At 39.2% G+C, this 71,282-nt stretch overlaps 4 protein-coding genes across 5 annotated transcripts; 1 reads left to right on the forward strand and 3 right to left on the reverse strand.

Annotated features, from left to right (window-relative positions):
- Positions 1-1,650: 1,650 nt before the first annotated feature.
- Positions 1,651-7,866, reverse strand: BLOC1S6 (biogenesis of lysosomal organelles complex 1 subunit 6). The gene is made up of 5 exons (XM_074156214.1): positions 7,653-7,866; positions 6,664-6,808; positions 5,487-5,574; positions 4,780-4,866; positions 1,651-4,002 (listed from the first exon to the last, which is right to left on the reverse strand). Exons 1-5 carry the CDS (start codon positions 7,714-7,716, stop codon positions 3,883-3,885), a joined length of 504 nt encoding a protein of 167 aa, XP_074012315.1. The 5' UTR covers positions 7,717-7,866; the 3' UTR covers positions 1,651-3,882.
- A 4,176-nt stretch (positions 7,867-12,042) lies between these two features.
- On the forward strand, positions 12,043-28,414 carry SLC30A4 (solute carrier family 30 member 4). Its single transcript, XM_074155794.1, has 7 exons — positions 12,043-12,585; positions 17,531-17,677; positions 22,999-23,152; positions 23,411-23,624; positions 23,920-24,025; positions 25,202-25,336; positions 26,024-28,414. The coding sequence occupies exons 1-7, from the start codon at positions 12,204-12,206 to the stop codon at positions 26,176-26,178; spliced, it is 1,293 nt and encodes a 430-aa protein (XP_074011895.1). The 5' UTR covers positions 12,043-12,203; the 3' UTR covers positions 26,179-28,414.
- An 11,530-nt stretch (positions 28,415-39,944) lies between these two features.
- C11H15orf48 (chromosome 11 C15orf48 homolog) lies at positions 39,945-44,328 on the reverse strand. The gene is made up of 6 exons (XM_074156429.1): positions 44,258-44,328; positions 44,084-44,144; positions 43,719-43,807; positions 42,859-42,919; positions 42,121-42,212; positions 39,945-41,012 (listed from the first exon to the last, which is right to left on the reverse strand). Exons 2-5 carry the CDS (start codon positions 44,123-44,125, stop codon positions 42,144-42,146), a joined length of 261 nt encoding a protein of 86 aa, XP_074012530.1. The 5' UTR covers positions 44,126-44,144; positions 44,258-44,328; the 3' UTR covers positions 39,945-41,012; positions 42,121-42,143.
- Positions 44,329-46,168: 1,840 nt separating this feature from the next.
- Positions 46,169-54,316, reverse strand: AFG2B (AFG2 AAA ATPase homolog B). Of its 2 annotated transcripts, none has more exons than XM_074156148.1 (8): positions 53,093-54,316; positions 51,848-52,033; positions 50,337-50,495; positions 49,646-49,855; positions 49,004-49,231; positions 47,976-48,110; positions 47,193-47,318; positions 46,169-46,523 (listed from the first exon to the last, which is right to left on the reverse strand). In XM_074156148.1, the coding sequence occupies exons 1-8, from the start codon at positions 54,167-54,169 to the stop codon at positions 46,371-46,373; spliced, it is 2,274 nt and encodes a 757-aa protein (XP_074012249.1). In that variant the 5' UTR covers positions 54,170-54,316; the 3' UTR covers positions 46,169-46,370. The 2 variants fall into 2 exon arrangements, with proteins under 2 accessions (XP_074012249.1, XP_074012250.1); XM_074156149.1 differs by having other exon boundaries at positions 46,371-46,523; positions 47,976-48,106; positions 49,039-49,231.
- Between the last annotated feature and the right edge of the window lie 16,966 nt (positions 54,317-71,282).

Raw genomic sequence — 71,282 nt, forward strand, 5'->3', positions numbered from 1 at the left:
GACTTAGATTATGGGCTCGAGTTAGTCATAACCTCCCAGATCCGTGGCCACCAACAGCTACTGCCTGGAGGAAAACAGCAAAAATTCTCCACAGCAATGCTGTTGTGACACTGCCAGGTACCAACAACAGATCTACTCTTCTCAGCAGTACAGTTCCATCACCTACATCAAGAATATTGGAGAAAGCTAAATTTGTTGCATCATAAAGAGTTCTTGGCTGTGCTGGTATCGCAAAGGACTGATTTGAAGACATACAATGGTGGTGCGGGGGATATGACTGTCCAGTTTTGGTGCCTGTTTTTCTACAAATCACTTTGCCAAGGACTGAGAAAAGTAAAGTAGTACAAGTGTACTTCAAATTACTGGAAAGCAGTGATATTTGTGTGTTTCTTTCAACTTAAGTACACTTTGATTTAAAAAGAAATGAATAAATAAATAATCTTTGCTACCTTCATATACCGCTTTACTAGGAAACTTGATGCGTACTGTCCGTTTTGCCTAGCATGAATAGCCAAATTAATGTTTATGCTGCTATAATTTGTATTCTTACATATTTACATCACTAAATCCAAGTCCTGCAAAGTTTTTAGCAGTTATATGCACACAACTAATCCAACAAAGATCAAATAACCAATTAGATTTAATGAGGTTTTAAAAAAAGAGACTCCTGCAAGGTGAGGCAATAAAGTGTCAAGCTCGGAATTAAGCTAAAGAACAGCCAGCAGTGTTGCCAAGCAAGCAGCAGGTGGCAGAAAGTGTCTGCTGAAGCATAGCTTGGAATAAATCAGTGAATAAATCAGTCAGAGAACTCTCTCAGATGCTAGAATCCCAAAAGAATAGGTCCAGAAGCAACCTTTACATTATTATTTATGCTGTTATCACTTAGGTGACAGCACACCAAATAAAACATTCTGTAGCCATTTTCCAAGACAAAACAAAGCCATTTGTCTTATGAACATGGCAAAGCTACCACTATCGGTGAAAAAGCCAGATTTCACCAAATTAAAAATTGGCTCACATAAACCTGTACGGCTACGGGGGGGAACCCAAATTAAGCATCCAGGTTAACAACAGCAAAGACAAAAGCATGGGAAACTGAGATTCCCTACTTAGCAATGGTAATTCCTAAATTTGTAGAATATTACAAAATAAAAACTCCAAGAGCTACTGCACAGTTAAGTGTCTTCTGCTTCTATGACTTGGTAGTTTAAAAACAATTAAGTTCACTGAATATGAAACAGTACCAAAAAAAGACTTCTAAAGCTGTCATTTGATCCATTTCTAAAAAAGATGCAGCTGCTGCAGCTCCTCATGTGGATGCAATAAAACATCAGTAAGAAAGTGTATACCACTACCACATTTATCTACTTGGTAAGTAATTTTTTATGAAATCAAGCAAGACTAAATGCATACAGTAATAGAATTACTCACTCTAATTGTGCACACTAATGCAAGCATACAAGTTTAGATACCAATATCGTTTCATTAATCCAATGTGGCTTTTACTTTTTATGCATTAAGACACAAGAGGAGCATTCAGGAGAACGCTATCCTATGGAGTTAATGAATCTAGTTTTGACTGATATAATTTAAGAGCTCATTAATAATAAAAAAAAGTTATGTAAACTGACCAAACTTCCCCCATAAGTTAATGTAATCTTTCCCCTTTATTACAGAAAGGTAATCTATTAAAATTAGTTCCTTATTCACACAAGAACCAGATTTTACTACAATTTTATAGGAAAAGTTACCAATTACATTTTTACATATGTGTATGTGATTCCTCAGGCAAGCACTCAGGCTTTTATTCCTTTAATCAGAAATTATTCCAAAGAAACACTGAAATATGCAATTGCAAAAGCATTACTTCCTATGCTTGGAATTCTGTGTTTTCAGTAAAAGTAGCCATGATTCTTGAAATGAAACAAAACCACCCCATAGTTCTTTGGAAAAAACCCACAGGTCTTCAGAAAGGGACCACAACTTGAAACAGTAAACTGGATTCTAGATGAGGGAACACAAATCAAGAAATAACACAGGAATTCAATCCCAATTTGGATACTGAGGCATCTAGTATCATGTTATACTTTAATAAGAACAGTTTAAATTCCCAGAATCTAATTTTGAAGTTACATTACAAAATAAAATATTTAAACACTATTTAGTTATGTACAATTGCTCCAAAAATGGACTGTGGAAATTCTTGACATTTCTCTTAGAAATACATACAAACCACAGCACAGGTCAACAATCCACCAGCAGTTAATAGACACAAGTCAACTTAAAGGAAAAATACCTGTGGACATCTGTAACTGATTACTGCTTCAGTAACAGCATTTCAGTGTCTCTTTATACTGCTTCAAGCCGTTTGTTCTCCTGGCCCCAAAACATCATTCCAGTTTACCTTGCATGTTGGATAATTACTCGTTAGAGTACCTCTTTCACAGAAAAAAGATAACAAATATTAAGAACAGGGAATTAGAAGTTCAGAATATTGTAATACAGGAGAGTCCAGACAGGTGTACACACCCGTGAATCATCTAAAATGGAAGAAAAAGTAAAACTGACTGTGCCCCTCTGATACCTTACCATACATATTTTATGGAAAACTTCACATAGCTTACCCTTCATCTTACTTCAAAACACAGCACTTGCATTACTGCTTAAAAAGTAATACAGATATAAAGTAACTTGTTAGTTAAACTGTAGGAACAAATACTTTAAAGCTCTTTTACCAGTCTAGACAACATGTACATTCATTTAAATGGGAGTCCACACCAAGTGCTGCAAGTAAGCAATTACATTTAGAGAAATGGATATCAACCTCCACTCCACATGTAACATCAATATATACTATTAATCATCAATTTGGGCAAGGAAAGCGTAACAAAAATTCTCATACATAGCCCTGAAGTGCAAATGAATTACTTGTTAAGGAAAAAAATTAAATGCAATAGTTTCTCCTACAGGTAACTGAATTATACATGAAGTGGAAATTGTTTAGTTTTGATTGTGTTTTATTTTGTCACACAAAATGAAGAAACTACAACTTCTAATCCCCTAGAAATCTGCTTAGAGCACAGAGTCTTCCTCTGTTGAGCCACTACAGAGACAACAGTTCCCTGGTTTGACTCAAATGCTTGAGAAAGCAGAAGTTCATTAATCTTTGTATTGTGCACACATGAATTCTGATGATCTTTAGTGCTCTGCTTCCCCCTGCCCCAACCAGTTCAGCTGGGAAATTATTCAGAAGTTACTTTACAACTGTTCTTAAGTTACTTTATGACAAGAAAATAAGACTGCTGCAATAAAGTGAGCTTTCAGGCAAGTGCCTTGAAAGTTTCTTCAGTTAATTTGAGACTGACCAAACTAAGGCTGTATAGAAAGTCAGTATTTATGAACCAGGGCATCGAAAAAGATATCCCAACTGCCTGAATCAAAGCAGTTTCAGTGAAATAGGCAGCCACCGAAATGCAGGGATAAGAACAGAACTTTAACTAGTATTCTGTATTTTGTCTGAAAAACACATACACCAGTCACCAAATATCTCTCAGAATTCTAAACACCAGAAGAACAGATGAAAGAAATTTGATAGTTATTTAAATCCGTGATGCCCAAATTCTCCTATATACATACATGTAAAAAAAATTAACTTACATTATAACAATATCAAACTGCATAGCATTAAAAAAGAAGGCAACTTGAATGGCTGAAATGAAAACATTTGAATGTTACCAATCCTATCATTACCATTCTGGAATTTATAATATCATAGAGTAGACTGTTGCTAGTAACAGCTATAGCCCAGTTGAACCAAAATCTGCATTAATTCCAGAGAACGCAGAAACGATTAATTCGGACAAGTTGTTGCATGCTCTGCTTTCATGTTCTCCTGGCAGGTTTTGCTGTTAACTGCTTCTCCCTCTCAAGCTCTTTCTCACGTTGTTGCTCTCGTTCTAGTTCCTCCTTCTGCCTCTTCTGTTGCAGCTTAAGTGCTCTTTTCTAAACAGAAAAGACAAGAAAATAATTGTTTTACAGCTGTATTTAAGTTGGACCTACAAACAAAATCCCTCCCATTCTCTTAACATTCTCTTCTCCAATCCACGCTGCTTATGACTAAATGTTGCATAAACTCTTCATTTTTTCCCTCTTCCCTTCCACTTCATCTTACTTTTCAGAAACAGCCATTCTGTGATTTACACAGGGAAAATACAAACTGGATTCCTTTCAGTCTCACTAGAAGTCATTCTTCGTGTATACCAGACAAGGTGGCTACTATGCCATTTATTGCCTCCCAGAGAAAATCCCTTTGTTGAACATACCAAAAGAATAATCCTGCCAGAATGTAACCAGACTGCCTGTATAGCATGAAGTCAGTGAACTTACACTACTGGATATTACAATAAATAGAAGGAGAAATTCTTACATTTATGACAATCTAGTTTTCATTAAAAAGGCAAAGAAACAAACAGCAAAGAACTAGTTGGAATGGAGCGGATTACGTGACAGAATAAAGCATGATTCTTATACCACATGAGCACGATGACAACACTGAGATTTACTAGTAGTTCAGATGCACAAGTTGTCTGAGCATAGGCAGAGCAAGTGAAAGTTTAAAAACATACATGGTTTGGCGCTACTGACAATATCCATTTAAGAAAAGAACTGAAGATTCTATTTTAACCAGAACTTTCAGCATGCATCCAAAATAAAAGTTAGATATTTAATTATGTATTCTTGACTTCTATGTTGGAAAGTAAAAATACTTATCTCACTCACTTTTAACTTTGATGTCTTCTCATGGAGCATCATCATTTCATTTCTAATATTCACTAACTTGTTGTGATAGTGTTTAGCTTCTGAAAACTTAAAAAAAACCACCATAACAGCTAAGGCAGTGACTGTCAAGTTGGCATAGTTGTTTTAGAAAGCTGCACAGCTGCACATCAACAACATAGTGATTACCAGAACAGTTTGATAATGGATTAAGCATGTTCAAGTTTTTTTTACATAAACGTTTACATATTACATGTATTAATACAGAAAACTACCATACCTCAACAGGTACACCTAATAATCTACTGAATTAAGATTCATTAAACAGAATAAAAATACTACCACTTCATGCACCATCTAGCAGTGTTTCATGGACCCTTCCTGCTAGTCTGGAGAGGTGCACAGAGCTCATGTTGCAGTCTCAGTCCCACAGAAAAACGGCATACATGTGCTTCCGCTACTGGTTTGGAACAACTAGACTTACTACCCCTGGCTGACCGAGCCCGCTCTTCCTTCCCAGCGTCCTTCCTATTTAAGGGAAATACACTGGTTCTGCACCCTCTCCAGCAACAATTTGTCTGGAATATCTGAACTAGTTCGTTCTCTTCCTGTAAGTCATTAAAAACAAGGAAGATCTGCAAGTTGCTACTAATGTTTCAGCAAGAAAATCTACACTGGTAGAGATTTAAGAAAGCATTTATAGTACTTACCAAAGCATTGATATCAAGAATGGAGTTACACTCTTTGAATTTTGAAATTTCTTGTTCTAATGTTTCTAGTAATACTACTTGGTTCTGTCTGAAACAAAAAAATATAAAAATGCATAAAACCAAAGTAAACCAACACATATCCTTTTCAATCGGCCCTTTAAATAAATACTACTTTTGTTCATAACAATATAAATACATGCTTCCCAATATCAGATTCCTTTTATGCATTGCTAGGTGATTTCAACTAAGACACAAGTAAATGGTTTTAGAAAAAATCCCAGCTGAGTACACACAAATTCAGTTGGCACCATACAGTATGATAAGATATCCAGGATGAATATCCAAAAACCCTGAACAGGCACACTGCAGCTTGCAGAGAGTAAACACCCCCAGGTCGAATGAAGGGAAAAACAATTAGCTTTTGACTTTCCACTCAGTTGCCTCTGCGTCATGCTGCAGGACTAAGTTATTTCTGCACAGAAGTTGCGTGAATCCTTGGTGCTTATTAAGGATCTTCCATCCCACACAAATCAGCTAAAGTCTTTCCAGACACAGGCTGTCCTTAGCAGCAGCATAACCACATCATGCATTGTGAAACCCAAACCCTGCAAAACCCAAGACGGATCTGTATAAAGCCCTTTCCAGTATCTTCAGTTTATTTCAGACTGGATTTACCATATATATATTCTCAGTTATCAGCGAGATGTCAATGTACAAAGAATTCTTATCCGTTTAGCTCCTTAATTATATTTTCCAAGTGTATCTTTTGCAACACAGTTTAGAGAGTGGACAACAAACAACACACTGCACTACAGGCTGCCCTGAACATGAACTGCGTCTCTGCAGCAACATAAACCCAGCTTTCAGCAGACCTTCAACTACAAAAATGAACAAGTATTTAAGAAATCTACATGCCTTCTGCTATACCTGGCTTAGGGGATTTCAGTGTTCTAGCATTATACATTCTTCAGTCAAAGCTCTGACAGGCTGCCCTGCAGCTTATATGCCTCTGTGTACTCCTGCAAATCACTTAACTATTCAGGATGCTGCAGTCAGAACAAAGAAATGCTACAATCAGCTATATTCCAGTTAAGGGTAGCTAGAACATTCTACTGAAAAAAAAGAGTAGCAAACAAAGTATGCATATATAAAAAGTTGGTTTTAAAAATTTGCTTACGTAAGTTCCTGCAGCGCTGATTTTGATCGCTGAAGATCAGGCAGATAATGAGAAATCAATCCTTCAGTTAGCTGCTCCACAGCTTTCTCATCAATTAAAGGAAGATCTTCTACTACTCCTTCATCTGGAGATGCATCACTAGGACCTATGGCAAAGAACAGCAAGGCTGAATGCGACAGGTCAACATGCACTTCAAGTTTTACCTAGAGCAACTATATTTTCCTGTTTAAAAATGAAAAAGCATTTCAACACTGAAGTTTTAATTCTTTGCACTTTATCCACTAACCTGTGCTTCCTTTTTCCTCCCCCTCTTTATCCCTCCCTTATTCCCAGACCTATACCATGAGCTTCCTGGTGAACAGTTTTATCTGAACACTAGCAAAATAGAAATAAGGAAATAGAGTATTCCAAAGACATCTTATAAAAAAAAAAAAATTCAAGTACTTAAATCTACTGAGAAAAAAGAAGAGGCAGTATCAGCTGTTCTGGCTATGCATCAAGAATACCTGAACATTAACACACCCCCATCCTTTACTCTCAAAGTTAAGAGAATAAACCTAGGCCTTCCAAATAAAGGCCTGTCACTCAAAACACTGAAGGGTTCATTAAAACACCAGACGCTGAACTTGCAAACTCTTAAGTTTGCAAGAGTTAGTTACCAGTTACTGTCGATTTTGTCAGGGCACGCTGTGATTATTTATTGTGTGCAGAGCTCTTGGAAGACAAAACCCTTTAATTTGCAGGCCACGCCTCACGGGGGAAAGGACGACCGCGGCACGCATTTCCTTTCCGAGCGGAGCCCCCCGCAGGACCCTGCCCGGGCTCCCCGGGGGCGGGCGGTAGAGCCGAGGCCCGGGCTCCCGCCGGCCCGGGACACAGAGCGCTCCCCGCGGGCTCTCAGCTCTGACCGGGGAGGGAGGACAGAACTAGCTCCCTCCTCGGGCCTTCCCTCACCCGCCTCCCGCCCGGCCCGGCTACCCCTCACATACCCAGCGACCGCCCGGAGCTGGCCGCCGCCTCCTCCTTCTCCTCAAGCCGCTCCGCGACGCTCATGGCTGCCGCTCCCCGCGAGGCCCCTCGGGCAGCGCAGGGTCCGGCCGGGCGGCGGGGCTCTGGGCGCCCTCACCGAGCGGGGCGGCACGGCGCCACCGACCCCGGGCCCTGGGCTCTCACCATAGAGTCTCCTCAGAGCGCACCCGGCTAGAAGGGGCGCCGCGCCGGATGCGGAAATGACGTAGGAGTGATGTTCAGAGGCCCGGCGGGGCGGTGTCGCGGGGAAGCGGCAGCGGTGGCCGCCGTAAGACGGCAGGGGTGGGTAAGGGCTGTCGGGCCGGAGAAGGCAGAGCACGGTTGGGCGAGTTCCGCTTCCGAGGGAGAAACCCCGGTGGAGCGGAGCGGGGCGGGGCGGGGCGGGCGGGCTGTCCTGGGGACGTTTTATGCTCCAGAAATCGTGCAGAGCATCCACTGCCTCTAATGAGGGAACCCCTCAGAAGGTGTGGAAATGCGGCATTTCCATAAACCCCCAACCCTTCCAGAATGAATTAAATTCAGGGAGACCCACGAATGCTCTTCAGAAACACACCGGGGCAAAAAGTGGACTTTTGAGATGAGCTGTCACCCTTAAAATTGACATTTTTAACAAGATTGTTGCAAGTTCGTTTATATTTTTCTTCATGTGTATATTCTAATTATCACAATTATGTCACTATTCTGTCATCAGATTAAAAACTTACCTGCTTTTCTTCTTTTGCTTTAAAAAAGAAGCATCAAAAGCCTGTCTGAAGCCAGACTGTGACAACGGGAACTTGTCCATTAACTTAAGCAGACTGAAATCAAATTCTTAATTACAACTGGTGAGCAGTTTTACTTAAAGTTTCTTTCAGTGGGGAAACTTTCTGGGCAAGTTTCACTGGGAAAGACTTCTCAGCTTCCAGATGGAATTTCTCGTATAACAAGTGAGATAATCACTCTGAAATAGCCTCACTTGAGATGTGGGAGTTTCAAGATTTGTGCTCCTGCTTTGCCTGTTCCAGGCCCTCCCACGTCTTGCAGAAATAGACTAAGGATTGGAATATAAAATTGGTATCTGTTTTTCTAGGCAAGTTAAAATTTAACTATTTATCAACCCAAGCGCTCCAAAGAAAGATTGATAGAAAGCCTCTTGCTCCTTTTCCTCTGCAAAATGTTCCATTCCACAGTAACTATTTCCCAAGTGCATAAGCAGGTTCATGATCCTGTGAAGGTGAGGTTTTATTCCGAAACAAAAAGATGTTTGAAAAGGAAGTTAAGTGAACCCTGTAATAAGGAACATAAACATTTGGTTAAACTAATAAAAAGCACAATTACCTGCTGGTCTAAATATTTAATTTCAAAATCAGTACTAACATTACCATTGCTATCTAAAAATAGGATACCACACAACAAAAAAACTCCATAAATCATGGAGCCAGACAGCGAAACACCTTTAATTAATCAGAGAGAAAACCACGCTGAGGACATCTCTGTATAATTAGCTGAATCGGATTTATAGTCCCTACCCAGCCACAGAGCTACCCAAAGGAGACTGTGAAGAACCCTTTAGCTGATGGCTCTTCTACCCGTCTGCGGGCAGCAACGTTCGTGAATCTGTGTTTAATATCCTCCTATGCTTGCTTGCTTTCTCTCCTGTTCCCGTACAGTCCTCTGTGGTATTCATGTACTTATTTGGTACTCCCAGGCCTACAGCAATTCAACACTTTCTGTCTTCAGATGCTGGTCCAAAGTTTGTACACAACTTTCTAGCTTTGTCTTGCTGAGATCTTACGCTCCCAGCGAGACTGCAGGCTCATAAGCTGGAAATCTGTTAAATTTCAAACTACTGGCAAGACAAATGCCTGTGTATGTGACACTGACAGCAAATAATCACATTTCATTTTATGTTGTGGCAACTGTGTTCAGAAACCTGTAATGCAACACTGTCACCTAGACATACTGGATTTTATTGTAACTGATTTAAGCAGTGATATATATAGTACACACACACACACACACGAGTCAAAATGGAATAGGTTAGCTTGAATTGTATAGCAAATAGCATGTTTTAAACCATCAACTTTGAAAGTGCTGTATGACTTCAGGGATGACAGTATGAAAAGGAAATTTTTCAGATTAATAGGTAACTTCTTAAAGACTCTGTCCTTATTAAGTAAGCTACAGAAAGTACAGCCTTGGCCGTCATAATAAAGAAATGGGGTGCAACGGGCTGTTACAAAAGGCTCTGCTCAACAGAGGTTCACCTTGACAACGTACGACTTGGTTCTCGACAACGCTTCAGAAAAATCTGGTCTTAGTTATTCAGTAAAAGGCAAAATGGCAAACCTTGGTGCTCTGGTTCAGGGTGTCAAGTTGCCCCAGCTTACTACCCTTCCTCAGTGCTGGAAGTTTCTGTCCCAGCAGGAGGGACAGTGCAATGGAGATGAGCCTATTACTCCACCCCCCAGTGCTAGGCCCGACATTTTAAGAGTTTTATGAGCAGTTGTTTTGTAGGCTCGTGCCTGGATAATTCATTCACGCCTGTGTGCCCTCCCTCACTTGTGCTGGTACCAGTGGTGAAACTGGTGAAGCACAGGGTTAAATGACCCAGAGAGAACAAAAACATGAGGAATGGCTGAACTGGAGCAGGGCTGGGAGCGCTTCCCTTGGCAGCAAGGCTGGCTCGACAGGTTCCCAGCCTCGATGGCACATCCTGACTCCCACGCTGTTGGCTGCCCCGCACTTGTCATATGGGTGTCTGTGCAAGTTGTGATCATGGATACACATACAAATATATCCCAATCCCCTCCAATATGTATTTTTTAATTCTGGCCCATTTCAGGGACCCAATTCATCATCTGGCCCCAGACAATTGTGCTGGTAACCCTGCCGGGGGAATGACGAGCTGGGTGAAAAGCGCCGGCGATGGCACCTCTTCAGCCACTGAAGAAGGAGAGTGGTGAGATTGCGTGCTCAGGACAACAGCCACATTGTGAAGTGGCAAGGGAACTCCGACAAAGCGTAATACTGTTTATTTTTGGACATCATTACAGAGAACAACAGTAAGCAATCCCCACTCAAGGCCAGTTTACCACGCACGACTCCCCTCCTGCAGGGCCTGTTCCAGGAAGGGGCTGGTTCCATGTCCCGTGGGCCAGAATCTGCTATCGGCCCGCCACCAGAAAGGGAGTGTCTGTCTCCAAAATCTCGCAGTTCCACACAACTCTGCGGTCTTTACTTGGTAACTTCCTTCAACCAGGTCAAAAAACAGGATATGTGCTTTCCCTCAGGCAGGCGTGTTTTTCCAGAAATGTTTATGACTTAGGGAACCGATTGACGCAGTAACAAAATTTGGCCATGGATACAAACTGGCCCTGAACATGTATAGGCTGGAAATCAGAAGAAAATTTCTAGTAATCAGACTGGCGGGGAAGGAGGATAACCTCTCAACAGAATTAATAATGGCAAAAATCTAATTATTTTTAACTTAGAGCACGGTTATGAAAGGAATTATAGGACAGCGGGGCCTCTGAGGTCTGTTTCTCCCTACATCCTTTAAGGAATGTTCAGAAAGGCGCATGTGACTTCCCACAACACGACACGGCCCGAAGGGGAGTTAAAGAAATGGTGTAAAGAGCTGTGCCTTTGACAGGGAGGGGGGAGAAAAAAAAAAAAAAAAAGAAAAAAAGCTACACAATGCAAACTTGTGACTTTTAAAATCTGCAGCCAGAGCAGGGAACTATGCAGCTGAGGCTTCCAGTGTACGTGAAAACAACTGCTTGTCCATCAACAGATGATATCTGGGTTTTATGGCTTGTATAGTTAAAAGTCTCTGCCCCGCCACAACTTTCACCCACCGAGCACAAGCCCCACGTAGGGACAGGGACAGGGACAGCCTGTCGGCTACCACGGGAGAGGCGCAAGTGCCTCCGCCGAGCTCCGCGGCCGCGCACGGCCCCGCGTGAGAGGCAGCCGAACGGCGGGAGCGGGTCTCGAACCCGCGGCGGCTCCTCGGGTGCGGACGGCGCAGGCGCACTGCCGCGGCTGTCGGCGGGCGCACAGGGGATACCGGCTCCCGCGCGCCGGCCCGGCCCCTCCGCGCCCGCTGCCGCCGCCCTCCGCGGGGCTGGCCCGAGGGTTTCGGCTGAGGCGCGGTCCCCGCCCGCGGCGATGGCCGGAGCGCGGCGCTGAGGGAGGTGACGCGCATGGCGGCGGCGGCGGCGGCGCTCCCCGTGCGCCGGCAGGGAGGCGGCCCTGCGCCCGGCGCCGCCTGCCCGGCCGCGCCGTGAGCGGGGAGACGGGCTGCGGCGGGGCGGCCCGGGGGTGACAGCGCCCGCGGCGCCTCGCAGCTCGGTGCCGGGAGGCGGCGGTGTGGCTCGGTAGTGCCGGGGCGCTCGGCGGCGGAGCTCCGCGCCGCGGTGCGGGCCGGCCTGCGCAGGGCCCGGCGGGGCGATGTAGGGGACATGCCCTGACGGGACGGCGAGCCGCGCCAGCCGAGCCGCCCGCCGCCACCGGCCGCTGCCGCCGCTATGGCTGGGCCGGGCCTCTGGACGAGCATCAAGTCGCTGCTGCGGAGGAGCGAGGACCCCCTGTTCCTGAACGACTCCAGTGCCTTTGACTTCTCGGACGAGGCGGGGGACGAGGACTACCCCCGGTTTAACAAGCTGCGAGTGGTGGTGTCGGAGGACGCCTCGGAGGCGGCCGCGGAGAGGCCGGTGAACGGGGCGCCCCCGGGCCTGCCCTCCGACGACGAGTCCCTGCTGGAGCGGGAGGCGGCCCCCCGCGGCGGCCGGGGCGACCCCTGCAGCGGCTGCAGCCGCCGTCGGGAGCGCTGCAAGCAGAGGACGGTGAAAAAGCGGCTGACGCTGGCCGCCCTCCTCTACCTCCTCTTCATGACGGGGGAGCTCATCGGTGAGTCGGGGGATTTGTTTGTTTTGGGTTTTTTTTGCCGGCCTCGCAGCCTCCCACGCTGCTCCGGTCTTGGTTTTAATTATTTAGTAAGAGAAACCGTCTGTCATTTAGAGAGATCAGAGATTAGCCCCAAGTTCAGAGGGTGAGGAGGAAAGTCCACCGGTATTTTCCATGCAAGAAAAGAGGAATTTGCAACTTCCCGTACCTGAATCTCATCAGTCCCCTCAAATGGCATAAAATACCCTTTTTATTTTTACATCTAATGACTTTTTATTTCTCCTGTAAGTTTATCTTACAAGTTTGTACGGTGTTTTTAGCAAGGGAGAAACGGCATTTAGTTACAGATGTAAATAAAAGAAGATGAACTTCATCCGCAGTATTTTTTAATTACTGCCATAAAATCTTGCTGTGTTTGCAAAAAGAGAAGAAGAGGGAACTACAGTTTCTAAGTCTGACATTTACCATGATAACAAAGCTCTGATATTGGCGGGTGTTTGTCCTTATTCACACTCTGTTATTTACAACTGAAAAGACAAATCCTGAGCTATCGATAACAATCCAGTGAAGAAGCCAACTTCTTGACAACTTCCTGATGTCTCGCTGTGCTCTGGACTAGCGTATGCTCCATCCAGGCATAAATCTTAACATCAAAATCACTTAAAATAAGTATTTTAACACTTCCCTTAACAACACGTAAGAATACCAAGTAGCTTGATTCTTTGTGGTTTTTGTTTGTTGGTACTTGGCAGAAATATGGTGGGGTTTTACCTGGAAATTTGTTCCTATATAAGCGTCTGATTGTTGTCAGAAGAATGAACCTGGTGCTCAAGTTCAGCTTTTGTTGCTCGCTCACAAAGACGTGCTGTCATTTGCTGGTCAGGTTGAAGAGCACCTGTGCGTTATGCAGCAGTCTGTACAAAAGCACTCTGCTTTATTTAATAGGCTACAGAAGCATAGGCTTGAAATAAAACTAAATTTGGATGTCCCTTGGATGCATAGATGAGCTATTAAATGTTATGCCTTCGTCATTACCTAATCATTTTTATAAAGGATAGTATTTATCTTTTTATCTCTGTTCATTTATCAATATCAGTGTCCTGTCAGCGTCTATCTTTTGGATACGTCAATGCCGTTCAGTGGAAGTGTCCGCTTGGTGTGACTCAGCCTCCTGAAAGATGCTCAGACCCTCTCATCCACTTTCCCCTGGTTTGTAGTAGCAGGGAGCGTTACACAGGGCCAGTACATTGATGTATATGTTGAGCCAGGTCTCTCTAGCAACTATAACAATTAATTGCTTTCATTTTAATGTACAAGTTAATCAGAGCTAATCAGATGAATGATTTGCCATAATTCACCAGAAGAAAAAAAAAAGTCGAAGAAAAAAAAAAACTTTCTGGAAGTAAAGAATAGAGATGCCTCAGGTATAGTAACACAGGACCTACATCATCCTCACCCACGCAAATTTGATCAGTAATGACTGAAGATGTGACATTTCCTCAGGCAAAGTGAGCTCGTGCTCTTGGATCACTTGTCCTAGGACAGTAGTGAATTGTATCTTTAGGACAGAAACTTCCGCGACATGGATAGGGAGCAAAATTATTGCTTGAGTATAAATAATACAGTTTGTCCCACATATATAGAAAAAAATCCCTAGGAGAAGCAGGAAACAGTCTGTTTTTCAGAGAGAGACGGGAATACTGAATACATCTGCACCAGCTTTATTTGAGGCCTTATTTCAGGAACGTGGGTTAATGGAAAAAAGTGGGTTTGTCCTACAGCGTCTCTCAATGAGGGGTTAGTCATTATCAGCACTGCCACAGCACATCAGCTCATCACGGATAAGGCATTTTGCATCAAAGCTGTTGCAGGGATCTGGTTCAATGCCTCCATTTGCTCCCTGGCTCCATTTTTGTTCTCTGGTTGAGATTTTGGTTCAGTATGAACTCAGGTACGTTTGATAAGCGACAGAGTGTTGAATCTCAGATGTAGACATCCTTTAACATGAGAGTGATTTTGTCTGTTTGTGTTCCTGTCAGAGTTGTGTTACATGTTTAGTTCATCTGAAGGGCCCCCCACTGAACAATTTTTCAGGGCTGTTGGCAGCTTGATGCTGAAGTCAGTACGAGTGTATCTGGTGGGGGCTTTGGATCCGATTCACACTATTGTAAACCTCTCCATAGCTAGTACAGGGAGAGCTCTAGAAAGAAGAGGTGCTGAGAGTAAAAATACTCTCTCATCGCTGTCGCATCATCTGTTGTCTCTCCCTCACAGCCAGGACTTCTGCAAGCTCAGCTCCGGGTGGTGGATTTGTCTGTACCACGGGTTAGTGCTCTAGTGTGGGCTTGTCCTCCTCGGGTTCATGTTCGCTGTTACCAGCCCCCTTGCATTATCTGGGTGCTGAGGCAGACAGCACTAAGGGCCAGACCCATAAAATAGGCATCCAGCTTCCACAGAGAATAAATAGAGGACTTGGGTATCTCTGTACTTCTGTGGAGCTCAACATGGATGATTTCTCATAGGGCAAGCAATCAGCAGCAGAACGAGCAATTAAAGACGGAGCCCTCGAGTCCTGGGTCAGTGCCTTACCTGTTTTAGTTATTTCACTCCAGCCCTGTATTGTGTTCCGACTGGTTGGTTTCAGATTTTGGAACTTTTTGAATTGATCTGTAGCTCAAGTGTTTGGGAAACTTTATTTGATCACACAGGACATTTTAACTGACTTCCTTCTATGATCTTTGGCAGTTTAGAGTTCCTGAGAAAAAGGCAGAAGACCCTATCAGAAAATTAATTTGTTCAGTAAAAATCTTTCTGCTGTCTGTTATCCGTGTCAAGACGAAGGAAATCTTGTTTTAGCAGCTTTTTTGTGAAATCTTGATTGGCATATTTTTTCCAAAGTATGACCCGACCCAGCCCAGCCCACCTCAGTGGTGGTGTTTGATGAACGGTCATTGTAAAAGTCAGGTAATGACTTACGCTTTGTGGGGACCTTTTTCCATCAAGAAATGAAAAACATATTGCAAGTCCTAGTTAGCGTTTCTGACAGGGTTTTGATGTTTTCAGCTATGTTTAGAGATTTCTAATTGATCATCCATGAGGAGAACTGCTGTCCTTCACTGGTCACTGAAAATAGTCGTGAGCCATCAAGCTGTCTATTTGTAAAGGTTATAGATGTCTTTTTTTTCCAAGTTGCCAATTGTGTTTAAACAGCCCTTAGGCAGTACCTTTAATGGCGCAATGAACCGATACATTTGGAAACAGAAAACCTTTGATTTCAAACTTTAACAAATCTCAATTATGTTTTCTTAATCCACATGCTGCATTATGATTAGCTCCAGTACCTGAATTCCTACTTTATCACTTTAATTTTAAAGTCTTTAAAAGTGAGAGACTAGCTGAAATAGAATTGACTCATCTTGGACTGAAGTGATTCTCAAAATTAATACATATCAATTAACCTACATACTTTAAGTGTTCATACATGTAAACTACTGAATTGAATGTCCTTAGATATAAATTATTTTTTTCTTCTGTGTTGACTATAAAAGAGGCTGAGCTCCACATTTCTAAGTCATATTTTTTTAAATTATGTGAGAACACAAATTAATTCAGAAAGGAAAGGCGTAACTCATTTTACTCAAAAAGCTGGTGAATTGCTAAATCTTAAAACCTCATTATTTTTGAGCTGTGATGGTCTTTGGAAAATTTCAGCCTCAGAAGAATTTGACTTAGAAACTTATGAACAACTGAAGAAGAGGGGATGGAGGAAAGGAACTGGTTGAAATGTGGTGTGTTTGGTAGTTACCCACAGTACAAGCAATACTCCGGTATCAGCCGTCTGACTGGGGAGGAGAGTGTAGCTCCCTCTGCAGGTGTGTACATACAAACACCCACAGCCACACACACACAGAGGTTTCATGACTAAAGTTGTGAATTTCCCTTTGCTGTTTCCTCAGCAGTGAAGTCAGCCTCTTCACTAAGACAGTTTTATACGAAGATACCTTTACTCGAAGCATTAGCTGGAGCCTGAAGCCTGCAAAATGGCACGCCAGCTGCATGCTTTGCTCAGTAGAAATTTACAGGCTGAATGACAATCTCAAGGTAAAAAGAGAAACTAGATCGTAGCTGAGCTGACACTGAAGATGTGATCTTCTCTGAGAAAATGGGCTTATATTCATGCATATGGAAGAAAACACAGCCTGTCCCTGATTCCCCGTTGGACAAGGGATGCTTAAGAGAGAGGTGCATTGTTTAAATCTCTCACCCATCCAATAGTAGCATTAGCAGTTGATTTGAAACAAAGATATTAACCTTTGATCTGAGGTTATTTGTCTCAATGCAGCTCATAATTACAAGAAAAAATTATGGTAATAAATAACAAAGAAAAACGCTGTGCAAGTGAAAGTAATTTTCTGTAATATATATTGGAAGAACTTACACACCTCTGCCAGGACAGAGAATAATGAAGGTTAACAGATAATGTAATAAAAATAAAAATGGGGCAGTGTAAACTTCCTTGCCATTGAATCACTGGATTTCTGTGCCTGTTCCGTAATGTCAAAATATTTAACAGATGTAGTTTAATAAATGGATCAGCTGATTAATCACATACGCAATAATATATAGAGAAAAGATACAAAACTGTTTTGGGCCCAATCCTGCCAATGTTATGATGCAAGTGGTCTCTCTGAGAATAACAGGGGTGAACCCTTTCTATATTCCTCTTAATAGAAAGCACACTTCACTGCACTTGTAACTATGGTAGCTTTAAATTATAGCATGGCATTTTGATTGTAATGGCAAAAAACCCCTGTTTAGTCATTATAAGAAAGGCTCTCATGTACTTAATCCACTGTTCTGAAAATAAATAACTGTAAGCTATGCCGAGAGGATATTATCTAGAATCATTAATGTCATAACGTCCTGACTTTTCCAATTTTGTTTTCAGGTGGATATGTTGCTAACAGTCTAGCAATTATGACAGATGCACTTCATATGTTAACTGACCTTAGCGGTATTATTTTGACCCTGCTTGCTCTCTGGCTGTCTGCAAAATCTCCCACAAAGAGGTTCACTTTTGGATTTCATCGCTTAGGTATGTAGATACTACCTTTTGCTATTAAAAGAGAATTTTAAGCAACAACTGTAGACATCACCCAATTCTAGAAGAATAGGTAACTAGAAAGAAAGTAGCAGCAAACCTAAAAGTTGCTTTATGTTTAAGACCCTGACTTTAATGTCCTTTCACTGGCCATTGTGGATCCACTACATAGCTTTTATTGCCACAAGGGAATAGGTATCAACAAAAAAAAGTTTTTAAATTTTACACCTCAGCCAAAAGTGAAGTTTGATGGCAGAGTTTCATGCACTGGGAGCAGGATGAGTCTCTCCATCTCTGTGGAACCAGGACTTAGTAGATTCAGAGATAAATTTTGAATGCTTGATTCATCTTCCATCTTAAAAAGGAAGGCTGGGGAATTAGATGCATTTAGAGGAGGGACGCTGTCCCCAGCAAGAGCAGGGGTAGATATGCAGCTGTGTTTCACAGCCCATCCAGAGTTACTGGGCCGTTGCATTAGGTCAGGCCCCTGTGCACCTTTGTGCTTTGGAATTGAGGCTGTTGAGCGAAAGAGGGACACATTCTTTGGTCACTCACCACTGTACCACTGTTACTGCTTGTGTGACACAGTGAGGAGCTTGTTGGTGAAGAAGCTGTACATGTCAGTCAGTTACTGTTCACAACAGATTATTGCCAGTGCCCAGGATTTACGAAGTCCCATTGACTTCAGCAGAATTATGACACTTGAATTATTCAATGTGAAAAATGACATCTTAACCACAACTAAAAAGTTCCGTAGAGTGTATTATCAGAGAGCTCTGCTCTGCCAGAAGCCACATAAATTAGTATTCTTCTTGCACTCCCCAAACCACACAAAACAGAGGTCAAAATGTCCCATGGGTTGCAATACAGTAACTTACTTAACCTCTGCCCATTTTAGACATCTGTAAAAAGAAGTGTAAACAGAATTATGTACTGAACTTTGGAAGGGTATTTTCAGGATTCATTACTTAATGTTTGGATATGTATTGATAATAAAGGGTGTTTTCATGTGGTAGCTAACTGGATATAATAATTCGTAATATACAGCTGTAGATCCTGTAGACGTTTTACCAAAAGCTTCAACCTTTATTTTTCATTAAATGGATAATTTCTAGTGTCACAGTTTGCTACCTCTGCTCTATACATTCCACAGCATATATTTTCAAGGAATTTTGAAGTCTTGTGTAGTCATTATTTGCAATTCTTATTTTGGCTGCTATAACAGCAGCAGAATTCAGCAACTCCATCACTCCTAGTCATTTGTCATCAGTTAGTCACTAATGCATGAATGCATAACTCTGTACACTAGTGAAGATCTTTGGGCCTTTAGCAAGAAAGCGTTAACAATGCCAGCATTTCCCATTACAAACTTTTCTTTCAAGAAGTTTTAATTTTGTGACAGGGGCTCTTCTAATACTGAAACCTGACCTTGCAGGTATGCCCCTGGCATTTGCTTATACTCTCCAGAATGATGTTTGCTAGCATTTATACATACTTTAACCCTATTTAAAAGTAATTTGAGTAGTTTATATGTCTTTGTAACTTTTTTAAAACCAAATAGTACATATGTTGAACATGCCGTGGCTTACCTTAAAATATCAGTTACTCTTAAGAAGATTAAAAGAAACTTATTTAGCCATTAAAATCTTACCCAGTTCTGTAAATTTTCAGTGCCTTTTCAATTAATTAATTTGAGGGCTCCACAGCACTTTGTAAACACAAATCCCTGAGGATTCCTACCACCTCACTTTCTGTATATTTTTTTTCCCCATTTTACTGCCAAGAAAAATACTCGCTGGACTGATCCTGTGGTGAATCTATGGGCCAAATCTAGACTATAGTATTAGTCCATATCGCCCACCATCTTCTCCCTGGGAGAAGCTAAAGGGAGCGGCTTCTCAGTTCTGCAACGATCATTCCTTTTCTGCTGCCCAGTGCCAGTAGGTGGTAAAACACTAGAACAGGTTGTGGAGTCTCCACAGTTGGAAATACTCAAACCCCAACTTGACGCAGCCGTGAGCAACCTGCTGTAGTTGACCGTGCTTTGAGCAGGACCACAGAGTCTCCAAGGGTTCTTTTCTACCTCAGCCATTCTGCAGCAGCAGCAGTGCTGCTCTTTCTGAAGGAGGAGGACTAGAGCTTGATGATCTTTAAGGTCCCTTCCAACCCAAACCATCCTATGATTCTGTGATTGAGGGTGAGAACAGTTTCTGTGGCTGCAATGAAGAAGGGGAAGCGGGTAAAGGCCCTGCACCTAGGCTCTACAAGTACAGAAGACAGGATGGTTCCAAATTACTATACAGCTTTTTAAAGTCACATTTGTGAAATTTATTTGCCTGATTTTAGGCACTCCGTCTGAAAGCTGTGGCCTGAGGGCCCAGTTTCACACATCAGCGAATGCTGGCAATGGAACAAAGCTGCTTCTAGGGTATAGCCTTGCTGTAACACATTTTTCCAAATAACCTATATGTAAGAAGCGTGTCAGCAAGTAATAAGAGCTCAACAATAGCTTGGATTTCATGAGGGAGATGTTAAAACATGACAGAACGTTAAAAACAGGGTACAGATTGGGCATCTGTCACAGCAAAAATGTGGAGCATTTGTTTAAAGCTGGGAATATGTGCAAGAACTATCTCATCACTGACCTGCTTTGCATCAAGTTTTAAGATAATCAATACACACAGTAACCATGAAAACATTCTAATGAACAACGCTTCTGGTGCTCATTATCACTTTTGTTCACAGAATGATGAATTTTCAAACTCATTCTCATAAACATTGCATTGTAAAGACAACAGACCTTTTAGTTGTCTAGTCAAATTCCAGAAAGAAATTAGCACTATTTTTCATTTATTTTAATTCTCTTTGAGTACATAATATGTATGCTCCATCTTCAGTTTTATTCCATTTTCAGTGGTGAAAAGGAAACTGACAGATTCAGGAATGGGTTAGAAAAGTGAAGACAAAATAATGGAAATTGCAGTCATGTCTAAAAAGGATTATATTCTTGAAGCCAAAAATAGTTCTGTTTCACCACCAAGTGGAGATACCTCCTTCTCAGCAAGGCACTTAGCAGATTTAAGCATAGATATGGAATTTGGTATTTTTCCATTGCTGCAGAGACAATGTTAGTAATGACAGAATCAGTCAGTCCACTGAGACAGTGCATAGTTCATTTCACATGAAGTGAAAGATCTCAGCACAAATCTACAGTGCCGACATGACAATGACTCTATGAAAGAAACTGCAAGGAAAACACTGGTTTCCGTTGTAGAAAACATGGGTTTAGATTGTAAAACCATAATATGGTATTTCTCTGGTAAAGGCTGATGTGCTGTGGCTTTGCAAATTTTTTAAAAAGCATTCTGGAAAACCTTCTGAGCAATGTACTATTCTTTTTAAAGGCTGTTGCCCTTAATAATCTACCTGCTTTGTAAAGAATGCTACCACTTGCATGGATATTTCCAAGATTTTCATGTTGCTCTGAAACTATCTGAGACTGTGACAGTTGCCTTTCAGAGCCTTGGTACTGCCTGGTAATGCTGGTACTTGTCCAGGCACTGAGACACTCCCGAACAGCTGAATGCGTTGGTGTGAGTTTCTTCTCCTATAATGATGTTAAAAAATCAGTGTATGGATCAAGTGACTCTGGCGATATATAGCTGCATGCTTACATAGCTGCATGATTTTTACTGTAGTATTCAATAAAAAAAATTAAGGCAGTTCTGTGTTGGATATGACAGTTTCTGCAGTAACGGAAGTTGTACTACACGCTGACAGATTCAAAGCAGGGGGAGAAGCAAGGCAATTCTCAGATCAGTATTCTTAGAGCTACGGTACAGCCAAGAGCAGAATTTTGCCCTTACTGGGGGATAAATCAGGGCAACGTGTAGAACAAGAGGGAAGAAGAACCATTAGATTTCCAAGTAAATTAATTCCAACTCTGATCTTTGAATTCACACAGGAAGGCTAAGATCCCAGTGATCCATCTGGCAAGTGACAGTAATGAGCATTACGCATAATTATTACAGATTACTCAGGCATGGCTGCGGATTTATGTGCAATACAATGGAGCTAGCATTAAGGTTTTCCCAGTGCTTTTTGTAAAGCCCTGTATTAACTTGCTTACAACTGAGACAGTCTTTTAACTGGGCCAGTGTTTTCTCTGTCATATATCTTGCCTTTTTTTTTTTTTTTTTTTTCAGTTTCAGCTGCAACAGGGCAATAATTTTCAGAATATGAAGCTAGAGGGTAAAAGTATGTTTATGTTAAAAGGAATCTGGTGACCCATTTGGAAATGCCTATATTCTTTATAGTAGGACCTTAAAACTGTAGTGTGGACTCATCCTCCTCAGGTGTATGTATGCTATTACCAGCCCGATTTCATGAATGGGTACTGAGGCAGACAGCACTAAGGGCCAGACCCATAAAATATTCAGGCCTATTTACCTCACATTAGAACAGCAGGAACCTTGTAGAGAGCTGTCACTGCTTTCCACAGATGTAAATGGCAGCAGAAGGTGCAGGTCGATGAAATACTAGTTGTTTTTATTAACTTTCTAATTTTCTCTTTATTTAGATGTATATGCCCTTTTGAAAATCCCTGCTGATCAAATAAAATTCCTAAAACAAAATACTGGTCATAACACTCTTACTTTTGTGAAATACAAGTATTTGGTAAACAGTCAATAATGTTAAAACAGCATATTAGAGCAATACAGAAACTTACATTAAGCAATCCTTGATAGCTGAAATCTGCAATATATAACGTATATGTACACATATGTCAAGAAGCTTAGGAGTAATGTCTGACAAGTTCGTACTGTTCAGTTCCTTAATATTTTTATATTTTTTTCTCCATCCTAAATAGAAAAGGATATATAAAAGTCATTTCTAAATCCAGCTTAATATTGTGGACAGTTGAAACCAAGCTTCTCTTATTTGTAGGTGGGCTGGTGATGTTTGAGGTCACCGATCTTCCTCTCCCCTGGACAGGGCCTTTGTCTGCAACTTCTCAGGCAAAACTTCTGGGTTGTCTGAAGAAGTCATGGTCATTGCTCGTGCAGAAGTTTCCAGAGAAAACATAATTTGAGGGATATACTGACAGCGAGGTTTGAAGGAGTAGATTAGAACAAACTCCATTTGTTAATCCTATTTTATGAGTTTTATTTACCACACAACTTCTTAGTTTGTGCATGAGGGTTACAATACACGTAAAATAGTTAAAATAATTAAGGCTCTGTCCACGTTCTAATTTGGAAATAGAAATAGATCTGAGACTAACTTTTATAATGTTGTTTCCTTTCTGTTTGCAGAAGTACTGTCAGCCATCATTAGTGTGTTGCTGGTCTATATCCTTATGGCATTCCTTTTGTATGAAGCTGTTCAAAGAACTATCCATATGGACTATGAAATAAATGGCGATATCATGCTGATTACAGCAGCCGTTGGTGTTGCGGTTAATTTAATGTAAGATCTCCCTTTCTCTCCATTAACACTCATAAATGTATTTCTGAATAAACTGCTAATTTATTCATGGCCTGTTACTTTCTCATGGGATGTAATTTTCCTGGACCTCTTCATTTTCATAAGACAAGAAATTATACTGAGTATTACTTTTTGAATCCTTTAGTTTAAAAGGAAAGAAAAAGAAAAAAGCAACAAAAAAACCCACCCACCGAACCCTAAAGCCTGTTTCTTGGAATGTTTTTCTTCTTTCACTTTCAGAATGGGTTTTTTGCTGAATCAATCTGGCCACCTTCACTCCCACTCCCATTCCCACCCTCACTCTCACGTACCTCAGTCGAACTCTCCTAACGCAGCCCACAGCGGTGGCCATGGTCACAGCAGCCTTGCCGTGAGAGCAGCATTTGTACATGCCCTCGGGGACCTGGTACAAAGTATTGGTGTGCTCGTAGCTGCATACATCATACGCTTTAAGGTAAGGAATGGCTAGTCTTTGAGGCAGCGTGGAACTTTTTTAATTTTAACTTTGGTGATTAAATTAAAAAGGGATTTGTTTTTCTAAGCTATTAAAAAGTACTTAGTGATATTGTATTATAAGCTTCATACATTCATGTGAAATAAGCAAAGACTATCTCTATTCTGTATTTTGTAACTATTCAAACAAAGATTCATGAAAGTTGGAGCTAGACATAACTGCATTTTCTGAGCCATATTTTTGTAAGTAAGCTTGTTTTCAAGCATTCTTTAACACTTTGGAACTTCCCTTGCAGCCAGAATACAAGATTGCTGATCCTATATGTACATATGTATTCTCCATACTGGTGGTTTTGACAACAGTTCGAATTCTGTGCGACACAGGAGTTATTATTCTGGAAGGTAAGATGTGTGCACAGTCTGCAGTATTTTACATGTCGAATACCAGTGAGCTTTGGCACTCGCTTGACATCATGGTCACCATCTCTAACAAAATGGATTGTGTCTGGAGACCTGTTTATCCTGCTGCTGCTTTAGTCAGATGGTTCTTGATGGCTCATCTCTGTTGCAGCAGTCTTTAGGGGTGTCTTTGACCTCTGCAGTGAAACGCACAGAACTTCCTTGCGTGTCTGCAGTGGCTGTCAGCTAAACTAAGTGAACATTTGCCCAGACTTAGTTCTACACTCTTGGCTTTAGTTACTTCTAAAGTTAAAGTGAATGTGAATGCGTGTAAAAGGAGGAAGCAAGCTTAGGCCAGATAGCCGGACAGATGGGTCATGCCTGTCCTGTCTTCCCCTTTTCCACAAGTGCTGTTGTATTGCTTGTGTGCTTCTACTGTTCGCCTAGGGGAAGCTACAAGTTAAGTGTGGTGTAAAAAGGAAGAGGGAAAAAAAAAGGAAATAAAAAGCTGAACATAAGATGAAGAGTATTATCTCACGTAGTGACTTGGAGGGAGAGATGCCACCAACATTATTAACATTTGCATTATTATAACTAACATGCCAACTATTAATGCTTGATCTAGTACTTCTACCTGATGGAAGTGAAAATATTAGGGACAGAAGAAAAAATGGATTTGTAAAGATGCCATGCTATAAGACAAATGTCATATATGTTAACCACTGCAGATGGATTACTATAAGCATTTGAAAATGATACCAGTTACCTGAAGAGAGAAGTTTTGAGGAGGCAGCAGGGGACAGGCCCTAGCATTTTTTTTTTAAATTCTGACCTTGGAGTCTGGTCTAAGCAGTTACAAGGAGTTGGAAGCTGCAGTAAAGCTGTCTACAGGAGTACATCACTCTAAAGGCTCTAATGCTGGCTATTGCCAGAGAGTGGATTCTGGACAGGAAAAATTACATTTGAGACAACACTGCAATTCCTGTACAACCTCTGTATCTGTACTGCACTTAATATGACAAGTTGCATATTCTTCTGTACTGGTAACTTGGAAGTTACTAATCATCTCAAACAGCACAAATTATAAACTCTCTTGACATTGAGATCTGTCATGACATTTTAAAGGTCACAGAGTTCACAGAAGACAGAATTAATTTTATCTCATGTTTGCTATCACAGGAGTTCCAAGGCATTTAAATGTGGATCGCATTAAGGAAGACTTGATGAAAATTGAAGATGTTTATTCTATAGAAGATTTAAATGTTTGGTCTCTCACTGCAGGAAAAACAACTGCCATAGTCCACTTGCAACTAGGTAAGCTGCTGTATAGCATAATTCTAGGTTAAGTCTAACTGTAGAAAAAAACACCAATTTATCTTCTTCATATTGTTACTTAAGTTGAAGCAGGAAATAGTATTCTGCGGGAAAAAATTCCAAAAAACTGTACTAACTATGATTCTGTACAGGTAAGTATAGAACCCATTAGCTCAGAAGGACACAGTCTGAGTGAAAATTGTGCAAAGAAAATATATTCATACTTGAAACATCCAGTACTGGTTCTTTGGGTAGAAAAAAAAAATAATTTCTCCTCAAAAGTCCCCTATTTTGTCCAGGGGAAGATAGGGTGAAGTTCTACTGTGGACCAATCTGGCAAATGAGAAATAAATATGTTTTGCCAAAACGTGCAGGTTTAGACACCTAACAGTACTATGAATATTAATTCTTAGTAAGAAAGCTCCGTTTTTTGGGGGTAGTGAAGGGTGGTGTCTGACACACACAGTTTCATCAAGATGCGATTCTAGTTAAACGATATAGGCCTAAAAGTGTAAAATAATATATAGAGAGTACATAGTGACTGCAGAACAATATTAAATTAATTAATTAATGAGCATGAACAAAGATTATTCTAGTCAGTGACTCTGTATGATAAATTTGAGAACAGCTGGATTGTCCAGGTCTCTTCCAGAGTGAATTGTATTAATTATTTTCTTGATTTTCCAGTTCCTGGTAGTTCATCTAAATGGGAAGAAGTTCAGTCCAAGGCCCGGCAACTGCTGCTGAACACGTTTGGAATGTACAAGTGCTCTGTCCAGCTTCAGAGTTACAGGCAGGAAATGAGCAAAACCTGCCCAAGTTGTCAGAGTTCCAGTGCCTAATTTCGTATGTTTTGGGAACTGCTGCCTTATTCTTTATCTTGTAGTCAAAGACTGAGAGCAATAAATCCAAAATGAAAACGGTCAAATAGAAACCATTAATATGTGGATTTGTACCATGTAACATGCAGCAGGGAGAACTGGTGCTGCAAAAAGCGCAGTGGTTGCCCTACAGAACATGTATTTCACTCTCTCCCTTGTACTGGTTTATTCAATTTATTATGATTTTTAGACAAATCTGTTTTCAGATTATTGTTTACAAACTGCAATGTAACTTTGCAGATACCTCACAAATTACAGTCCAATATTGTCCTTTAATAACTATGTACCACAAAATACCTGCACTCCAAATAGAGCATCAAGTATTCAGTATTTCAATTAAAGTCTCTAATGCTGATCATGCCAGGGTTCCATATTATGTCACGATCTCTGAATTCACTATACAGTATTTTTGCAATAGTAATTTTCGTACAGGATCTTAAACTTTAATGCATACAGTGCTAGTTGAATTCTTCTGGAAACTGTCTCTTTGGAGACACTGCAAAATACAGAATTTACTGTACTCAGACCAGAAAGTTAGCTTTAATCTGGGCATTTAGTGATCCAGACAGGAAGATCCTTGCCCAGACTTCTGGTATTTAACTACAGACCCAACACTGGACCCAAAGTGTTTTAAGTGAGTTATCTTTAGTGTATTTTAGAATAGGGTTTATACATTAGAAACAGGTTATTTATTTTACAAAGTTTTGACTTGTAAGATAAATTTGTTATTAATAATCTTGAATGTCTAAACCAACATTTGATTCACATTAAAAGGCCAGTTGACTAGCATGCATTCTAATTATAATTAATAAATGTCCTGTAATTGATCATTTTTCCATGATTGTTTAGTTTTAAAGGGAAACTGAAATGATAGAAACTATGCTTGAGATGGAGATACTTTTCAAACACTCTACAGACATGCAAAATACATGCATATTCTTACAGGAAAGTGGGGAGCAGAAGTTTGAGATACGTACTATTCCCTCAGTCACAGATCTCTGACCTTTTCATCTTTACTTTGAGCACAGTGTGGCAGTATCCTGACGGGAGTGCCACTGCAATAGCAGTCCCTCACAGCTTAGCTTTCTGAATAAAGCAAAATCCAAACAAGCTCAGTAACGTAATGGTATTGGACAACAATATCATAATATTGCATTGGACAACAATATCGTAGCAACCTACAGAGGTAGAAAGCCCTTTTCTTATTTATAGAGGGATCAGGCAATTTAAAAAAACTACTTATTCAAATTCAGTCCACAAAACGGAATTGCTTAGCCTCATGGTGGAATCACTGTAGTTTGTATGTACACAGCATAATAAAAGCTGACACTAAGCTATCATACACCTCCGAGCTCAGAGGTACACCTGCTTCCGAGGTCATTTGCATTGAAGAAGCTAAGGGCAACAAGAGTCATGACCTGCAAAGTTCAGAAGACAGCAAGAACTTGGCTTCAAAAATATTTTCTTATTCTGTACTTTGATCTTTATGCAGAACTTCACTGACATCAAAAGTAGTTCTGTATGTGGATCAGAAAGGAATATTTTTGCCCAGTAATGGATATTGTGATACTCAGCTGTGAATACTTAATCTGTTGTCTATTTTGAAACTTTCTAGGGTTGCACACATTCATCAGGCTGATTTATACCTGCAATTGGTGGTAACAGTCTTGGCTTTTTTTCTCCCCTTTTTTTGGGATAGGGGTCACATGATGAATTTTTAGAGGTGAACACTGACAGCACAGTATTAATTTGGACAACGCACACATAACAGTGGATTATGTTTGTATCTGCTCTGGCAAGAAGTGGGAACGCTTGAGTACAGCATGGGAGCACATCCAGCTCAGAGGCAAAGTAGAACTGTATTTGGGAAGTTAATGCTTCAGTATAAACTATCATTAATTAAGCCATATCACAGCTCATGAAAAATGTGCATCCCATCCTTACAAACATACTGGAAAAAAAATACCACAAAAAACCAACAGGTATTTTGCACATAGTAATACTAAATAGGTTTTAATTAAATTGGGGTTTACAGTTGCTGTAATTAGAAGTTGAAGTACAGTAGACGTATTGTATTTGGAGTTTTTTATTGTAATAATTTACTACACATTTGTTTAATGGAAGAAAAAAGCAGAAATGTGTTGCTTTATTGTGGGTTTTATTAAATCATTTATTAAACTTCACATTGTTGGCTTATAAAATATTTATTTGTATTGCTGTCTCTTGTCATCATCTTTGATTCTTACAGCAGCTGTTTTTCTAAGTGCCTGAACACTCGAGCTTAACTCAGTTTGGAGATACTATATATAGACTGAATTACGTCTCCCTCTTTAGTCAGAACAATTTAAGTCTTGTTATTTCCCATGCATTAATTGCACTTTAGAAAATACAAGCTGACAAAGTATGGTGAAGGAGCAGCCATAAAACAACTGGCCAAACATACTTAAACCCTACATTCACCCTTGAGGGGCCCTTGTTATCCAGGGCTATAGACTATAAGGAGTTCAGAGAAAAAGCAACAGAAAATGAAATGAGAATCAAGAACAGAAGAATCAATGCATCTGTCTCAGGGAGACTCTGGAGCGTACATACCCTGTTTTAAGGTCTAACTAAATTCACTTGGAAATTACATCTCTGTGGCCTACCTCTAATCCTTTCCTTATTCTTTTTAAATTATTCAGGGCACAGGTTGGTTGGCACTGCTATGTTTAATGTATGAATACAGTATTCTTCTGAATCTGCTATTAATTAACGTCAAAAGTAATATGCTTATTATCACTTACAATATTCCTAGGGAATAAACGAGCACGACAGAACTATAAAAATAACTGAGTAGAAATAATTAGTATACTTATTTAAAAGGGTAGAGAAATATGCAGGAAATTTGCAAATAAACTACCAGAAATTAATTACCTAATACACCTAATACACAATAACAGTACTTAGGAAGTGCAAGTGCCCGTAAAAGAAGTTATTTTTACAGACATTGCAGTGTCATTTTCATTACGAGCACAGAGGAAAGGAGCTATGGTATAAGTAAGAATAAGGTCTAATATCTTTCTAAGCAGCTCTCCAGCACGACCAGGTTATTTCAGTTACACACACTACTCTCTTCCTTCTACAAAATCCTCTGCTTGAAATTAAAATGCATTTACTTAACGGGATTTCTCTCTCACGAAGAGACGCATAAGAGTTGAGCAAGTTTCCACAACTAGTGTTCCTGCTTTCCAGAGCTGTGCTGCAATAGAGCTAAAATCCTGTGAAAAATCTGCCAACTCTAACAGTCTATGTTGGGAAGAGATTTTTCCTTTCTTCATCTGTGATTGTCACCCATCCTTTTCTGAAGCAGGGATACAGCTTTGATGACAACCTACTCATATGAGTCAAGAAAGAATTTTTATATTGAGCAAACTGCAAAGCCTTACATCCCACTCTTATATTCTGAAAAGTTCTTATCCTAAAAAGAAAATTAACAGAAACCTATTTTATTTCTGAATGTTTCCCTTGCTTAATTTTGTGAGGTTTTTTTGTTTGCTTTGTTTTTTAAATTGTGTTGGCATTTGGTCCTTTCAATAGTAGGAACATTTCTTTCTACACCAGCAGAATTACCATTTAAACTATCACACCTGAATCTGGTCTTTGATTATTTTACTACCATACACACCTATTTCTTGCAGAATCACTCCCAATTGGCAGAATGACTAAGAAAAGCAGCAGGCTGGCATTTAAAAGCAGCTTTCTGACATAAAAACAAAACCCCCAAAAGATCGCACAATCTAATGAGGAGCATGTCTTTTGCTCAGGTTATTTTGGCAGAATCTCATGAGGACGCTGCACTGATGCTGCATAGAGCAGGGCTTTTAAGTATTCCTCTACAGATACTAAAAGAATATCATAAGATAGGGTAATTAGACATGATGCGTATTACAGTAGATTCCTAGACTCCAATAAGCTAGTCCATCATTAGAGAAGTTCTCTTGTGATCTCAAGGGGAAGGGGCAATCCACTGCAAATACCCAGCTCATTTCCCTCTATCCATCCAAAATGGCATCGCCAAGATCTTTTTTCTTGCTGGTTGCTCCAAGCCCATTCAGTTGTTCCAGGAGTTAGTACACCTAGTTCAAACATCATGTTTCATCAGCATTTTGCGCTATGCCACTGCTCTCTGCTTCTCTCACTTTGTTTTCTTGCAATACTCTACATGCTCCACAGCTTCACTAATAGTGTCCAGCTTGCACCCTATGCAGCTGCTGCTTACATGGTCCCTAGGAGCTTCTCCAGCAGCACTGGGTGGGAAACACCCACCAACGACTTGCAAGGCCTGTTCTATTCAAATACACACTTGCCAAAAGTCCGTTTCCTCTTTGATCTCTAGATGAAAAAAATCTTCTAGCCACCAAGCTGCGAACTCACAAGGAAGACCTATTCTGAAAGCCTCTACATTAAAAACCTAAAAGCCTTTCTACCTTAAAAATAAATAAACCAAAATAAACACTTATAACTAAAAATAAATAAAGATAAATATAAATAAACAATAAACGCATTCCCCACCTTTAATTCCCTTTCCAGCTTCACCCCATCATCCCCCCCCATGCTGGGACTATCCGACACTCTCTGTGCTCTGGAGCTGGTAAATCCCCTTCTGTTCTCTCCTCATTCCATTTTCCATGGCTGAATGCTCTGGGAAGGACCATACATGTGCTTTCATTCTGTAAAATACCTGACACAACTTTGGAAGCTGCTAGAATAAATACTGATCCTGTCCATTTACTGCTATCCAGCTACCACAGCAATCTGCTCTTAGAATGCATGCGTACCTGCCTTCTGTGTTTACAGCTGTAAAATAATATCCAAATCAGTATTTTTGCTCTTTTATCTCTATTTGCCTTTTCGCCATTGTTCTGCTTTTTTTTTTCTCAGTAACACACAGTCTGAAAACTGCCAGTGCTAAATGTACAAGACAAAATAACTTAATTGCCTTTATTACATGGCATTTACACATATACATGTATATGAAGCATTTACACCTTTTATGGCATCAATGTCTGTGGAAAAAAACAAGCCATTTCATAAACAAGCATAGTTTTATCGATATGATGACTGGTTTACGATTTCCTTACTACTATGCCTGGTGAAAACATACATTGTTTTTCCAGGATTGTGACTAGCCAGTACACCAGGGTACATGAAACCAGTCAATGCAGTCTGTCCAGAGTGTGTTTCACATTAAACGCAGTACTGGTATACATAGGGATTTTTGATTCAGCTGATGAACACATAAAAGCAGCCAGATGTCAAGCAGACAAAAAAATTTGCTTTAGTCTCAGGTGCATTAAGAGCACCCAAGATTCCCTACTCTTCCCATTTCTTTTTTGCAAAATACACACACAGAAATTATGTAATAAATCCCTAAATAAATTGATGAGATGCCAACATATAAAAATAGCTACTTACTTCCAGTAACTGGCATTTTAATTCAAATAGAACTTTTGAGAAAAACACCATAAACAAACATTTTCATAGTTAAGATGATGCTACATATTTGAACCTAGCACTCAACTACTCTTTATTTTTTATAGATTTCATATGTTCCCTTCCCCAAGCCCACTCACTGTAAGAACAAGTCTGACACAAAACTGTCCGGACAAATACCCTCTCCTCTGAACTGCCAACCTTCAAGGCCTTTCCCGAGTTTACCAGCAGATGGTGCCCTAGTCTCAGCTTCAATAAAAAGAGTTGCGTACTGCGTAGGATTACAGACACTTGTGTATGTCAAAAGAATAAATTTTGTTTCAAATTTTTAAAATGTCTTATTGGTAAGTGAAAAAAAAACTTCTTAATTTTTCCTAAGGATACTACAAGGGATTTAATTTTATGATGCATGCAATAAGGAAAAGCACAAACCTAGCATAGGTTTCCTAATCAATTACCGGGAAGGACTTAAGATACTTCTTAAAGGCATATACAGGTAAATATCACGGAATACAACGCTCAAATGCCTCCCTCAAGTTCCAAGTATGAAATAAAAAATTATATGAGTGGAAATTAGTTGTGGCTATGGGTATCTGAAATGCAATTAGAACAAATTATATTCATTAATGTAAACAATATAAGTTATCATGCAAGCTCTTTGTTTCTGTGAAAATAAGTATTGTGTCTTTGGGGTGCTGAATTCATGTTTCCAGCACAACATATTTGAACATCCATTTGAAACATTCGTGACTGACTGCTTTTTTATAAAGGATTTAATGACGCTTTCAGCCAAAAACATACACTGGGGGAAGCAATTTTGTTTCAAAATAGGCAGCTACAATTATAAATGTAGATTATCATTGTGTTTACTGTCCTGATTTGAGGTAAAACACAACCAATTTTCTGTTCAGTAATTTTACTTTTTTGCTGGGCCTCTTCTAACTAACTGAATTCTGAAAATAACCTCAAGCCAGGATGGTTTACGCTGCTGCAATTGCTAGTATAAGGTTGTCTTTTGATCTAGCTGAACAGGCTTCACAAGAGAGAAAATAGAGATGACAGCGGCTGAAGAACTCAGAACCACAACTTCCTTCCAGTAAAGCCTTCTTTCATTTCTTCAAGCTATTAAGCAATTCTGTATTTTCTAAGCTTCTGCAGAAGACACACACCTTCAACTGGAAACAGAAATTACCCAACCAGTTACACACACTGGTTGCAGAAAGCTTAGATATTTGCTTTAAATATAAACTAGATGGAAAACATTATGATGGTTTTCAGGCAACCTGGCTGCTTGGACTTGCCAGGGAGCAAAGGTCAAGCCATATCATAGAAAATTGAAAAGAAAGAAACTCTCTGCATATCAAAAGTTGAAGGGCCATGTGCAGTAAGCTGTAAACAAAGGTATGTTTTAGATACTCTCACTCGTGGAGAGCTATGCAGGATATCACACTACATCTGAACTATTAACTGTTTTTGTAAAGCAGCAATGAAAGACGAGTATTATTCCCCCACCCTCAGACTTACTACAGTTGAAGTTTCTCTGGAGGAAGGACCGAGGGAAGAGGCAGGCCCATAATTTTATCCGTCTGAGCTAGAAAGAAGCAGCACACAGAGCAGGAGTAATAACAAAATTAAATCCTACTAATAGGCCCATCAACTGCAATGGCTAAGTAAGGGTATTGATACTGCTGTTTCGTTGCTTGGTGGGTTTTTTTTGTTTTTTTTTTGTTTTTTTTAAGAGTTCATACTTTGTTGATGATTCAAGGTATGTTTCTGTACAAAAGAGGAAGGAGGGAAGAAAACAGATAAAGTCAGATCATATGGGTACTGCAGATAGCAACAGAAAAACACTGAACTCCATTACATTACCATGCAGCCATCTGTGGAGCACACTAGTAATTTTGGGCCAAATTGTGGTGGTCATAAATGAAGCCAGTACCAATTTTGTTCCTATATTGCAGCATTAGTTGCTCTGTTGTGCGGTTCAACTAGGATGTCTAATGACTGGTTTTACAACCCTTTTTTCTCTTAAGCAAGGTATGTTTTACCCATCTAACCCACATCACACACGTTCATTACTGATGCTAAAGGAAAAAAAAAAAAAAGATTGGAGTGTTGTCCCCATCTCTGTATTGCCATAAATATTGCCTTATTTTCTTTTATCTGTTTAGGGAAGAAGAAAAAAGTCCAACAGCTAAAGAAGCTCTCTTAGCTTTTGATTTTAGTAACTCTGATTACACACTGCTTCAACAAATGCTCACCTGTAGCTACCTTTGTGCTGTAGTATTCCTTATTGAGGCACGTACGTTACACCTGTGGTACAGCCAAACAGACAACTGTGAGGATTTCTAAAAACATATAGGAAGGTCAAACACTTTGGTTCTTTATTGAGTGAATTCATCTATGACCTCGGGGGCAAATTTTGTTTATTTAAAGCACTCGCCCACAGAGGGTATATACACCTTCGTCCTTTATACCTATCAAGAAGTGATACACTCAACACATACCTTAAACAGGAACTTCCATGTGTCACCCTGTTTTGCATATTACAAAGGCTTCCTCTTTGAACTAGTACACATACAGCAACTTGAGTAAAGACATGCCCAATTCTTAAATGTTTTCATTTCTCTTAAGAGGAAAGAATTTTTAAAAAACACATACACGACCCCTGCAAGTTTTGTTATATTAATTCCATGCCTCCTTGAAATCAGTATAAAAACATTTCCGTAACTTCAAACTGATTTCCTTTTACATCTACTTTGTATGACATGTTATTGTAACATTAAAATTATGGCTAAGAGTTTGGCAATGAGGCAATGAACAAAACTGCAAGTCATTATGACTAGTATGTTGCTGTGTATTTCTGCTTTGGGGAGTAAGGTGGATACTGCAGTCTTTAAGCCGAATTCTGTTTCCTGACCATAGCATTTTCATTCAAAGCACTTCACAAGAGGAAAAATAAACACAGTAAAGGTAGCATAATGCTAACATATCATTTAATAACGCTAGCAGCATTGTCAGCATAATGCTAACAGTCATTTAAAAAAATATGCAGGCATTAGTGAATTATAAAAGAAGTCATACAGCAGGAGGGAGAGGATGCATCATTAAATGAAACATTTTTAACAGCTTTACTAGAAAAACAGCTTTCCCTTTGTTTTCATGTAGTGAATCAGTGATTTATTACTAGTAGATGACTTTGCTTTTCTTTGGCGAACTGATAAGATTTTCCTGTTACTACCATGATTACAAGAAATCTGGATTTTCTGCATTACTTCCTCATTCGTGCAGCATAAAGTCTGGTAAAGAATGGTGTTTATTAGTTACCTACCTACTACAAATACATTTATTTCAATTAAAGAAATGACACAACAGGAAATCAATGATGAGAAGGTTTTGCTGAAGTTGAATGCTTAAATACATTTATTTGCACTTAAGTTTTTCGAACTCGTGTGGCTTTTCTAACCTCTCAGCTCATATGTTTGCATCCACAGCTACCCCCATTTACCCTCTGTACATCACACAATGTAATGTTGTGTTGAAATAAACTGCATTATATTGACCCTACATGAGTTTTGCAATTAAAAATCCACATATTCTACAATACTGAAACAGGAAGACTAATAACTCTAGCTTTTCACAAACAAACAAAAAAATGCTGTTAACAATCCACATAACAATTTAGCGTGGAGTGGTAAGAAGGGTGTTCCCCGCTTACACCTCACAACCTGCACCAGTCCTTCCTGCAGGTGAAATGCAGTTCTGTGCCACAGGCTGACGAAGCACTCAAGCCCACAGTCACTAGCAGTCCACCGCTGGTCTACCAGAAGGGATTGGTCTTATGCCAAATACCATACAAAAGAGTAGAATGATAGAAAGTGGCTTGAAAACCGAAGAGTTCTAGAGAACTGCTGTCACCATAAAGTGGGATGGTAGGCAGCTCTGCCTGGTGACTGTGTCGTTTAATGTACATTCCTTTAGGCAACGCTGACTGGATTGCTACAGAGCTCTGATCCTCAGCCCATTTTTGGTACTGTATCCCACTGGCTTTTCCTCCCTAGTCTGTAAATCCTCAGTTTGCCACTATCTGGTAACTACAGTGTCTCTGCAGAATTCCCACTTGCTTCAGCAGGGAATTCTGCTTTAGAAATCAATTGCTGTGATAAAGTCCCAAGTTTAAGAGCTATTATCTCCTGTTCCTGCTTCAGCAACGTTTGGGGTCAGTGAAGTCAGCGAGTCTGGCTGACTGAGGGCTGAGTTTGAACTTAAAGAAATTATGTTTTCCAATTTACTCAAAAAGAGAAAGAAAATACACAAATGAAAAAAGCTGTTTCACAGCTGTTGCCCGGACAGCCACCATCATGGTCTGCAAGGATATAGGAAGCCCGATGATTCACAGTGCTAAGGATTAAAAACTGCCAGACCACTTCAAGTTTGGAGTTACAAAAAATGAACAAGTTATTTTGCCATTTTCTTTTAAGGAAATAACCGGATGAATCAAATTTCAGTAAGAGAACAGCCATTACTCAAAGCAAGAGATATTTTGATAGAAGTGGGTTAGGAACAGACAGTCTCCCGTAATATTATTAATCTAAATGGCCTTTATTTTTCTACGGTACATAATTTAAGAAATAGCTTTCAGTGGAGTGGACCAACATAATGTTAGTATGTTAACAAATTTAAAGAAAAACTGCAAGTGTTCTCATGTGAGTCTACTGAAAGACAAAGCATGCTTATGTATATGCCTTGAATTTCTATTTTTCCAAATTGAAAGACAATTCTTAAGTATTTACTGTTATTTCTACATATACTGAAAATCTACAGACTTTTGCTTGAAGGATTTACAGATTATGCATCCTTACTATTAGTAAGGCTTCTCTATTTTTAAAAATCATCCCTATGGTGCGTTTATTACAACACCATCAGCATACATAAAGCAGAACAGGGGAGAGGGAGAAGGAAGACAAACATTACAAAGCAGGGCCTTTTTTTGCTTAATTTTTGAGTTTAAACCACCAGCCTAATTATGTTCTGATCTACTCATTTTACATTTCTAGAACGCAGTGCAGGTGTACTACTAAATAGTATAAACAATAGAAATAAATTAGGCCAAGAAAATTTTTTATGATGTGTTTGTTTTGGTGGGCAAGACAGAAAGAGATTTAGCAAGAAGAAAAGATGTGTCAGAAAGGGAATGAAGGAAGGAGTCTCAGTAGAAAACAGGGAAGAGGGTGTAAAAGACAGAACGTGAGTAATACCAGCCTAGTATAGGCCAGATGAAATGTTTCAGGTTGAAGGGACTGGTTTTCTACTGCTTGACAACTGGTAAAACTGGAAGTATGTTTATCTGAATTTTAACAGATGTACATAAGCACTTTTTAAGCCTTACAGAAACAAAGTCACAAAGATGACTAGCTTTATCGTAAAAATATTGCATCGTGCAGGTTAAACTTTTTATACAGAGCACTTTTTAGGGAGCGTTACACGTGGTCAAATCTTGGCGGAGAGCAGCAGAAGGGTACAGTGACCCAGGAGGGAGGCTCAGCTGCCAGCCCTGGGGAGAAGGGCAGAGTCCTGGGGTGATCGGGGTGCTCAGCACCGCCAGGGCGGGAGGGCCATGGCCACCGCCCCCACGATGCGCTGGGTCAAACCCTGCAAGTCTTAAACGAAGAGAAAACCAAACCAACTTCTGTGCATGCTCCCATTGCTAATAAATGAGAGTTTTTAAAAATTAACATTCTAGAAATTAATGTTCTTCGGGCCTTTATCCCAAAGTTCAGACAAATTATTTCTAAGACTCTCACTTGCTAACACAGCTCTACACCAATTAAAGCTCTGCCATCCCCTGAGTTACAGTTTTCTTACAACTCCCTCGTTTCCCACACAGACAAAATCCTGTACCTCACACGCTATTGAATATCTAGGCCACGCACCACCACAGAAAGGGAGCTCAGCCCTCACACCACACACCTGGAAATCGCACCTTACCACAAAACACAGAATGGGAGGTTTGCTTTGCTTCTACCTGTTTTTTGGCCTTCTCCCCGCTGCAGTCTTCAGCGCTGCTGAGTGCTCGCAGGCTTCAGGCTCTCCCAGAAATCATCTGCCAGTGATGGCCGGCACGGCCCCCCCACCCCGGGGCATGAGGAAGCAGCCTCCCCCGGGCTCCTCAGCAGCGGCCGGCTGGGGGGAAAATGGCGGCGAGGTGGCTCAGTACTTAAAAGGGGGCCTCCAGGAAAGGTGGAGAGGGACTCTTTTATCAGGGAGTGTAGTGACAGGACAAGGGATAATGGTTTTAAACTGAAAAAGGGTAGATTTAGATCAGGTATTAGGAAGAAATTCTTTACTGTGAGGGTGGTGAGACACTGGAACAGGTTGCCCAGAGAGGTTGTGGATGCCCCATCCCTGGAGGTGTTCAAGGCCAGACTGGATGGGGCTTTGAGCAACCTGCTTTAGCAGGAAGTGTTTGGAACGAGATGATCTTAAATGTCCCTTCCAACTCTAAACATTCCGTGGTTCTAAGAAAAGCTCCCCATCCCTGCAGGCAACCCAGCACCTGCTCCAGTGAGAACCTGCTGAGGGAGACAGCAATGGCAGGAACGCAGGGCAGCCACCTCAGGCTCCCTCACAGCCATGGCGGGTAGCGGGTAATGGGTGCGGAGGCCCAGAGGACGCTTTTCGCTTGTAATGGCTTAATTTGTCACAGGCCTCGGGCTCTCAGTGTAGTTTGAGGGGCCATTAGAAGAACTACCCACCCCTCAGCCCTGCAGAAAGACACCACATCCCCATGAACGGCTCTGGCTGGAACATACACTTAACAAGGTTATCTAAAAGTAAAAGCTAATTATACCAAAATCCTTTGGTCATCAGGTCAAGGTACAGCATAAATAATGTTGTTACAGCCTCCGTGAAGTGCACTGTAAAGGTGTGTGATCTTTGAGCTGGGTGAGGCACCACAGAGAAGGGCTCTTTGCGCTGGGTGTCTGCGCGCTCTTTGGACTTCCTTTGAAGGGTGCAATTAGCGACAATGGCTGTTTTATAATGGCAGATAGCTTTCAGCAAACAATATGCCTGCTCTCTAGTCACATCAGCACCTGAAAGTCAATAATTAATTAGTCCAACTGCAGTGCCCTGAGTCCACTTTCTCGCTAACACTTTTTTATTTCCATTTCAGTTACATTTTTAGGTGATCTTGTTATCTTGTGCGCTCCCCCTATGGCAGGGATGTACTGTACCACGAAGACTTCGGACAGCAAATTAAAACTGTGCTGAGTAGTGTGGCCATGTTTGTTTAATCTGAAAGCTTTTTTGGGAAATGTCCAACACCAAGTATTGGCCAGATGCAGTGAATCATTCCCATTACTCTTGTTTGTTTTCAACAGCTAGTCCTAGGGACAACAACCCTCTGCACTGAGCGAGACAGATGACAACCGCAGGATGAACAGTTTCCTTTAATGATTGCATCAGGCCCTCTGTTAAGTTACTATTTTCTACAGAAACCACACGCGCCAATGAAGTAACTAGATAGTATAGTACTGCACTAATTGTATCTTGCAGCAGAGAAATACAGTGGGGGTAGGGGACATCAGACGGAGAAATGCTGACACCAGGCAAAGAAAGCCAAATCAAAGACTCAGTGCAGCTCTTGGATAACTGCAGATCTTGTATCGTTGTGGTTAAGGCCTTTAAGTATTATTGTAATAACAAAAATTAGTAATTAATTAATAATTGCGTGTATACTGCAGAAAGCAACCTTCTATTCTTCCAGAAAACTATTTACAAATAGACTACTTATCACCCACCTGCAGTTAGAAAAGCATGACCCTATATTCTAATGATGCCTTCCTAATGGTGATTAGAAGCATTAAAAAACATTTCTAATGGTTTCTAATCTATATTTGAAAGTTTAAAAAGCCAGTGAGCATTTAAATTAAACTGTGTAATTAATATGAAAGTTGGAAGTGATACAGGTCCAAGGAGAGGTACTGGGCAGAGTGAGGGAAGATAGTGATTGTCTAAAAAAAAGAACAAAACCACGAACAGATCGGAGTAGGAGACAAAATGGAGAGAACAGAATGAAGAGAAGGAAGAACATTGTTATTTCAACAGACTTTAAATTGTCCATGGAATAAAAAGTCACGGGTTTGCTTAACACGGGACATGGAAGTCTTATTGTTCTCATAAAAGCCAGCTCACAAAATTCAGCCAATTAAATTTTTACTACAGACAACAGAGTTACAACAGAACAAGGAAATAATTTGTATATTACTTTATAGGCTTTTGTTGAGTAGTTGGAGGGGGGAGATACAGTAATTGCTCTTAGTGTGCTCCACTTAAAAGAAAAAAAAAAAACAAAACTCATCTGTGCAGGAGATAGAGTATTTCAGTCTGAGAACACACAAAATTGTTCCAAGAACTTTAACAGTTGAAACTGTTAACTGTCAACTGTACTTTTTGAAGTGCAGAAAAATATTTTGATTTCTCACATTATGTGAATACCCTCCCCACAAATCTACATTTAAAAAAGAAAGACTAGCTAACAAAGAAAAACTATTACCTTTGCTATTATGCTTCAGCACAGGATGAGAGAAGCAACAACTTGTGACTGATGGCAGTCACACTGCTTAATGTGCTACTGAAGACACCACTGAAAAGTAGATAACTACAATAATTACAGAGGAATGACTTACACTTATTTCCCTAATGTTGACAGATACTTTGGTCATACAGACCACACAAGTGATTTACTGAAGAACAAACTATTTTAATTCACACATCAACTCACAGCACAGCATTTATTTTTGTTTGATACAGTCCAGTAAAAAAATGGAAATACAGAATAACTTACAGCAAATTTTTAAAAATGTTTTTCTATTAAAATACTTAAACCTTGTATTCCTCAGAGCTCTGGATTTCTGTGGTTATATGCTAGCGAATAATTTTCTTAGGTCATTCCTTAAAGTGAAAGCTAAGAATGTATTCTGAAGACTTGTAGTTCTCACTCTTAAATATAAATGCTGCTGAGTCATCCTTACTTGATAAACAAATATTTACATTCCATCTGCACACAAATATGGGATAAAATAACACTTTAACTTTTTTTTTTCACCAGCATCAATAAATCTGAAGAAAACATAAAGCTTCTGGAGCCAAGCTACCTTACAATTTGCAAGACAGCTTTACTAACTTAAGTTGTGTCTTTGCTGCAGCAGAGTCATCTAAAGCACTTGACTATTACTCACTTATGGGGACTTTTTCCAATTAGCAGTTGTTTCACTTTTGCTTTCTTCCTCAAAGAAAGTAACACGCATTCTGAACATCCACTGTAAAAGAATGTGTAACATATTGTGAAACCGCTTGGGAAAGGACACATACAGACAATATGCACAAAAGACTGTTCTACCATTGAATGCATATACCGCCTCATTAATTCACCAGGGGTCTGCCCATTACACTCTTTCCCTGGCCAACCCATAAGAAAACACACAGATGCTTAAAGAGAAACTGTCTCTTCATAAAGTCATTCCTAAATTTAATCTGTTTTTTTCCTCTTTGTTAAAGCAGATGTCCCCAGTAGCATGTATCTAGAAATGTTTAAAAAAAAAAATATAATCGTTAACTGTGCAATACATTTACCTTGCACAAAAAGACGACATGAACATTATGTAACTAGTTTTGGATAATGTAAGTTTCCTAATTCTAGTAACTTTTTCTAATTCTAAACACGATCAATATTTAAATACAACAGAAATGATCTCATTCCAATTCCCTTTTAGCCATGCTTAATAATTATGTTCTAGTCCTGCAGTCTCAATTATACCCTTAAATAACCTATTGGACTCCTCAGTTAACGTGAGCAGGTGTTAGTATTAGCAATGGAATGTTGAGTTTTGACTTAAATTGTTATCACATCTAACATAGAAAAGGAATGCAAGTATACTTTATGACCACATGTTGTCATACAGAAACATCCTCCAGCTACAATGACTATTTGGTCTGCACTGAAATACAGTACCGAAAGGGAGCATACCAGGAATCCCAATTTAAAAGGGCTTTTGGGTAACCTCCATTTACAGAATTTACATGGAATATTGTAAAAATTTAAAATATATTTTATTAAAAATATATAAAATTACAAAATTCATGTATTTTGAGAAAAAAAATTCTACAAAAAGTGTGAAGGATTTTTCCATTTATAATTACCATCTGAGTATTCAACATTTGACATCAAACACCCACTGAAAAGGAGTATTTGAGACAGATTTTTGGACTGTGGGGATGTTGTATGCCAACTTCTAAGGCAACATGAAACTCCTCATCCAGAGTCCAAAAAATGTAGGAAGACCCTAGAAATGTAGCAGAAGCATTTCCGCACACTGATTTCAGTAGTCAAGTTTGTGCAGAAGTGATTCCACTAGATTCATAGGGTACCTTTTTGAGGCAACAGAAACTTGTCACTTCGTAAGCTTTTTGACACTTTCCAGCTCTTCTATAGGTTTCCATTTCTGATTGATTGTTAATAGCTGGAAGAAATCAAAAGGAAAATATTAGAAAATATTTTCTTTCTGGAAAGTAGTTAGCAAAATCCCAGTGAGCATTTACTCCGCTCCCACCCCTCCCCATATCATACATCAACTTATCAGCAAAGGATTTCTAGTAGCTTTACACTTTCCTTTCAGAAGTAAGCAAAAATAGCAATTGAGGACATATTTAATAATTTGTTGAACAAAATCACTTGAATATTAAATAAGTAATAATGCTAAAAAAAAATTACTATTTTTCTTTATCCTCGATGCTGTACTAAAGTAAGATTTTTTCCTTCAGGCTGCAGTACTCAAAAACATTCAGGGAAGGCAAGGGCAAACAGTACTTCCTCCATACTCCAAACTTCCACTGTTATCAGTTGAAATGAGTAAATGGATGTTGGGGGGTGGTGAAGAGCACCAACAAGAAGCGCACCATGAATTCAGGATAAGACCTAGAATGTAATAGCTGAACCCCTATCATTAAGTAATACCGGGAAGATACTTCACGTAAAGTAACGAATAAAGTCTGCTTTACGTTTTTTCCTCATTAATATTTTGCTAGTTTTTCCACATTTAAGTAAAGTTATTTATTGTGCTAGAAATATATGCTATTTGTACTGACTATATTATTTGTACAAATTACCTTCTGAGGCTTGGAAGGATCGACAGTTTCCCACGGTTCTGGGTTGCCACTCTTGTTAATGCTTTAAGAGAAGATAAAGCAAAATAGGTACTCTGTTTTAGGGTGTGATCTTGCACACATTTTTCTTATGTGAGGAGACTATCGTCAGCAGAACTATTCATGTAAATAACCAGATCCCTGAAACACAAGTTTACAGATTTGGGCATTTCTGTTTCTAATTCTGAGTAGGAATCAACAATGGCTTGCTTTATCTGCAGCTTCCAAAGCACCAAACCAGCCAACACTGTTCAAGTATAATGTGTTATGGTAAGGGAAGCAAGCTGAAAAATCAAAAGCGAATAAACAACAAAGAGAAAAAGTAGGGGGATTCTTACTCTGACACCTACAATGTCTATTCCAACCACGTTAAAGTAAATATAAAAATTCCTAAAAGCTTAAAGAGTATAGGACTTAGGTCCAACTATTAGCCAAGCCATTAAAATATGACCTCATTGTATGGTCATATTATCAATTGCAGTTCTTTATATACAAGTCAATAGCCTGGTTGCAACATATCTCCATGTCATCTACCTATCGGATGATCTGAAATTCTTCACAGGAACATTTAAAACTTATTACACCTAAAGCAAAGAAAAATTATGATCTATTAAATCAAAAGCCGGGAAATAATTTGGACTATGCTCTAAATTAATTAATTTCTTCAGGTTTTACAATCTGCAGATATCTTAGTAGTTACTAATAGTCTGGAACATCCACATGGATTTTTTTTTTTTTTTTTTTAGTGAAAAACATGATGGTCAAATACCACTGTTGAACAAAGGTGGTTAGGGTAAACTCCAAGCAATAAGTATTTTGCTTACATGACATCGGATTTGCTGAAGAGGGAATAGATAGAAAAAGAGAACGCCCCAACTGCTGCAAAGGACAGGACTCCAACCAGGGGAATGAGCTGAAAGACATAAAACGGAGAAGAGAATCGAAGAACTGGCTACAGAGCCATGAACAGAGGGAGTGAGAGTTACGAGGCTGTTATGTTGTATCACCTCTGTATTACTTTTCACACCACCTCACTTTCGATGCATGAATTTCAACCTACGCGCGCCCCTTGCTATCACAATTTCCTCTACGAGGTGCTCGTTATTAAATGGCACCTGCTGGAGCCAGCCGGCATCCCCTCGCCCAAGGGGCTCGTTTATCCCAGAACCGACCTCTCTGGCAAACTTACTTCTTTTTTTGCTTTTAGTATCTGGATGAAGTTCGCGTACATCCTCGCTGCGGCTGCCAACCTGGAACAAACGGTTCCCTGTTACCGCACCCCGGGCCGGGAACCCTCACCCCGGGCTGCGGGAGCCGGGCTCGGCCGCCGGCCCCGGGGGAGCGGGCGCTACGGCCCCGTTACCTGGCCGAACGGAGAAGGACCGGCAGCGCTGCCGAGGGGCACCAGCGCCGGCGGAAGGTGCTCGCCGCCTTATATGCGCCCAGCAACGCCCGGCAGCGCCCCAGGTCACGGCGGCGGCGGCGGGTGGGACAGGACGGGAGGAGGGCGCCCCCCGGCGGGCTGGCGGAGGAGCGCTCGGCGGAGCCCCGCTCTGACCGGGGAGCTGCCCGGAGGCAGCGGCGGATGCGGCGTTCGGTCTTCCCGCCACTCCTTCCTTCTCCGTTACTGCATCACGCAAACCTTGCTTCTCCATGTCTCCTTCACCTTCTTGTTTGTCCCTTTCTCCAGGAGTTGGCCAAAGAGCAGCGTGTGTAGCCTCGGCCTACCTCATCTCAGAGCTCGGCAAGGTCCTCGCTGACCTGAACAGGAGCCCAATTTCACTCTGTCCCCTTTTGCTGCAACGAAAGCTTAACCCTGGCCCAGGTTCTCACCATCCTACTGTGTTACACTATCCTATCACTTCCCAGTATGCCTGTCTGCACAAACCTCCCATGGGGTCCAGCTGAAGGAGAGTGGTGCCAACAGACTCCTCTAGTAAATCTGTTTCTCCCATGGGGAAAGCAGTTAAGAGGAAGAGATTGCCTTTGCTGCATGCTCTGCGGGTTCCCCATAGCAAGGCGGGCACAGGACAAGGCACAATTAGCTCTGCTGGTCCTTCCAGGAAGCAAGTATGGAAGTTAAGCAGCAGCATCTTTGAAAAGAAAAAGAGATGACAGCATTTTGCTGTCCTAGCAACTTTCAGGTCTGGGAATTCTAAAGCAGCACTGTCACACACTGGAAAGCAAAACGGTTACCTTGAAGGTTTTCATACTTGTTATCTCCAGCACTGGGAAACCTTTGGGTGTTTGGGAAATGCAGTGACACTGGTCTAATCGTTGCCAGCAATAAAGCAGCAGGATGCTCCTTCCCTAGGAAAGGGTGATCAAAGCCACCAAGCTGTAGGACAGCCATTTATACCTGAACCCTCCTAAGTTACAGCAGCCTCTACTACTCCCCTTTGCCCTCCGCAGTCGCTAACTGCCTTGGAGCTTCCTTTCATGATCCATCTCACTGTAAACCGTGCTGCAGTGACAGGCCCTAGTGTCATCATTATGGGGGAAAAAAATATATTTGTTAATGGGTTCATAACTTAAAAAACCTCAGCTGAAATAAGAAACTATCTTCGAAAGTATTTTTTTCACAAGCATTTTCATAGGGAAAAGGAGAAAATAAAAACTTCCTACCCTGCTAAGTAAAAAATGCACACTTACTTATTTCCTTTGATATGTCTGTGTGTTTTAGAAAAAGACAATTTACAAAAATATATTGACAAAGAATGGTTGGGTGAGGAAAAGAATTCTGTAGAAAATGTTTAAAGGAAACTTCTGTATCTAAAGAAGAAATTATTATAGTTTGAATTGTTTGATTACAGACTTAGTATCTGCTTACTCAATCCACATGTTTGTACAGTAAGCAGTAACTGATCTAAAATAATTTCAAAAACCCCAGACTCCCAAACCTTACAACAAGGTATTAAGCACTGACAACTTTCTCACTGCCACTGTATTTAGGAATCTGCTTGTAAGAAAGCAAGTCCGTAGATACGCACATATAAAACACCTTACATTTTACACAGTATGGGACTTGCTTCTTCCTATTTAACATTCTGAAAGCTTCTCTATTTTTTAAATATTCACTGTCCCTTGGAGACTTCACAACACATTCTGAATTAAATATTTCTGTTATGCCAGTGTTTATACTGAAAACTAGGAAATCTACAGGAACACTAAGCTGTTCCACAGTGCTTTATCCAAGTATCTCGATTACTCATTTCATCAGGTGGAGGAAATGTAGCTGAAATCAATAATGGAGAATAAATTAAAGCCTTGTTTAAGTCACAGATTTTTCACAAGTGAAATTTTACTGTATTCATATACACTGAAAACTACTGGGAAAAAAAAAAGAACAACAAACCAACAGAAAAACTACACTGAAAAAAAAGTTCAGTATATAAAAAAAGTAGGAAAGATGTAAGCCATTGCAAAGTTTTTGTAACATATTTAAAAATACCTATGCCACATCACTCCTTTTTCATTCAAGAGGCTAATTCTCGATTATAAAATTTTTCATAGAATTCCAAGTCTTTTAGGTTTAAGGATGGTTTTACAGTCCTCAATGATTTCACAAAATGCTCCTGTTTTACAGCAGTTGCTTCAAGCCCATTCTCTTGCAATGCCAACAAAGCAGCCTTTAAAAGAAAAAGGAAAAAAGAAACAACTTGAACTGCTTATCATGATTTAATTTGCAAATAAGTTATTGTAAATATTCTAAAATATTTTACATGAAACCCAATTTTAGGTAAAGCATCTGAAAACAGCATTGTGTAATTCATGGTTATTTAACAATAGATAAACATCAAATTAGATTACTATAACTTTTTAATTCACTTTTTTGTCTGGATTAGACAATATACCCTTGATCACTTCTATTTTCGGATTTTCTTCATAGTCTTCTGTCTTTTGATGTAATTTATCTCAAATACATAACAGATTTCTCATTTTTCTCTCTAGTCTTGACAGTACATGCTAACTTCAGTTAAAATTGCTGCAGTTGCTTGCAGTACACAGAATGCAATTCATCTAGATGTGAGCTCAGATTAGGAAGGGCTGTGTGCGAGAGTAGTACAGTTCCCTCACTTCTAGTAAGTTATCACAGAAAGCCTTTATTCTTATTTATCTTTTTTATTTGAAGAATTAACCCTTGTTCAGTTCTTCTGTTTTACTCATTCTATTTTCAGTGCCAACTGTGAGAGAATCTGTACTACAGATGGCTCAGTAACATCTAAGAGTGAGCTCTCTTTTCATTGAAAGGTTTCATTCACAGTTTATTTCACACATAATCCACGACTGTTTCTTACCTCCTTGCACAGATTTTCAATATCAGCTCCAGAGAAGAGGTCTGTTAGGGCTGCCACATCTTGTAATGACACATCAGTATCTAATGGAATTTTTGCTGTGCAGATTTTCAAAATGGAAAGCCTTCCCTGTAAGTTGGTGCATATTTTACAAGAAAACAAACAAACCAATAATTAATCACTCTCCAAAGCGGTACAAAATCTGAAATTAGAACTAATGAAAATTCAGAAGAGTACCAAAACTACATGTTTTTAGTGGAAGCATGAATAAAATGCTATTAATGGAGATAACTGTAAGAGTAAGTATTATCTCATATATGAAAGCCTTCTATTCAAGAAAACACAGAGCATTTTAGACTTAAGATTCCATATTTGGCCTGCTTTGGGTCAACTTTTTTTTTCTGGGGAAGCTCAGGACAAGTAGCTACACTATCCTTAGGAACCAGGCACAAGAATGATTTGAAGCAAGGACAGCGAACTTTTTATGGTACTTTCTAAACTGCAGCTTGCTTTTATAAATATAGAATTATTCCAGATTTTGTCTATTTTCTACATGCAATAGTATAACTACATATGTCGGTTAAAATCTTACTGGTGTTTAACAAATGTAATTATTTCTTTTTAAACTTCTTCATTGTACCCTGAGGTTTATGACTGATCTTCAGTGAATCACCCATCAATTGTTAAGTATCTTATAGGAACATGCCCCCTTTGTTCTTGAAGTAAAGTATGCTGGCAATTAATATCTCCCCATTTAAAGCCATGTATGGATTTGTAATACCTCACCTTCAGATCTGGAGGTGGAATATAGATCACCTTGTCTAGCCTTCCAGGACGCATTAAGGCATCATCCAACACATCTGGTCTATTTGTTGCAGCAACTACCATGAAATCTTTGTTCAAAGTTTCCTGAAATTCTAGCTGAGTAAGATATGATATAAACAAATTAGTGCAACACGGTTAAGATAGATATTATCCAAAGACATTAGTTAACTACTAATGAGAAAAGCGGTAGGGCAAAAAGATAACGTATCTTTATACGTACTTATTTTCCTTTCAATATTAGTATTTTATTTTTCTTGAGGTAGAAAAATGCCTTGTTGCAGGCCAGATTAAATGACAAAGAAGAAATATAGTTAGTATCTGCCTTGGTGATGAATACAGATTTCTTTGGCCAGATTGTAACACAGACCTTTTATATGCAAAAATTCAGTATCCTACAGTTCTGAAACTGTTTACTTGAGTTCTCCCCCAGACAGCATCATAATATGAAGACAGAAATTTAAATACAGAAAAGCTTAATATTAAGTGTTGTGAACAATTGACTGAAAAGTCCAGCTGCTAACTTTTTGTTTAAATAAGTAACTAATCGTAACTGTACTGGTTTTGTATAAAGTATGTATGAGAAAGTACTGCAAATGAAGTAGGGGAAATGCTTCTAAGAAGTAAGTTCAGGAAGGAACCTGCATAATAGTAAAAATCGCACAATTAGTCTAAAAAATTACCTTAGTGTCAAGCAGGAAGATTTTTGTGACAGAAGATGAACACCAACTAGTAATGCTCATTAGTCTGTGCAGGTATTTTGTTCAAACAAAGTTTCATTGAGGAACAGTGTATGTAAAAAGTTAGCAGCCTATATACTGAAATACATTTTCTGAAAACTAGAAATTAATGACAGAGTATAAGAGCATCTTGCATATTTTTAAGCTTGAGTATTTTAAGTTTAAAAAGTGTGAATGCCATCAACTAACATTTTTTGGCACAACTGAACAGTATTTATTATTCTTCTTAAATAGAAAAGGGAACATAAATACCTTTCTTTCCTCATCACTTTGTTCTTGACGTTGACCCTCAAGCTGTAGTTTGCTTCCTCTTCTTTCTGTGACTTTCAGTCCAATACCATCCAACTCATTGAGAAGAACAGAAAGAACCCGCTCTGAGACACCGTGGCCAGTTTTGCAGTGTGACCGAGATCCCAAGATAGAATCAATCTCATCTAGGAATATTATTGCTGGAGTATTTGCTCGTGCTTGGCAAAAAACCTTTTTTTATTTTTAAAAAATTAATACAGTAAAATGTTAATACATACATTCTATCAGGTAAAGTGAAAATACCTATTTACATATACTCTGCATTTTACTTAACTTTAAAGATACATTCATAACGATTCACAAGAGCTGTTCTGGCTTACTTTTACTACAGGAAAATTCTGCTTCTTACTTAAATTCTTAAATGAACTGAAAACAAAATGGTAGAAATACTTTAATAATTTAAAACTGGTATAGTTCTAGAGCTAGATTCTCAGTTGAAATAAATGTGAATCTACATAGGCCATTTAATAATCAGATGAGAGCTTTAACTATCATCTTTTCATTAACAAAATTTAGGCCTAACCAATACTTTACAGAAATCAAGCAAAAATCAACTATAGACCTTACACAAATTAAAAACTGTACCTGGGACAAAATCTTCTCGGAATCTCCAACGTAAGGTGAGAAAAGGTCAGCACCACTTACAGAGAGAAAGGAACAGTGACAACTTGTGGCCACAGCCTTCACCAGTGTGGTTTTGGCACACCCTGATGGCCCATAGAGAAGAATTCCCTTTGGATGAGACAGGCCCATCCTAGCAAATGCCTGAGGAAATTTCATAGGCCACTCAATACTCTGTCAATACATAAAAAAGGGATTAAATTCTTAGTCATGAAACTGGAGTTCATAGGCAATCAATACTTTTGCTGAGCAGTTATTTCCTCTCCTTGCTACAAACATTAATTTGAAATCAGAGAATAGTAATTTGGTCTTCCTTCATGTAACACCCCCCTTCTTAAAGTTTCCTCTCTGTCTCAAACAGAACAAAAAGCAATCCTTGAGAGATGATACACAAGAGCCATCTCTGGCTATGAATTCAGGAATGGAAAAATTATCTGGCCACAAGTGTTTTTTAGCTAGTAAAACATGCTTAATGGAAGATTTTAAACTTACAAACATTGGAATAACTTAATGTAGTATAAAAAAATGTTTAAAATGCAATTTATATTCAGGTAATTTGCATGAGAATTCACTTCCATAATGTAGCATGCAAAATACCTCAAAGGGCATGGTTATTAGAAACTAGTTGTTTATCTAAATTTGTTTTATACATTACCTGTTTTAACTTTAATTTCACATCTTCAAGACCACCAATTTGTTCCCAAGTGAAAGGTTCACACTCTGTTAGTCCAACTGCACTCCGAAAAGAGGATGGTTGAATTTTTTTAAAAGCTTCTTGGAAATCTGCCATATTAATCACTGTTTCAGTTGAATCCTGAAGAAACCCAGATAAAGCATATTAACAACATTTTTATGTAATAACTTATAATGCTGCATTAGTATGCAAAACACTTCATTAAAGGCCAAATGCAACTAATAAAGAAGCAAATTCATGCCCTAACAAGGTTAAGTACTGCAGACACAAAGATGTAACACAAAGCAAAATATATTTTCTTTAATGGCAAGCTTTTACATAAGGAAACCCCATTTTAACAGAAATCAATATTTTAGAGAAAACTACTGTTTTTCTCTAAATTATAGCTCCATTACATAGTGATCTCCTAAATCAAATGGTTGCTAGTTTCAGGGTTACTACACACCAAATCCTAGAATCTCTTGAATACAAATAAAAATATTCTACCATACATTTTCACCACATACTGGAGAAAGTAAGGGACTTGATCTCAAATAGTCTAGAAAATACCATTACTAAACTACAGATACAGTAACAGAACTAAGATGTATTTTACAAAGGTGCGTGCAGCTCTCAAGGCACACAGGCCATCTACTTAGTCATTATTTTCATTTGTCCATCTATTTCTTTCTGGGATATCAGGCTCAAATTATTTTGCTTACTATTTTCATTACTTGTAAGGGATCTGGAGGAGACAGAAGTTCTAGAAATATGATGCTCTCTTTTTCTATCCCTGAGTGAAGACAGAGGGTTCTATTATTTTCTGTAGATGCTCTGACTCCGGAAATTTTGCAAATATGGCTTTAAATTTCTGCTCAGCCATTCCACATGAACAACCACAGCAAACATATTTTACAATTCTTGTAAAAGTCAGAATAGATAGAATGAATATTAAGAAATAGGTATTATAGATACAGAATTAGAAAATTGCCAACAAGTTAAATTTCTGCACATTGGGCACTTGTATACCTTGTGTCTACAACAAGGTTGTATCCAGCCATACAACCCAAACGATAATAGTTATTATTGCTAACAGTTACATATTTATGTGTCAACCTAAACTTTAATTTGCAGTTATTATTAAGAAGTAGAATTCTAAATTGCTGATAGCTTCAAAAGAGAGCTTTGGTGGACAATATAGTTTAGTTTGCCAAAAAAGCCTAAATCTCTGCTTTGCACAATCCTAAAAAGATAAGGATGAGGATAAAAACTTTTGGCAAAGATTTTCATGCAAAAAAGAGAAAACAGTCTTTTCAGGTGAGAATTGCAAGGCCTAGCAAAATAGTGTATTTATGTTTATAACACACTTGGTGTTTTTCAGTATTTTAATTTGTGAGTTCAACTTGTTGAGCTTTTCAAGTAAATTGAATATTAATGGGGAAAGGTTGGTACATATATTAATGACATTCTTCTTGACTGATTTGCAACCATACCAAAGAGCTGCGGAACACAGTCTGCATAGCAGCTTCTCTGCAGAGTGCTGTAAGGTCAGCTCCAACATACCCAGTTGTCATTTCTGCCAGTTTAGCCAAATCAATGTCTGCAGAAATCGGCATACTAGATGTAAGCAACTGCAGGATGGATCTTCTTTGTTTAAGTGTTGGTGTCCCAATAATAACCTAAAGCAAATGTAATAAACAAAAATTTAAAGTAGATATTTTGCTATATTCCTCTTATTTTATAAATCTAGACAACGAACTTTGTCTCTGCTTTATACTGCTTACTAGAGATTTATACATACTTACACTGCAACTAAAGAATTTTATAAGAAACTTATTATGAGCACTATACAAAGGACAACTATTCAAAATATCCTTCATCTACACTTAGTTTCCAAGTGAACAGGTTTTGTATTAACAGTTATTCATAAGACACAGTCAGCTAGTGTCCATCAAGTCCTATTTTAAGGTGATTTCAAGATAAGATATAACACTGAAATAATAATTCCCTTGCGTCACAAGGACTGAATTAGATTAATCCGAAAGAAAAAAATAATAAACATCCATACATTATTAAAAACTTGGTAAAATACAGTCATAAAAATATATCTCAACAATCTATAAATCCTGGAAAATAATGAAACTTGTAATTGTGAAAGCATTAAAGACCTTGACTAAACTGGATGACCCAGGAGTGCATTTAGCCAGCAAGATAAAAAAATGTAAGTAGAAGCATTGTGCACTGCATAGCTGTACCTGTTCTTTCTTCTTTTGACCATTAGGCTAGCAGAAGTCTTCCGGAGTAGACCTAGCTTTTGTTAATGAAATCTGAATAGAATTTTTGACACAACAGGTTACTAGTTCTCTGTCACAAAAAACTTTTAAGGAGAGATGCATACATGTCCAATCTAGGATTTCAATGAGAAAAACCTAAGCCTGTAATGCTAAGCATCTGTAAGCAAAAGGTCAAGAACAGGTCCATGTCTTCATCATAAAGAAGCATAAAGACTCTCCATGCCCATTTCCAATTATTTGAAACTCTCAGTAAAACATGCTCCCTACCTTACCCAAGTTGCAGCAAACTAAATAGGACAACATCTCAAGTCTGTAGAATCCCACTATGAAATGTGACTACTAGACATTAAAAAAAATTAAAAATTACTTTATTAACTGCCTCCTGTTGCATCTCAAAAAGAAAAAAAAAAAAAAGCAAGCATATGAATAACAGGGTTTGCTTACCTCTCTGTCAAACCTGCCAGGTCTTCTCAGTGCAGGGTCTAAGGCATCAGGCCTGTTTGTTGCTGCCATAATGACCATCTTACCCTCACTACCTACACCATCCAGTAGCGTTAGCAACTGAGCAACAATGCGATCTTCTGGAGCGTTGTTCGAATTTCCTCGCTTCGGGCACAAAGAGTCAACTTCATCAATAAAGAGAATGGTTGGGCCTTCACATGACATTTCTCTGCCCTTTTCAAAGACTCTTCGCAAATTCTCTTCGCTTTCTCCTGGTCTTGAACCATAGAGAGCTGGGCCACTGATGCAAAGCAGATACGCACCCACTTCTTTGGCTATTGCCTTTACCATAAGAGTTTTCCCTACCCCTGGGGGCCCTATTAATAGCACCCCATTAGGGACAGAAAGTCCTAACTTCTTGAAAGTTTTCGGGAAGCGGAAAGGCAGATCAATCATTTCTTTCAAAGACTTTTCCGCATCATCTAGTCCCGCAATTGAAGTTTTTGCGGTGTCTTCTGATAAGTGTCTGTACCATTCAAAAGTGACCACCTCCTTAATTTTTATGCTTGTTTGGGGGGTTATCAGTCCGGCTTCATCTGTCAAAGGGTCCACAGAAAGGATTTCAATACACACCACAGGATTTTCAAGATTTGGGGCAACAGTAACAACATAATGAAGCGAAATATAAACATTTCTTAGCAGTTCTCTGATCGTCTCCTGCAAGACTGCTCTGGGAGTCGACTTTTTCAGTGCAGAGCTCCTAAGGACCACTTTCACAGTCGCCTTTTTTAACTGGCAGCAGGCCAGAAGCTTCAGCTGGCCGACACTCAGCGTGAGGCCCTTCAGGTCCCCCGCTGTTACACCCGCCGTTCTGCAGGTCAGATCAACCTGCAGGAACCCGTCGGCCAAATCGTGCCTAGGCCAGGCCGTGCACAGACAGCAGCCGGTGGGCAGAGAGACCCTCAGTGGGGCGCCGATCCTGGCTCCCAGCAGGGAGAGGGCGGCAGGTCCCAGCCTGCACCTCTGGGTGCCTTCATCTCCCGGGTCCAGGAGGAGCAGCTTTAAGGTTGCCGCCTCCATCGCGTTCCCTTCTTCTCTGCGCGGACCCGTCCAGCTCCTTACTCACCCCGCCTCGCCTCCCGCTCCGCCGGGGACAGGCCCGCCGCTGCCGACCCGCCACTGCGAGAGGGCCACAGGCAGCTGCGCTGTCAAGGGCCGCCGCGCCTCAGCCCCGCGCATGCGCCACAGCGGGGCACGCGCACTGAGGGAGAGCAACCGCCTTCCCTCGCGCTGCCGCCGCGGGCGCTGTCTGAGGGGGATCGTTTGGGGAAGGCCGTCCGTGAGGTGAACGCTATCTTGTAATGACAGGCTTCACAGCTGTGAGCCCTCCCTCGGCTTCTTATATCCTTATATCCTCATCCCCCTCTTTGTTGCTCCTCGCCGCCCTCTCCAAAGAGCTGGTCCTGGCGGGCCTCCCGCTTGTCTGGTTGGCACTTCTTAAACGTATTCCTCAAAGTTGGGCTTCCCCTGTCGTGTGTCCCCCGTCAGTGCCTCCCTCTACTCAGGGTTGCACCTTTTTCAGCAGCAGTTGGGGTTGAGTCGGCTGTAGGTGCTGGTTAAGAAGAACAATTCTTCAAGCTGCACAATGGAGAAACTGGTGATACAAGTAATTAGGACACAGATATATATTAAACAGTTGGTAAACCTGTAGTAGTATGTTGCTCTGACAAATGTTTAGTCAGCATTTAAGAAAATAAATTGTGTAATCTTTTGATCCACTGCCTTCTTAAATTATGCCATGAATTGTGCAGTACTTTTACAAACACTTTCTAGGAAGTCTGTCATCGTGGGATACAAGATAAAATCATGATCAATGAAACGTAGTATGTGCATAACTTTATGCTTGCAAGTAGCTTTGTTGTCAGTAAAGTTACACGTATACTGAGTACGTACAGGCTTCATTTGAGAGCACATACCTACAAGAATTGGGATCTCAAATACATGACAGCAGTCAGTGGTAGTTACATTCACAGAAAACACAGCAAGTGGTTTGCAGCACAACTACGAACTGACCGGCATTTATTTTGAAGGCCTCTGGAGGGGAAGCATAAGGAAATCTTTTTGATGGTATCCTATTTAATCACAATTCCTGACTGAACCAAGGGCTGTACACAAAATATTTCAGCAAGATGCATGGACAAAAGCAGGCAGTGTTAACAGAGCCAGTTCAGCTAATTTTAAGTGCTGAGTGGGAACTCAGAAGAAGGGCGTAGGGCTGAGTAGTGTGAAAAACAGCAAGACTTCTCTGTATGCCTAATTATGTGCAAAAGGGCCTATGTTCTATTTCCTTTCAATTTATGACTGAATTTTTTCCTTTCAGTGCTTATTTTCAGTTCCTTTTCTCCTGGATATCTACTTAATGTTTCTTTTCATAGCACGTTTTTGTACTGCATGTGTATGCAAATGCTTTTATGGAATATGCAGACTTAGTAGGTATTTAGTGTGGAACAGACTAATGTCTGTCCAGAGAATGTACAGACAAGATTATAAAGAGCTTTTATTCCAAGAAGGAAACTATATTTACAAGCCAATGTCTTATAAACACGTTCTCTTGTTTTATTTCTTTTCCTCAAATGTTCTCATAAACATGAGTGCCCTCAAGTACATACTTGATTAAACAAAAAACTTACTCTGTTTAAAATGGCGTATTTGTGTTTCAGAGAGTTCCAAACTGTAAGTGGTAGACCCTCTGCTTGGTTTTTCCCTTGTGCTTAGGGAAGAAAAGTACGGAAAAGTGCGTATTTGAAATGAGCTCTGTGGTTTATATTCCTATAGTTGTTCTTTGTAATAGACTTATTGTAACGTCTGGAAAATCTGATTTCTTATGAGAAGGAAAACACCAGCAAATTAAATCTTGTGTGACCAAGAACAGTTGTTAGAATTATTGATTTGAGCTTCTGTTGGCTTTAGGGAGGACAAATTTAGGTCTTCTTGCTGATTTTTTTAATGACATGCGTGGAAGAGGTGCTTTGCACTAATCCATCTATTTTTCCAATTTAAAATTTTCTTTGATACAGAAAAATGCACATGTAATTTTTAAATGGTAAGAAAATAAAATTTCCCCCCAATTCAGTAGAACAATAATATCTAATTCAGTATACCTTTTCTGTCAGTATTTCCTATGTCATAGTATAACAGTGGAAAATACTCATATTTTTACATACCAGAAAAGTGGGAAACAATTTTGGAATACTGTTGAATGTTGTATGTATAGATCTAAAGTCTCTTTGAAGTCCTGGACTTGAATTATGCAACAAATGACCTACTGAATGTAGTTACGGTCAATATGTGTAGCTGTAGCAGGTGGAAAAGTTCTTGATCTCTTTATGCCTAATGTGCAATGTAAGTTGAGGGAAATAGTATATTTGAGTAACAATTCTTTGCCACTGAATATGTATCTATCTAGAAAAAAGTTAGATGTCATGTTTAAGGCTTGGATTTAGTGCTTAGAAATGTCTTAGCTGACAGATGAAGAAAAAGCTCAATGTAGACGTTCGTGTGGGGTTTTGTTGAGGGAACGAAAGAAATGGAATTAGGATTGCCAAAGTTTGGGTCATCTGGGCAACAAAAAGCAAGGGAATGACAGAGGAGAACATGTAGATGATTTTTTTTCTTGTTTTTCATTATTTTCTTTTAACAATTCTGCCAGAGTTGCCATTTTCTCCCTGAGTTTTCAATAATATTGAATTGTAGTTAAAAAAAACCCAAACAAGATTACTGCGAACTTGCAAACTCAAGAGTAGAGGTCTATGTTTGCCATTTTTTTTCCTCTTCTTAACATGTCTGTAGTGGAAATCTGGTATTATCTGTTGATAACATTTGTTATTATGGCCCATTGTTTCATAAGAAAATAACTTCCTAAAATCTTCACAGCTGAAGTTAAGTTTTACTGAATGTCTGTGCTGCTGATGTTTGGTTGCAAGTAAATGTTTTCAGCACGGGGAAGGACAACTGATAAAGCTGATTCCCAATTTCAGTGTTTTTTAAATTATTGACAGCGGCAAGCTAGTCTACTCCTGGATAGATTTGCATAAATATAATTGGATGAGTAGAACAGCAACTGTCTCTTTTCCTTCCTGCCTTCTGTTTAATGTAATTCCATGATCAGTTTAGACAGTAAAAGAGAGGGTTCCACCCTTTATCAGCTTCATTATATCATTCCTGTCCTTCCTTTTGATAAGAAAAGCATCAGTATGGCAAAGTTGTTGAGCTTGTTTGCTATAGTGTGTTTTTTTTTTTTTTTTTGGTGAGTTAGTTTACTGGCAGTATATCTTGATTTTGTGTATTGCAGTGCCATGCAAATGCTTGTGTCAGTTCAAAGAATGGCTTGAAATAGGTAGCTGGAAGAGGAGGGAGGGCTGTAACCTCTCTTGGTGGCAGTTCCAGCTTGTGTCATCACAGTGATTGTGGAAATGCAGGTGATAGTTTAGGGGAAAAACAAGACAAAGCCACCAGCCTCCTTGGCAGGTATCTACCAGTAATAATTTCTGAAATATGAACGGAACACTTCTTGTTTCTCAACAATATGAAACAGAAATGAAGTACGAATTCATGAAACAGTAGTCTTACATAAGAAGAGTTAATTTGACAGTGTTGATGCATACTGCTAATATTTTTGGGTTTTTTCTAGTTATCTATAAATTGTTACTAAGTGTAAAACACACATATAACAATAACATGCTTGGTGTCCAACATAAAAACTATCATATTGTTGCTTAATCTGTATATCTGAGTCAGTGAATTTTATCTTAAACTTCAATTTTTAGTTGTAGTATATTATTGTAATACTGAGTATTTTACTTTAAGACACTGATAGTTCAGTTCTTTTAGTATAATGAAGGGGAGCCCAAAAAAGCACTAAAATGACTTTTTGAAAGTGTGCATGACTAGCTTTTTTGGAGCAAACTGTGGGACCATGACCTTATTTATATAATTTAATAGAAAACATTGCTGAGTGACATTTCTGTGCTTTGGAATGCATAGCTTTTAATAGACATGCTCCTGAATCATTTACAGACCTCAAAATTAACAATGACAAAATGGTAAAAAGGTATTCCCCCCAGAGCCCGGTTTAAACTGTCAAAAAATTAAAATTAAGGTTTTAACAGTTTTCTTATCATTCACTAGATGGCAGCTGATCTTCAAGAATGGCTGCATTTCCCCTTTCAAATCTGGTAATTTGAAGGAAGTAGTCATCAGTTCTTGGAGAAATCAAATAATGTCCAGCATTGTCTTCACTTTGTTTCTAATATGAAACTGAAAAACCAGCACAGTGAGTGTTCAGATAATTTTCAGCTTCATTACTGTTTCAGCTATTTTATGTTGGGTTTGTTGCTGTTTATTTCTGGGGAGGAATGTTCCTTTATTTTGCTTTCATATTTAGTGGGCCAGATTAACTTCTCTTTAAGGAGAACGTACAATACTCTAATAATATTCTAAAAAGAAACAGTAATATTTCTGTTTTTCTTTTGAATATACCTATTAGTTTTTGGCAGAATAAAATATTGTTCAAAATTCCCAATTGTTATAACTCACAAAATAAAAATAACTGTGTCTTGTTACAATAATTCCCTGCATACAAAGTAAAGAAGATACTAAGCTGATTATATTTTTGGTAAGTTTGGCTACACCTAGTATTAGAACTGAAATTTTTATTTAAAACTGCCAAATTAGCAGTGTCTTTAACATAGGCTTTTTTAATAGTAAATGGATTTGAAAATGTGCTGTGTCTATTAATCAAATAAAGATAGCTCAAAGTGGGTTGATGGCAGGTATATACTTTAGGGCAGGATTTTACTATTTGTGGAGGTTCTGTGACTAAGTACAAATGCTATATTATACTTATGCTAGATATTGCACATTTTGACTGTTATAACAAAACATCACAGATAAATTGTAAAGATGGTCTTAGAAAAGGATTGGAAAGAGCTTTTGTATATCTGCATGTCTTTGTGGGATGGCCACCCTCAATGTGTTTACTTAATTTTCTAGTGAACATCCAGTATTGGATCTTTATACGGAAAGAGTTTCCATTGCAGTTAGTAGGAATTTTGGATGTGCAAGGCATGTGAGGTTAGGCCCTGCATTTCTCAGAGTGCAGAAAATCTCTGCCTGCTGCCAGAAAGCTGTCACAGAATCACAGAATGGTAGGGGTTGAAAGGGACCTTCAGAGATCATCTAGTCCAACCCCATTGCCAAAGCAGGTCCACCTAGAGCAGGCTGGACAGGAATGCATCCAGGCAGGTTTTGAATTTCTCCAGAGAAGGAGATGCCACAACCTCTCTGGGCAGCCTGTTCCACTGCTCTGCCACCATCAAAGGAAAGAAGTTTTTCCTCATGTTGAGATGGAACTTCCTGTGTTCCAGTTTGTGCCTGTTGCCACTTGTCGCCAGACACCACTGAAAAGAGTCTGGTCCCATCCTCTTGACACCCGCCATTTAGATATTTATAAACATTGATGAGATCCCCCCTCAGTCTTCTCCAGGCTAGACAGACCCAGGTCTCTCAGCCTTTCCTCATAAGAGAGGTGCTGCATTCTCTTTATCATCTTTGTATCCCTCCACTGAACTCTCTCCAGTAGTTCCCTGTCTTTCTTGAATGGGGGAGCCCAGAACTGGACACAGCACTCCAGATCCGGCCTCACCAGGATAGAATAGAGGGGGAGGATGACATCTCTAGGTCTGCTGGCCATGGTCTTTTTAATGCACACCAGGAGACCATTGGTCTTGTGGGCCACAAAGGGCACATTGCTGACTCACAGGCAACTTGGTGTCCACCAGGACTCCCAGGTCCCTCTCTGCAGACTTGCTTTCCAGCAAGTCAACTGCTAACCTGTACCGGCACATGGGGTTATTCCTCCCTAGGTGCAGGACCTTACACTTGTCCTTGTTGAACTTCATTAGGTTCCTCTCTGCCCAACTCTCCAGCCTGTCCAGGTCTCACTGTATGGCGACACAGCCTTCTGGTGTGTCAGCCACTCCTCCCAGTTTTGTGTCATCTGCAAACTTGCTGAGGGTATGCTCTGTCCCCTCATCCAGGTTGTTGTTGAATATGTTGAACAAGACTGGACTCAGTATTGACCCCTGGGGAACACAGTTAGAGGCCTCCAACTAGACTGTGCTACTGATCACAACCCTCTGAGCTCCGCCACTCAGCCAGTTCTCAATCCACCTCACTGTCCACTCATCTAATGCACACTTCCTACCTAAGCTTACCTATGAGGATGTTATGGGAGACAGTGTCAAAAGCCTCACTGAAGTCAAGGTAGACAATGCCCACTGCTCTCCTCTCATCCACCCAGCCAGTCATTCCATCACGGAAGGCTATCAGATTGGTCAAGCATGATTTCCCCTTGGTTAATCCATGTTGACCACTCCCGATAACCTTATTTTCCTCTACATGCTTAGAGATGACATCCAGGATGAGCTGTTCCATCACCTTTCTAGGGATGGAGGTGAGGCTGAATGGCCTATGGTGAAGTTACTGTAGCTTGGATAATATTCATGCTGTGTCTGCTGGAAGGTACTGTCATCACTGCAGATACATCAGAGAAGAACGTATGCCTGCACCTGAAATCTTCTAATGGAAACTTGGTTGTCTGAGCTTAAATTGCCAAGGAAATTATTTTATGCTAAGACATTTTATTTTCTTGGGAGTGACTTGAGGCCCAACTGCACGTTGCATTCTCTTGACACTTCTTTGGGTTGGTAGCCTTTCCAAGAGGGAAAAAATGGACAGCAGCAGATTATTTAATAAGACACATTTATCAATTTGTCAATGTTTATCTTTAGCACCTTTTGATTACTGCTTAGAGATGCTTGGTTATCTGTTTGTTTCAGCATAATATATAATCCAGTGGTTCACTAGATCTTATATTGGATATGGAATAGTGGGATCCTTGTGTGGTATCCAGTACAGGAATGAGAGTAGACGGTGGAGAATTACAGAAGGACCATACAAGACTGAGGGACTTGGCAGTAAAATGGCAGATGAAATTCAGTATACATAAATGTGAACTGATGCACAAGGAGAAGAGCGATCGAAAGGAAGGGTCACTTCTATAGCATCAGGATAGATGATTCTGTGAGAATGTCAGCTCAGTGCTTGATGTGCAAAAAACAAATCAAATGACAGCATTAACTGAAAAAGGAATAGAGAACAGAATAAAAATCATCTCAGTCCCACTATGTAAGTTTATGGTTAACCTGTATATTAGAAATTGTGTGTACTTCTGACCTCCTTTCCTCAAAAATCTGTATTAGAACGGGAAAGGTTCAGAGAAGGCAACAAGAATGATCAAAGGTAGGGAATGGCTTCAGGGCAAGGAATGACTAAAAGTAGGCTATGTCTCCTCAACACAAAGAAAATTTTGAGGTGGCTATGGGAAGAGATTTGCAAAATTGTAATATGCATAGGAAATACCCATTTTAAGGGTCTCTTCCAGTGCCAGAACAACTGGTGCTACTCAAACTTGTGTTCAAAACAAAGAAAAAGAGGTAATCCATCACTCGGTGGGTAGTAAATCTGTAGAACTTCACTGAAGATGCTGTGGATGCAAAATTGTATGTAGGTGCAAGGGGAGACTGGACAAGTACTTAGGAAAGGATGCTGCTCATGAGAGTTCTCAGGATTGAGGATGTCTGCGTGAGAAGGGAGCTCGTAGAGGATTGCTGAAGAGCCACACTCCCATTGGTGTCAGAAACTTGTGCAAGCTGAAATCATTGGAAACTGGGAGCGTATGAGAGAGGAAGTGTCATGCATGCTTATTCTGTCTATTTCTGATACTGTTCTCAGTTTTTTTGTTTTAAAGGCACATTCCTAAAGCATCACACGCTTGTTTTTTTAAATTATGCAAAGAATTCTATAAAAATAATTGATTTCAGGCATACAAAATATTAGATACATACTTGTATTCACATTTTCCCTCTTAGAAAATCTCACATAGCGGTTATACATATTAGTGTATACTTTATATAGAATTGTCTTGCAGCTTTCTAGGGATTTGCCCAGTGCTTTCTAGGAATTTTCCCAAATGCTTTCAAGGAATTCCTACTGTGGTTTCTAGGAATTTCCCTTGTGCTTTTAAAGAATTTTCCTGAATTGTCCTTAGGCTTAATAGGAATTTTCCTGGTGCTTTCTGGAAGTTTTCCTTCCTTGCTTTATAGGGATTTCTGCCAGTGCTTTCTAGGAATGTTCTATCTTGTCGTCTGCTTTCTAGGGATTTCCTGAGTGTATCCTAGAAATTTTCTTGGTGATCCAGCATGTTCCCTATGCTTTCTAGGAATTTTCCAGATGCATCCAGGAATCCTCTCGGTGCTTTCCAGGAATTCCCTCTATGCTTTCTAGAAAGTCTTTTTAGAAAAATAATTTCTAGGAATGCTCTCTGTGCTTTGTAGGAACATTCCTACATTCCAGGAATCTATCTATAACTGTGTAAGGATTCTCCTCATGGAATTCCTCCCAAGGAATCCTTGCCATGCCTACTTTGAAGAGCTGGTTGAGCAGGAGCAAAAATTCAAGTACTTGGGTATGAAGCTAGTTATTCAGTAGATGTTTTCCCACCCAGAACTTACCTTGAAAACATTTAACACTTTTTTTTTTTGACTTCTCTTCCTCCATGCCACAGCTATGTATTGTACTTTTTTCTCTCTTCTTTCCTCTGATTTTGTTTTCTTTTTTTGGATTTTGTGATAGATCATATTGCTTTCTTCAGAGCAACTATATCACTTCTGACATTCACATAGTATTCATGTCAGATTCTCATATAGATAGTTTTAGAGTAGAACTTTATATGTTGTTGAATCTTCAGATAAGATCATGTAATTTACAACTTTTTTTGCTAGGAGATCAGTAAAAGACATTGATCTGCAGACAAATATTTATACTACAGTGATAGCACAAAGACTAAGTACTGAATCAGAAGCTAATTAAAATGATTAGGAATGAGTTCTATGTGAAACACCTGTATTACCCTAGATAGCGTCACCTGCACTCAGGTTGTCATTTTTTTCAAGTACTTGCTTTGCCCAATCTACTAGTCAGTATACCTTTGACTCCTGATATATCTGGAGTTTTTTACATCTGGGTTCAGTGCTGTAAGGAAAACAATCTTTTGTCCTTATTTGAAGTATTTTTATGAAATCTGAAATCCATTTGCTTTGGAGACAGCAGAATTAGATAAATGCATTAGCAATGAATCCAGTTTTGTTAGTATGGGAAACAATCTGCTTTTAGGAAGAGAAGCTCAGTGGTTAATTATATTAGAAAGACTTTGGTGGGTTTGGTTTTATTCCCTTTTGTTTCCTTTCTATTTGTTCCTAAAACCTGTCAGGGCTCAGAGTGCCCTGACAGGCCTTAATTACCCTGCCCTGTCCCACCTGGGGCCTCCACCCACACCTCTGCCTATGAGCCCAGGAGCTCTATTTAAGCCCAGGCCTGGGCCTTTGTTCTGTGATGGCTTGAGCTATGTTGTTGGTGTGTCTGTCTTCAGAGTAAGCTGTGGTACAGCTGTAGATTTTGTTTAGGACTGTCCTCTAGCTTGCTTGTGTACCTGTCTTGTTCCTGCAGGTTTGTCTGATGGCCTGGGCTTCTGGCTATTGTTCCTAGGCCTATATTGCTTGGGTGCTGTAGGCTTGGACTTTGGTTTGTGAGGCTGTGCCTTGCCAGCCTTTTTATTAAGTTTGGCTACTGGTTTCCTATCCCTTACAGAGCTGCTGGTCCTTGCTGTTCTCTGGCAAGACCTTTTTCATTAGTGACCTATCAATAGTATGTAGAAATGTGTACATTAAAATCATGATTTATGAATATGGACTTTCTTGTTTGGGAATTGTCTTGGTTACCTGTAAGATTTTATATTTTACTTGTTATCTAAGCTCTTAATAATGAGCTGTCCATTGGTATGATATACCAACCATTGTACATACTCTGAAAATCAGATAATAAGTGATTTTTCTGCTGTTTTTAGCTGGCTAAACTATGTAAGTTTTGGTAATGCATGATGTTATATGCTGGTCTGTTTTTTTGGTGAACTCTGACTTGCTTGGTGTGAAACTGTCTATGGTGCTGGCTAAGTCTTACTTAAACCACTTGAGACAAAGAATCGTGTTGTACTTCTAGACTAGGACCCTGGAAACAGTACACTGGAGCCTTTTGGATGCTTTGTACCGTAAGTGTTTAATAGCAATTGTATATTGCAGCACTGATTTCTTACTTACTATGCCTCTGTTTACTGCTGATCATTGCTGACCTTGGGACAGCTGTTTGTGTCTTAACTTATTCATTTAATATAAAAAAGGGGTTTCTTTCCCAAATTTTAAGTTGATTTTTTAAGTCTGTCTTGTGCTCTTATCAGATGCTGATAGCTTCAGAAGTAGAAGTGTAAATTGAAGGTCTTAATCTGAGGATGATCCTCTTGAAGAATAACCATGAGTAGCATTCCCTTAAAACTGACTGAAAATATGAAGAAAATTACAAATTAGGTGTTGCAATATTTGCCATTAATAATGAGACTAAATGAAATTCAAAGAAACTATGAAAGCTACTACAAATTTTTGTTATGCTCTTTTGTCAAAAGATACAAAGACCTGCAATGCATAAGTAGTTATTAAGATATATATACTAATAAAAACTGCTCAGCAAAGAAAAACAGTATTGTAAAGAGAGAGGTGGTTGACAGAATGTAAAGAGAATACGAGAAAAATAATACAACAATGAAAATGAATTAAACTTCATTTGGATTGCTAAGGGCTAGCCCCTATAATTATTCTTTATCTTCCCCTTCTTGTTTTCTTTGCTTTTACGTAAATAGCCTGTGAAGCTCCTGATTTTTCACTCCCATAAGGTGCAGGAATGTGAACCATAAGTTATCTTTTTGTTATTTTCTTTCAACTATCTGAAGAAGTACTTAATTGGTAAGCAACAAGTTCATGAGATGAGCTGGTCTGAGCTTAACAGCTTTCCATTGCTGAAGGACTCCATCTTGTTTTCATCTGGGTTACCCCGCTGCTTCCTTTGTTCAGTGTTAATACTTGTCTAACTCCTTTGTCACTTGATTCAACATGCCAAACTGTCACTTTTTCCTTAATTTTCTTTTTGTATGTGTGGTGCTGGTGATGAATTGGCTCACTGAAGAACAAAGTTGGTGCATGGGAGGGGGGAAACCTGGGAGGTGAGAAAAGCATAATTGTTCCTTCTGGTAGTAGTGAGCTGTTGGATTGGCTTTAGCTACTCACTGGACAGTACCTGAGAGCATTAATGGGTATCTCTTCTTCCCCTTTTTTCATTCGTTCCCTTTTCCCTTCTAATAGCCCAATATTTTGAGTGAGGGAAAGCAAGTGGAACTAACTGAAGCATTCTGAGTAGGTGAATAAGAGCTCCATTTCTGTGTCAACTTTTGAAGTTTATAAGGAACACATTAAAAAATCTTTCTTATAGAAGAATATTAAATTCAAAATCACAGCTCAAAAAGATAAGTGCAAATCTTGGCCTTATCTCTTCCAGATGTTTATAGCCCAATATTCTATCTGTGTGCCTGGTTCCCCTTTCTCTTGTTCTAAAACTGTCCCAGGAATAGTTTTGTGAAAAATGCTACTTTTTGTGGAACACTTTCAGGTCAGTAAATATATTTTTGCAGCAATGTCTGACCAGGTCTATAGGTGGTTTATGTAAAAGAAGCTTTGATCTAGGGTTTTATTTTGGACAGTTGTCTAATTGGTGAATGTATTTATTCAAACTGTAATATTAATAGTAAGTGTTGTTACCACATTTTCATTGCATGCTTGGGAAAGGTAGCCTCTCCAATACTACTTACATATTATTTTTCTAGTGCTTGTCAGAGAGCTTTGGCCAGGAAGTGGATGGTAGTTCCTGCTTGACAGTGGTTGCCTTAATTATCTCATTGAATGGAATGCAGAGTATTTTATTCCATTTTTAAAATAAGGAAACAAACACACTCTAAACACTGCTTGTGATTGAAGGTTGTTATTGCTGTTTTTGGAGATTAACTGAAACTTGTGTGATTTCACTAATGTATAGTGTCCTTATAAAGCATGTTAATGGTGCCATAGCAATCCTTTAGTGTTTTATTTATGCATTTATACAAATGTTTAGAAAAAGTACAAGAAACAAAGCATTAATATCATCATTCCTCTCTTGGAAGGGAGCACTATTGTGTGGACTTAAGGGGCATAATCAGAAGTGGCATCTAGATCATCGTTTTGATTAAGCCCTGGATGGAACTATTCTTTACGAATTGGCCAGTTCTCTTTTTGAGCCACTTTATTACACTTTCGGCTCTTACAAGTTCTGGAACTTGGGCAAGTTTTGTGCTCACATGTGTAACTGGTTTCTTTCTTTTTTTTTTTAAATTTGGCTTTATGAAGTTCTACAAAACCTTTTTCACTACTCTTTAAAGTTATCTGTTGCTTCAAAATTAATTTCTGATAAATTTTAGCAAGGGTGAAATGCCAATTTAATAGTATTAAATTGATTGTTACATGTTCAAACACCATAGATCAGTTTAATTTATATTTCCTAATGTCTAAGTGCTTTTGAGAACATATTTCATTTTCTGAAAGAGAAGAATGATGCTATATTCCATTACTTTATAAATTTTCTAAGGGCTTTGTTTTTCACTTGTGCAGGTTGTCAAAGTCTGCTTGTGTGAAAACTAACTTGATGCAGTAATGCCTTCTACAGAAGAAATTGTTGGGTAAGTTCTTTCCTGTGAGTGATTTCTGTATAGGGTGAACAAATACTGTGTCTCCAGTTTCAATTACTGGATGGTAAGCAGTTAATCTTATTGCTGATATATATTTGTATTAGAAATGGATACACTGGGTTTTTTAAAATAAAACAATATGCTGGCTGAAAATGTTAATGCAGATTCTGTTTGGTTTAAGGATCATTGTATTGCAGAAATGTACCACTGGAAAAATATTTATTCTGTCATTGCCTGGAAATTCAGTTATGAATTACTTCCCTTATTCTTGTTTTGGTGGTTCATACAGGAACATACTAAAACATCTGTTAGACTAGTTCTAAACAGAATAAGATTAAACAGAACTTTCTTCATAAGCTTTCCACTTTTCTTGCAAAAGGACAAGATTTCTAGGGCACTGATTTAGTTGTATAAATGTTTATTTTTGTGTTAAGTATACTTGGTCACATGCATAGTTGATTAAAGGTAGTTACATTAATTCACAGCTCACAGTAGCCTATTATTGAAAGAGTTGAAAATGAGAATTTATTAAGCTGGCATTGCTTCCATATATACTTAGGGAAATGAGGTCCCAGTTGCTTGCTGCAGTAAGAATTAAGCATGCTGTTTAGAGAGAAATACAAATCAAAAAACCCCCAAGCAGCCTAATTGTGGGAGGTAAACGAGCACCTTCAACTTCCTGGGACAACTGAAGTCTCAGCATTACTGTTTCTTAATGCTGATTATGTTGAAAAAATCTGACTTCAACTTAGTACCAGTAATTTGATACAGATATACCACATGGAGTGGTAAATCTTGAATTCTGTTAGTTAAACTATTGTGTTCTGAACTGAGTACAATGTATTTGTTTTTTCTGCTATACCAATTGTCTTTCAGGCATCAAATACACTACAGTATTAATAGAAGTCATCTGTGTTCCTTAAAAGGAACAAATGACAGTCAAAGTAGAAAAGGACCAAAACAGCAATGAAAGGTCAGGAATCTTGGAATATGTTCCACAAGGGTAGTATCAACTAGGAAAGACAGTATGAAGGGAAATGCAGGAGTTCTTTGAACAAAACCCTGCAATTTTTCTGCCCATGGTGATGCATGTATTGTTTATGGGAGTGTGAATGATTCTACAGATATTGGGTTATGTGTCAGAATAACTGTGTATGTTTTATTCACGCTTATGCATATCTCTTGTGCTTTAGCTGAAGAGAAATTTTTGAAAGTCTTTGGAGAGACAGTCAATCCGACTGCTGCTAGGAGCAATTGTCTTTGAGTAGTATAATAGTTTTACCCTCTGCCTTTGGGAGGAGTCTTATGCCTTCAGCATTCCTCTTTCCTAAAACAAAGATCTTGGAACATAGTCATGCCCAAATATCAACATTTTTTCCCTTGTCATCGTTCCTTAAAATTAGATTAATTATTCTAGGCTTGTATGAATTTTCACTTCTGCATTTTTGCCTTTCTGTTTTCAAGCTGTGTTATTTTCACTTAGTGCTGGTATAAAAACTTTAATGCTTCTGGAATAAGTCCCCTTTTCTACTTCCCACCTCTACCTTTGATTACTTAGCTTACTGATGCAAGTCTGTTATGACTTACAGAGGAAGTGGGAATGATGTCAACACTGTCATAGTTCTATACCTCAGAAAATATTACAATGCAAAATACTTCAGAAAATGCAATAATGTTTTAAAACATGCTGACTTTGAAATACTAGCAGTTAAGTAATGTCATCCAAGTACTGTAATGAACAGTAATGAAAGAAGACCACAGCAAGAATTTTCAGTGGCTGGCTGACTTAGCTTCTGCTGTGCCTGACTGTGGAAGTTGGGAGGTCTGTTTTTTTTTTTTGAACAAGATGAGGTTGAAGATTAACACAGAAATAATGACTAAATCATATTTCCAGATTTCTGGGTGTGATGCGAAGTTCAGTAGACTGGACCCGAATGGAAACTGTTTAAATTATTGCTCATGCCGCTCCATCTTTAATGTCTTTTGTTTCCAGTTGTGCTTTTGGCACTTGAATCCAGCTGTATAGGTGGATGGATGTATGCTCTTTGAGTATTTGCTTTTTCACTTTAAAGTCAGATACCCAAGTAGCAGTAACTTGAATCTTTTCGATTTGCTTTTCTTACTGAAGTTGGTGCAATCTGTGCTGGCTATGTTTCCTTAGTGTTTCACATGGGCATTGTTGCTGTTCCATCACAAGATCTACTTGCTATAAAAGCTTTAAGACATGAATATTGGCAGATTCTGGAAAAATTGATCCAAATATTCTGAATCTCAATTCAACTATTTTGAGCTGTGTAGCAAGGTGGGAGTTGTTATCTTCTCCCAAGTAATAGGTGATAGGACAAGAGAAAATGGCCTCAAGTTGTGCTAGGGGAGGTTTAGATTGGATATTAGGAAAAATTTCTTCACTGAAAGGGTTGTCAATCATTGGATCAGGCTGCCCAGGGAAGTGGTTGAGTTGCCATTCCTGGAGGTATTTAAAAGACTCATCGATATGGTGCTTAGGGATGTGGTTTAGTAGTAACTTGGCAGTCCCAGGTTAACAGTGGGACTTGATGATCTTAAAGGTCTCTTCCAACCACAGTGATTCTATGATTATAGTGATGATTCCCAGGTATTCGCTGTCTGAGATATGCAGGTCATTACTGTCCAAATACCAGAAATGGTATCAAGTCTAAGATACCAAACTGAATAATAACCCAAACCTCAGGATATTCTCTCAGTAGTTTTTATTTGAGCCAAAACAGGAGATCACTTGAAAAATTCAGCATCAGGCCTTGAGATGTCCAAAGCTAGAATTTGAATACTCTTATAAAGTCATAATATCATTGTCTTGTCTAATAGAACTCCTCCTATTGAAAATAAACCAACATTCTCAATAGTTACAAACTGTATGGTTTTTCTTATTTTAAAAATCCTTTGTATGGGCTCCAAGGTACTGAGTCTCTGGCTGGAATATTATCTACAAAACAAGTTAAATTGAAAATTGTGGTTTACAACTTTCCTACTGTTTGATGTACCACTCTGGGGACATGGTGAAGCATGTTCAAGCAGTTATGTAATCTTTTTGGTGATATTTTAGAAAATATTGATTTATGAAGTGTTATGTTATTGTTTTATGTGCTGTTTGAACAGAGCACTGCGGAGAGAAATGATGAACTGGGTAAGGTAAGTAATGTCTATATACTGTACTCCTAAAAATTGATTTAAATTGTCAGTCTGTTAATGAAAATTAAGTCATGTTTGGTTTCTCAGACTGTGTACTACACTTGTCTTTAATGTTCTTCTGTTTTGATGAAAGCATCTGTTACATGCTGTAATCTGTTTCTTCCTTTATAATCTTTGGGGATGTGACAACTTTTTTCAAACATTGTTACATCTCACAAAGGTCAACTAATACATATGAAGGTGGTTGTTTAGTATTGGTTTGGAAAAAGGATTAAACTGTGTTTAAAGGGTAAACTGGCAGTACCAGGAGAAATAAAATTCTGAAATCTACAGCAATTTTCTCTGTTAAAATTTCCCTGTGAAAACTGAGGGGGCTAAGCAAATGCTTGTCCATGTCAGGACAGCTTAAACTCTGCTACGGGGAAAAAATAAAGTCCAGATGCATGAGTCTTTTTTTTTTTTTTTTTTTTTTCAAAATAGAGCTATTAGCTAGGCTTGTACATTACTTCTGGTTAGAATTGGGTGTTGCTTAAATGCACTTCTGTTAGGCACTTAAAGGCCGCAGTTAGACTTCTGCATTCAGAAAAATAACATTTAGAGATGGTGTTCATAACATCTACAATTAGTACTTAAGGGACAGAGCTTCTGGATTTTCTTGAGTCTGCATAAAGAATTCTTACTACTTAGTGATGTCCCTCAAGAAAGTTAGTAAACCCTGTCTAATAGCAACCATTTGATTTTGAGCAGCCTAATCTTGCCTTGATTTTTACGGTAGGGAAGGTACTTAAGTGTTCTTTTATTGCAGCCTTAACTGAAAGGTAGCAGTGAATTGTCCTCAGTCAAACCTAGTCTGTTCTAATCTAGGTTCAGCATAATCTTTCATTACCTTTCATAGCGAGTTAATGTCACCATGGTATTGTCAATAAAATTACATCTTTTCCTTTTAAAATGGCATTCTTTTCTCTTCATCCATAGTGCTCTAGTTCTGTCAGCTGCAGTTACACAGTACAGCACATACTAAACGAAAGCATCTTGAGTATTTGCATTATGTTCCCTTTAAATTGTTCCTTTGAAACAATACAGCATAAAATAGACTTTTCAAAATTAAAATAGCGGCATTACATATAATAAAACTATTATATCATCTGATGTAATGCTCTTATTATTGAATTTCTAGCTATTGTCAGTAGTAGATGTAATCAGATACTTAAGTGCATAATTTAAAAATGGTTGATAGCCTTTAGAGGT

The sequence above is a fragment of the Numenius arquata genome, chromosome 11, assembly GCF_964106895.1.
Source record: "Numenius arquata chromosome 11, bNumArq3.hap1.1, whole genome shotgun sequence".
Lineage (NCBI taxonomy): Eukaryota > Metazoa > Chordata > Aves > Charadriiformes > Scolopacidae > Numenius > Numenius arquata.

Coding starts and splice junctions, on each gene's coding strand:
- SLC30A4 (XM_074155794.1), top strand. CDS start 12,204: ATGGCTGGGCCGGGCCTCTGGACGAGCATCAAGTCGCTGCTGCGGAGG. Junction 12,586..17,530: donor CATGACGGGGGAGCTCATCG/GTGAGTCGGGGG, acceptor TTTTGTTTTCAG/GTGGATATGTTGCTAACAGT. Junction 23,625..23,919: donor CATACATCATACGCTTTAAG/GTAAGGAATGGC, acceptor CTTCCCTTGCAG/CCAGAATACAAGATTGCTGA.
- C11H15orf48 (XM_074156429.1), bottom strand. CDS start 44,125: ATGTACGCGAACTTCATCCAGATACTAAAAGCAAAAAAAGAA. Junction 43,808..44,083: donor TACTAAAAGCAAAAAAAGAA/GTAAGTTTGCCA, acceptor TATGTCTTTCAG/CTCATTCCCCTGGTTGGAGT. Junction 42,920..43,718: donor TTCAGCAAATCCGATGTCAT/GTAAGCAAAATA, acceptor CTTCTCTTAAAG/CATTAACAAGAGTGGCAACC.
- BLOC1S6 (XM_074156214.1), bottom strand. CDS start 7,716: ATGAGCGTCGCGGAGCGGCTTGAGGAGAAGGAGGAGGCGGCGGCCAGC. Junction 5,575..6,663: donor TCAGCGCTGCAGGAACTTAC/GTAAGCAAATTT, acceptor TTTTTGTTTCAG/ACAGAACCAAGTAGTATTAC. Junction 4,003..4,779: donor AGAAGACATCAAAGTTAAAA/GTGAGTGAGATA, acceptor TTTTCTGTTTAG/AAAAGAGCACTTAAGCTGCA.
- AFG2B (XM_074156148.1), bottom strand. CDS start 54,169: ATGGAGGCGGCAACCTTAAAGCTGCTCCTCCTGGACCCGGGAGATGAA. Junction 50,496..51,847: donor CTGTGTTCCGCAGCTCTTTG/GTATGGTTGCAA, acceptor GGGTTTCTTCAG/GATTCAACTGAAACAGTGAT. Junction 46,524..47,192: donor TTGAAAATCTGTGCAAGGAG/GTAAGAAACAGT, acceptor TTTCTTTTAAAG/GCTGCTTTGTTGGCATTGCA.